Source organism: Danio rerio, chromosome 25, assembly GCF_049306965.1.
Source record: "Danio rerio strain Tuebingen ecotype United States chromosome 25, GRCz12tu, whole genome shotgun sequence".
Taxonomy (NCBI): Eukaryota; Metazoa; Chordata; class Actinopteri; order Cypriniformes; family Danionidae; genus Danio; species Danio rerio.
Window position 1 is genome coordinate 10246393 of NC_133200.1, and position 72089 is coordinate 10318481.

Here is a 72089-nt window from a genome sequence, read left to right on the forward strand (position 1 = left end):
ATTAGTTGGTTCATTGATTGATTGAATGATTGCCTGACTGATTCATTTACTGAATCAAACAATGCATGATTCACTCATTCATTCATCAGGGTCAATTAGAAGAAAGTGTAAAATTAACTCACTGTATGTTTCCTCTTAAAGAAACACCTTAAGATCCACTCAGACAAAAAGCAGACACTCAACACCACCCTTTTAAGATTTGCTAGTAACCATGACCAACGGAGGAGACATTCACAACATACAATTGCGCTATTATTAACCACCTTGGTTGTACGTCATTGAAAGCATTTTCACTCAAAAAGAAGTCATTAAAAATTCTCAGAAAAGCCCCGCGAGCAAATTTGCTACCTCACTTTCAGTCACGTTTTCTAAAAAAAAAAATAACAGTTTCTATGAACACACAGCCCACTGCACCCCACACACACAAAAAAACAAAATAAAAAACTGAACCCGCTGTTCCAACAGAGAACGCTCTCTCTCAAGGTTGGGTGATATTGGTTACATTCAGGGATAAGCCTGCAAAACTGGCAATTAAATTTTAATCCATAACAAAGACGTCCCCTTTGAATAAATCAGGAGCCGGGTAATTGACTGGAGAGTTGGAGAAGTGGATGCCAATGGTTTGAGGCCATCTCAATGGATGATGGCGGCACAGTTGGAGAGATAAGAGAAGTGGTTTGCAGGCCCTGCAGTCAGAGCCCGCAGGCACGCAACACTTGTCGGAGAGAATGAAATGTGACTTATCTGACTGACGGCTAGTTAGATGACGAACGCAATTTCAATGTTGATTGAGAAGATGTGCAGGAGGAAAGAAAAAAAAAAGATAGAAGTCACATAGGAGTGTGTGCTAGACTTTAAAATACTTGTTTATACTATATGAGCTAGCTGCCATTTCTTTGTAAATGGTTATCTTTTTATTTTATTATAGTAATAAGATGAACCTGGGGTACGTTTTATTGGAGCTGTCTGACGTGTGATTGATCACCATATAAGAAAATCTTGCTAATATTTAAAAGTCAGAATAAAATGTGAGACATGATGGTAATTTAGAATAATGTCAAAAATCCTGATGCTCACAATATGGTGACAGATGACATGATATGAAATGAGAAATGCGACATGAGCTCTGTCACATCTTACGAAAAAAGAGAGACAATGCAGTTTGATATTTCTTTCTATGTAAACACAGTGCACTCTTTAACAAATAAAGAGTTTTTTTCTGCACTGCACTTTTGAATTGCAGTATGGCACCTTGATCTGTCTTCCAACAACCTGTAATGAAAAGTGACTTTTATTTAAATTTTTTATAGTTTAAAGTGATATATTGACTGTGTTGGTGCCGTATTAATTAACGCACAAATCCAACTTGTTAATTCAAAACAAAATTTGTAAATTGTGTAAATATTTCCACAAATTAATGGGATTTGTGCATTTATGAACTGTATTTGTAATTTTTGAATTTTGTTTTGAATTTACAAATTGTGTCGTGTTTATTTATGAATTATATTTTGAATTTTTGAATTGTTTTTTGTTTATTTATGATCTATTTTGAATTTACGAATTGGATTTGCGCGTTTGTGAATAGTATTTTGAATTTACGAATTGGATTTGCGTATTTATCAAATGTGTTTTGAATTAACAAATTGTGTTTTGTGTATTTTTGAATTGTTTTGAATTCACGAATTGGATTTGCGCGTTTATGAATTCTGTTTTGAATTTACGAATCGTGTTTTGTGTATTTATGAATTGTTTTAAATTTCTGAATTGGATTTGTGCGTTTATGAATTGTGTGTTGAATTTATGAATTGTTTTGTGTATTTATGATTTGTTTTCAATTTACGAATTGGATTTGCACGTTTATGAATTTTGTTTTCAATTTACGAATTGTGTTTTGCGTATTTATGAATTATTTCGAATTTACGAATCGTGTTTTGCGTATTTGTGAATTGCTTTGAATTTATTAATTGGATTTGTGCGTATATGAATTGTGTTTTGAATTCACAAATTTTGTTTTGCAAAATTATGAATTGGGTTTTCAATTTACAAATAAAATTTTGTAAATGTGAAGTATGAATTTTTCTTTTGTAAATGTAATATTTTTGAGACTGATCTGGCTCCATAGAGACATAGAGTCCAATAATTAAATTCATAACCGTAAATAAAAAAAATAAAAAAATAAAAAAAAACGGAAAACACTTGTGAATCCCAAAATACAAGTTAATTAACAGACACTTTTTACAGTGTATGGAAAGTCCAACGTATGTACTGTACTGTTTCATGTAGAGTACAAATGGTGGAAATTGTATTTCAAATTACTTTGAATTTGGTGCTGCTATTAGCATGTTAGCTAACTGGCTAAGTTTAATATTTAAAATATTTAATATATGTCAAAGTATGACTTGTACACATCTTGCCTAGATAAGTTTGCCTATATTTTTCATACACGTCTCATAATTTTAAGTGTGAATACTATTCATACACAATTGTTTTGTATATTGTAGATGTCTTTAGATTATTAAGGCTTTGAAGACTCTGATGGGCAGTTATAAATAAAATATGCTCTTAAAATCAATTTTACTTTTACGGAAAGATTTGATTATTAGTGAATGATCATTACAAAGGATCCTCAGAGAATTTTTTTTTACCCCAAGCCTCCGTTTAATATCCAACCCTGATATATTGTCACATTATTTGCATACAAACAAAACAGAACAGAAAGATAATTATCAAATTAGGAAAATGTAGTGGCTTTAATAAATCTACTTCATTAGAAAAGCATTACAATCAACCAAATTTAATTAGAAACTCACTTGCCTATGAACATTAGATTAAAAACAAAGCTGCCTTTATTAAAATGAAAGCAATTAACAGCAAAACAAACAAAATATTGTAGACCTACAGTACAATTCAGCAATACTATAAGCCCATTTAACTTCAAAACTGACGCTAGAGGTTATAGAAGTCAACATATATCCTGATTTATATCACAATATAATACTATTTCTTTAATATGTGATCATATTTCCCACTTTATACAGAACATCATAGCAAATGTTTGATTAAAAATTTAGAAATGTACAAAAATATTAATAAAACATAAAATACTTTTCAAACAGTATAATATATACACACGCTGTCTGGAACACTCGATGCTGATTGGTCGGTGATTACATTAAAAGACATACTATGCCAAGATAACAACCGCTGAATAACACACGCTCATCTGGGAATTCTAAAAAACTTGACCATCAGTGAATACAATCAAATTTATATCCTTACATCCACATTCATATGTACAATATCTGCTTGTCTGTGACCATGCAATTTTTAATTTTTATTATTATTTTTTTACTGTTTGGCATTGTCTTAAATAATAAGTAGGTTAGTCTATGCTTTATTCAGCCAGTTTTGTTTCAGTCAGCTTTGCATTTCTAACCGTTTGGCACCATCTTGATGAATGATGAATAACGTACAGGTTAGTGTATACTCCATCAGCTGTTTTAGCTTCCGTCAGTGTTCAGTTTTAACTGAAGTAGTGGATCATTACACCTCAGAACAATGTTTTCTGGCTATTTCTTATGTTTTGTGCAAACATAGGCTCATTCTGAAAACGTAAACCTATTCCTGGAGACCACAAATTATGTAGCCATAAGTATGTATGGCTGCATTTCATCTTTAAAACGCTAAAGGGTGGTATGACACATTTTTTTTTTTTTTTCGCGCTAACCAGCTGGCCGCTTACTTCCGTGTGGACAGCTTTCCCTTAGTGACCAGTTTGGCCAGTAGCTTGTTGCTACTGATAGTGGACTTGAGACGCAGAGAAGTCTTACTGTGACGCAGGCTTTCTTCAGCTAGTCATTCTGACATATACCCTGACTTTAAAATCGTTTTGGGTGTTTAACAGTGTTTGGGTTTTATGAATCAATTACCTATGTTCCAGTTTATTATATTTTTGGCTAAGCACAAAGTTATGTTCATTCATTTTTCAATAAATGTTCATTTTTTAACCTTATGAAATTAAATAAAGTTGCAGTGCACCTAAAAATAAAAATTTACTAAGACATTCATGTCGTTTTAAAAATAGGACAATTACTTTCCAAATTATTTTTAAGATGTAGCCTAATTGTTTTTGGGGCTGCAATAACTTTGTTTTTTCTAAATCTATATAAAAAGTGTCAATATTAGCATAATCGTTAATTTGTATTAATGTCTATGCTGAATAAAAAAAAAAAAAAGTGTTTAAATTAACATGCAATATAGCCCTTTTTACAGTAACTAATTTGCTGTCATCATGCTACCTGCATTCATTTAACAATAAATACAACACATTACTGTTTTACAGTTTTTACAGTTAAATCCTGTAAAGTAACACAAATGTAATTTCCTGTGAAAAACTACAGTAACATGTTGTTAAAATTTGGATTTTTTTACAGTGTTGCACAGCCTTACTGCATACTGTTGTTTTTATACTTTTTGTTGGCTGAATATTTCTGTAAACTTATGTTCATAAAATGCTTCTGCTTTTCTTTTTTTTTTTTTGTTCCGTACCTGATGAATAAGCATCCCATTAGCGTATTATTATAATAAATGGAGCGGTCTGTGAATCCCACTGCAGTGACTTTGACATTTCCCGAGCGCGTTTAGCATTATGTGTAATATGCTTATCTGCACATCTCCTCCCAGCTAATTTAAAGACGTGCTGAACCTCTGACAAGACTCTATTCAAGGCCCTGTCGAAAATATTACCCTTGTACTCTGTCTTACATGAAGTAAGAAAACCGCTGACAAAGCGGGCTTCTTTCATCAAGCATATTTTAAATCTCCCCTATCATATTCCCATAAGTTAAAAATCACCTCTAGGGACGCACGTTTACCATAAAACTATGTTGACTCAAGCTCATTTTCCTCATAAATCATGCTAATATATACCAAAAAAAAGCAAGATGGATTTTTGAAAGCACCTTGATAAAATCCATGCTCATTCCTATTGTTTTAAGTGAAAATGTAGCCGTGTGTTGCGGTTTCTTGGTGGTTTTCTGCTGCTCGTGCACATTACGGGAGTGCTATTGTCTCATGGGAGATCATATTATGGACATTGATCTTTTTGCGAGGAGGGCTCTTGACAGCAGGAGGTGACAAAACCCTCTGGGAAATATTATCCTCTGCTCCTGACATCACAGCGTTGACAGTCTGCATTAGCATCACCACAAGTGCACTGCGTGGAGGAAGCACAATGTGTAAGGAAGTCAAGTCATGAGCTCAAGTCATCCTTTTAGTCCAATTAAAACAAACCAATATATATATATATATATATATATATATATATATATATATATATATATATATATATATATATATATGTATATGTATATATATGTATATATATATATATATATATATATATATATATATATATATATATATACACACACATACATACATACACATACATACATACATATACATACATACATACATATATATATATATATATATATATATATATATATATATATATATATATATATATACACATACACATACATATATATATATATATATATATATATATATATATATATATATATATATATATATATATATATATATATACACACACACACATATATATATACATATAATATATACCTATAATATATATATATATATATTATGTTTAGAGCATGGAAATTTTCACAGTATGTCTGATAATATTTTTTTTTTCTTCTGAAGAAAGTCTTATTTGTTTTATTTCGGCTAGAATAAAAGCAGTTTTTTAACCATTTCAATGTCAAATTAATTAGCCCGTTTAAGCTATATATTTTTTCGATAGTCTTAAGAGCAAACCATCGTTATCCAAAACCTTGCCTAATTACCCTAACCTAGATAACCTAATTAACCTAGTAAAGCCTTTATATGTCACTTTAAGCTGTATAAAAGTGTCTTGAAAAAATATCTAGATAAATATTATGTACTGTCAGCATAACAAAGATAAAATAAATGAGTTATTTGAAATGTGTTAATGAAACTATTACAGTATGCTTAGAAATGTGCTGGAAAAAATCTTCTTTCGTTAAACAGAAATTGGGGAGAAAGTAAACAGAGGGCTAATAATTCTTAATTCTTCTATTGTTCTGTAGACTATGAAAAAACTTTGTGTATTGGATCAAATAAACTGGCTATAGTATGTGTGAATAGGAGTGTAAAGGTGTTTCCCAGCACTCTGCAACATATCCGATATGATAGGATCAGATCATTCTGAAAGTGTAGCCCTATATACATTTATGGAGATTGCAAATTATGTAGCCAGAAGTATGTATGGGTGCATTTCGTTTCTTTTAAAACCAACGCTACAGGGCAGTATGACTAGGCATGGACTGGTTGGTATATGATTCTGATGGTATGATAAACTTGGATAAAAATATCATGGTTTCACGATATTGTGATTACTGCTCTAAAACAAGTACTTTTTAAATGTCTGGGTTACAAAAAATTATAATAAAAGTAAATAAACATTTTTTTACCCCTTTGAACACAATATATTTCATTTACAGAAATATTAAAAATGTTTTGGAACTGTAATAAATCATTGACTTCTGCCGTCTTTAGTTTCAAAAGGATTTCTTTACAATTTTAAACAGGAGTTCTTTTTTGCTGGAGATACTGTTTTCCTAAAAAAAAACAAAAAAAAAAAACAAATATATAAATAAAAAAAGAAAAAAAAATATATATATATAAATTTTAAACATACCTTGGGAACAGTATTACAGAAAAAAAATTGGCTGTTTTAAAACCTTGACTTTTCCCAACCGCAGTAAACCTTGAAAACAGTTATTGTCCCATGCCTAGGTATGACACCATTCCTTTTCACCTTTACCAGCTGATCGCTAGGGCCAGACGGAATCTGCGGACGTTTTTTGCCATTTCTGCAGAGAATTTTGGTAAAAGTCTGCGGATTTCTGCAGAATTATTTTGGGAATATCACAACTAAAACCTTAATATATGAAATAAAAATAATATATTTTTAAATAAAATCTTTTTAAAAAACTTATTTAATGTTTAAAATGCAAATCCAATTAGATTCACTTTATTTGGTAAATAAAGCAAGTTTGTCATATAATATATCTAGTAAAAGACAGAAAATATTACTGTACAAACTGCATTATACATAAATCTGATGAACATTTTCACATTAGGTCAATAATATTACTGAAATTAATATAAAAATGAATAAGTATTGATTTACACACATTTACTCAAGTAAATAAAAAGAATAATTGATGGGCTAAAAATCTGTGGAAAATCTGCAGAATTCTGCGCATGCAGATTCCGGGTGGGCCTACTGATCGCTTACCTTCATATGGATGGCTTTCTCACTGTTACCAGTTTGTCCAGTAGCTCGCCATGTACCTACGTGGACTTGAGACCCAGAAAGGAGTCGACCACGATGATGGGGTTCGAGTCAGTCAAAGCGTGGTTCAAGAAAGAGGCTAAGACAAAAACAGAAGCCAAAAAATAAAATGAAGTAAATAACAGGGTGAGAATGTGGTAAAACCTAAAAACTTGGTAAAACCATCTTTTTCTGGATTGCTTTTTAAAACTCTCAGTTGGCTTTAGGGAAGTAGGTGGGCGCTGGTGAATCGGTGCTTTTGAAAACACTACTGGTTGGGTTTAGGGAAGGAGGAGGGTGGGTCAGTCGATTGGTCAGTCAGTCAGTCAGTCGACAGCAGCCTCTAGTGGATTTACGGAAGAACAGCAGGCGCGAATGGCACTTGTGAGAGAAATTTAGGATCTCACAGCGTACACAGCGACCTCTGGTGAATTTGTGAAAACAAAAACTGCAAAAAATGTAGCTCCTGGAACGTATTTGGCGCTCTCCAGAAATGTATATAGCGGCACAGGCTCATTCTGAAAATGGGTTGGCACTGGGGGTTGTACTCTCAGTACTGGAATGCAGCTGGATAGGCATCCGCTGTGTAAAACATATCCCCCAATTAATCTGGCATAATTCTGCTGTGGGGATCCCTAATAAAGCAGGGAATAAGTCAAAGGGAAGTGAGTGAGTGAAGAGGGCTAAATTTGCCTTCAGCCACATCTAAAATAAAGTGCTGTTAGCTGCATTTAAATTTACTTGAAGCACCTTTATTATACTTTCTAAAAGCAATCCGGCTCTTGTGGACAAATAAAGTGTAATTTGAGGTCTGCAGAACTGAAGTGGGTCATTGCACTCGGGATGTGTTTGAGCAGCAGTGCATCAAAACACCTTTTCAAATGATGGCCAGGATCATTTTCTTCTTGTAAACAAGCCGGAAATAATCAAGTCTGAGCTGTGGCCGGAAATATAAGGCTCTGATATCTCTGGTAATGTGATATTTGATAAATACCCTCATTCCTCATCACCCTCCTGATGCTGTGAGTGCAAAAACAATTAGTTGTGTCCAGTGATGAATCAAGAGCGCCATGAATTATTTTTTACATAAAAGTCAAATCTGTTGTGTCAGAGGGTCAAAAGCACAGAGCAGATGCTTCACATTAACATACTTTTACACTGACCACAACAGCATGCACATAGTTATGCCTTCAAGATCTATTAATTTTTTGTTTTGTTAAATGTTTTAATTTAAGTTTAATGTAAACTATGCATATAAAGTTATTATATTTATTATGCAACTTCTGTTAATACATTTAGACATTTTCATAAAATATATGCAATCAATTACAAAACAGAATTAAATAGATTTAGAATAAATCTAATATGTAATAATAATTTGAATAAATTCATAAATGTGTGCTTTATCCATTTTACTTTGAAGATTTAAATTTACTGTAAAAATACACAAATATATTTTCTGTGTGAATTTGTTCTTATAACATACATTTATTCATTTATTTGACATTTATTATTTTATATTTATTTTTTATGTTTATTTAATATTTTATGTTTATTCTGTTTACTGAATTTCATTTTGTGTTTTGTTTATATTTTATGTTTTTTATTTTATAAGTTCTTTTATGTTTATTTTGTGTGTATTTTGTGTTTACTTTTTATTCAATGTTTATTTTATATTTTAAGTTTTTTATTTTGTTATGTTTCTTCTGTTTATTTTGTGTATAATTTATGTTTATCTTTTATGCTTATTTTATTTGTGTGTGCATTTTATGTTTTTTTATTCATTTTATTTTGTTTTTTGTTCATTTTATTTTTATTCTATGCTTTGTTCTGTTTATTTTTGTGTATTATGTTTATTTTTTATTTATGTTTATCCTTATTTTAGGGTTTTTACATTTTAGTTTTTTTAATTTATATTTTTATGTTTATTTTGTTTCATTTTATGTTTATATTTTATTTAATATTTTGTTTATTGTTTATTCTATGATTAGTTATTTTTGTGTGTATTTCATGTTTATTTTATTTTTTAATATTTTTATGTTTATTCTGTTTACTTTGTTTATGCATTCGTGTTTGTTCATTTTGTGTGTTATTTATGTTTATATTGTTTTTTATTTTATATTTTGTTGTATGTTTATTTTGTCCATTCAATGCTTACTGTGTTTATTTTATGTTTATCTTTGTGTGTATTTTGTTTATTTTTCTTTATGTTTATTTTTATTTTATATTTTTCTATTTTGTTTTTTATTTTATGTTTATTCGGTTTCATCTTGTGTGTATTTTATATTTCGATTTATTTTATGCTTTTATGTTTATTCTAGGTTTACTTTGGTTTATTTTGTGTGTATTTTATGGTTAAAATATTTTGTATTTTATGTTTATTTTACATTTTATGTTTTATATTTTTAAGTTTTTTGTTTATTCTGTTTACTTTGTTTCCTTTTGTATGTATTTTATTTATTGCTTTATATGCTTATTCTATGTTTACATTGTTTGTTTTATGTTTATTTTGTGTGTATTTTGTTTATAGAACTGTTTATGGAATTCCTAATTTAAATGTTTTTGCATGTATTTTACATTAACCAAAAAAAATAAATAAATAAAAAAATAAAAAAAACACTCCCTTTAAATCCCCTTCTCCAAATGCAAAGAAAAACAGCAACATTGAAGTTTAAAGTAACACATTTGAGTAAACAGAACATCTGAATTAAATTTACGCTCAACTGTGTCTACATTTCAATCCTTTATTCTTGCCATTATGATATAATAAAGCTCTCTTGGCTGTCTGCTCTCTCTTCATCAGAAAGTTTTCAGCTCGGCGAGTGCTAATATTGTCAGCGTTTGGCAGGGATGAGGTGACCACAGACAGTTTGTTGCCTGATAAAAGACATTCTGGAGCGAGGCCACGTGTCTGATTGAATCTCTGAGTTTAACACTCTCGACAGGAGGCAGACCTCGCCAGCAAAAACACTTTTACAAACAAACACACATTAATGTTTTGCATCTTAAACGAGCTTCATACACAGACATGCACGATTCAAGATGTTTGCATTTGTTCTTTTCTACTAGATTCTACTAGTGCATTTGTACAGACATTAAAATAAACAAAACAATTATAACTTTGTTTACAAATAATAAGTACACAACCTGACAAAGGCCTTGTTGTTTTAGAAACAACAAATAATAACTTCTGTTTAATCAGAAGTGGCTTATATGAAAGGCAAAGGCCTCTATATTTCTCCTATTTGACCAAAATAAAATATGATCATGCCTTGATTTTAGAATAAAAGTTGTCAAATAATGTACAGTATAGTATATAAAGTCATGGTGCAGTGAAAAAATTATGAATATTGTGTATGACTCTCATGAGCTTGGAGGACTGCATCCATACATCTCTGCAATGACTCAAATAAATTATAATTAATAAAGTCATCTGGAATAGCAAAGAAATCATTCTTGCAGGACTCCCAGAGTTCATCAAGATTCTTTTGATTTATCTTCAGCGCCTCTTCCATCTTGTAATGTGCAAAATCTTCCATCAAGACATCTTATCTTCCTATTGCGTTTAAAGGGACAGTTCACCCAAAAATGAAAACGTAGCTACTATTTAAGCACCCAAATGGTTCCAAACCTTTAAGAGTTTCTTTATTCTGTTGATCACAAAAAACGATACTTTAAAATGTTGTTAATCTGTAACCTTTGACTTTCATAGTATGCTAAACGCATTCAATGGAAGTCAAAGATTAAAGTTTCAAGCGTCTTTCTAAATAACTTTAGTGTTCAACAGAAGAAAGAAACTCAAATAGGTTTATTTCAAGTGAAGTCATTTTCAGTTTTGGCTGAACTATTCCTTTAAGTGAAACTTGCAAGCCGTTGTACATAAAAAGTAATGTCCCAAAGTCTAAAAGTGGAGCTATTGTCTTGAAATCTTTGTAATGAAGGCGATTCTCGTTCATTAGTGAGCGAACACTTCAAAAGCAATTAAAGAGATGCTCACTTTGTCTTGAGATGGATCAAGCCCATTAGAGATGTCTTATCAAAGAGTCCATCGTGCCGTAAAACAGTTCCGTCTTCAATCGAAAGATCTGCGTCTCGTTATGATGGCGAGCAGGGGCTTTTAGGACGCCCGTTTGCTAATTTCCATCCACATAACATGCTTGCGTTCACAAATGACGCAAATGACTTTACTCGGCTGCTGATGTCAGTGCAAAAAGCAAAGACGTTTGAAGAAAAAATGAGAGAAGAATGGAAAGGGAAATGGGGTAATCAAATAAAGGACACGAAAAGATGAAGGACAGACACAAAAAGACAGCATTATTGGTGCAGTCCTGACCGTCACCGTTAGGCTATTTAATTTAGTGTTATTGTGTAATAACATACATAAATAAATGAATCGAATTCATTTCAGGAAATTATTCATCGATTTACTAATTTAAAAAATTTACATGGATTAATCTATGTTGCTCACCAAATTGGTTAATACTCTGGCACACAAGCTAGTTAAACCATTCTAGTGCACAAAATGAGACTTAATTAAGGTTGCAAGATACTGGAAAACATGCAATATTGTTGACTGATTGATTAATTAAACTTTATTGTCAGCCAAGTCTAAAATTTGGCTTTTCATTCTACAAAAATAACAACGTATTTTTCATTCGTTCGTTTTTTTTTTTTTTTTTTGCAGCTTATTCCCTTATCTATCAGGAGTTATCACAGCGGAGTAAACCACCAATTATTCCGGCATATGTTTTACACAGCGGATGCCCTTCCAGCCACAACCCAGAACTGGGAAACACCTAGGGCTGGGCGATATGGGCAAAAAATCATGAATGACGGAATGACGATATACATTATTTATCCAGTATTTTCCATAAATAGTTACTTGAGAGTTAAAGCCTTTATTAAAACTATGTTAAACAGTTTTTGGACAAATTATAATTCAAACACAGGGGTTTCCCTCTTTGTTTACAAATAAACAGCTGCACAAAATCTTTGATAAATAAAATACAGTACAGGTTTTACTACCGCTTAAAACTGTAAGTTGCACAACATTTTAGGGTGCTTTCACACCTACACTTTTGTTTCGCAGTAAATGCTCCGAGATCGCTTGAATGAGGTGGTCTCGGCTCGATTGAAACGAACCCTGGAGTGGTTCGATTGCAGTGAGAAAGCGATCCAATCCGAACGCGGTTATTTCACAGTGATATGCTGACAGCTGAGTAGGACGCAGCAAAATAAACCCTGACACTCTGACCAATGTGAGGAGAGTTTACTCACACGTGACTTGTTTTAGCTCTTTTGGTCCGATTAGAAACTTTGCAGTGTGAAAGCGAACCGCTCCAAGAGCAAAGAGCAACAATGTAACATTTGTAATCTCTGTTTCAGAACAACTGAATCAATTCACAGGTGTGAAAGCGCCCTTAAATTATGATAACATCTGACAAATAAACGCAGTTCAGGTTTTTTTTCCCCTGCTTAACACTATAGACAGCACTACTGTGCTGTTGTGCAAATAACAAAGTGAACAAAACCATAAAAAACAGCTACATTGTCAGAGCAAAAAAGGAGCACACTTAAATAGTAACACAACAAAAAGTATCGTAGGATAGAAAAGAACCACAATAAATGTAAATATGAAACACACATATATGTCTAAATTACAGTGTTGTTAAAAGTAATCCTGTATACCACAGTTGTGTGATTTATAAACAATTAAATCAGCTGTATATGTTATTTTAGTTAAATATTTACATGTATTGTGCACAATTATTAAACAGTGCATATATTGAAGATATCTAAAGAGAAGTCTTTCACTCCATGTAAAAAATCATACTCTTTTTCTTTTGTTTTGACTAAACTTGTTTTACTAAATATTAAATAAGAAGATAAAAAGAAATAGACTATAGACATGGGAAGTATCGAAATTGTTTTAGAGTACTGTGATGAAATGCTGGTTAAGCATTAACCCGCCCCGCCCCCTATACATTTCTACACATATTCTATACAGCTTAAAGTGACATTTAAAGATTTAACTAGATTAATTAGGTTAACTAGGCAGGTTAGGATAATTAGGCAAGTTATTGTATAACAGTAGATTGTTCTGTAGATTATCAAGAAAAAAATAGCTTAAAGGGGCTAATAATTTTGTCCCTAAAATGGCTGTTAAAAAAATTAAAAACTGCTTTTATTCTAGCCGAAACAAAACAAATAAGACTTTTTCTAAAAGAAAAAATATTATCAATCATACTGTGAAAATTTCTTTGCTCTGTTAAACATAATTTGGAAAATATTTGAAAAAGAAGAAAAAATTTTTTTGAAGGGGGCTAATAATTCTGCCTTCAACTGTAAATGTAAACAGTCATTATAACAGAGCAGAATGCAGAGCTAAATGTGTTATAATGTAAATGTAAAAAATAGAATGTCGTCTAATAAATCCTAAAGTTGTAAACAGTGAGGTGGTTTCACTTTCGAAATGCGGTATTTCTTCGTTTTTGGCGTTTTTAATTCTTTTGAACACATTCAGGTGCTGCTTGTCAATTTGACAAGGCTTCTATGTTTGTTTATGCTGTCAATTGTGGAACAAATGATCGATAAAAGGTTTCTTATAAGCCTCTGTGACAGCTGCAGGCATGGTGTGACGTGCATGCACGTGAGGGGGTAATCAGATTTCGATAAACACCAGCACTGCATGTTCCTCTATGTTGCGTCAGTGATGGGTCGTTCTTGAACGAATCATTCATTTTGAACAAATCTTTTGTATGACTCATTGAGCGAATCATTCATTTGTGCAAGAGGAGATCAATTGCTGCCTTGGAGTACTCTGTTTCGCACAGAATGCACATGTGTGTCCTCAAACCATATGGATATAAACGATATTGGAAAATACCGCATCGTGTTGGGGAATTATATCAATATATCCCCAGAACCCGATATACCGCCCAGCCCCAGAAACACCCATACACTCTTGCATTCATACACACACACACTCATACAATTTGGCCAATTTAGTTTATTCAATTCACCTAGAGCGCATGTCTTTGGACTATAGGGGAAACCAGAGCACCCGATAAAAACCCATGCCAACATTTAACATATACGAACATACAAACTCCACACACAAATGCCAACTGGCCAGCCAGGACTTGAAGCAGTCACCTTGTTGGTGTGAGTGCTTACCACCGTATCACCCCAACATCGTATTATTTTAAATACTTCGATTTTAAGAACTGTTGAACTTCTACAGGAGAGAAAAGATTAAACCCGTAATTGATTAAAAATAAAAATAATAATGAATACAGCATAATCAGATCATTAAAGTTGTTTGGCAATGTTTTTTTCTTTTTCGTTCTTTTTTTTTTTTACCTTTCTTAGAATCACTTATGAGCCCAGCTACACTTGTTGTGGAGAAAAATAAACAGCAATTAATGCAGGAGCCATAAAACAAGCATGAAAGAGATACGACGCAATAATATACGCTTTGATGGAGGGCTTCTGAGAGCATTCTGCTTCTTTCATGTGTTATGGAGTACTAAAGCAAAGGTTTTCTGAAGCAGGTATTTCATTATTGCTTCTAATCAGCCCGACTGCAGACCACTGTATTGTCAGTGTTTATCAGAAACCAGACAAACAATAGCCACACACACACACCTACACAAAACAGCACTGAAGAGGGAATTGATCACTTCTCAAAGTTCAAAATTATTACAGCGCTTTTAATGGAGAACTGCTCTCATATTCTCAAGCATAGTGGTTCTCATGAGTTTAGCCCACACTGATTCATTTTTTTAGTGTGCAGAGTAGGGTTGTAACAATATACCGGTATGACGGTTTACCACGATTTGAACGTGCACGATTATCATACCATGAACAATTGCATATCAACGGTTTTAACCCTTAAAGACCGAGACAGCCGCCCGCGGCTAAAAATAAGTATTGCTCTTAAATGTTTTAATAACTTTTGATCCGCTGATCCGATTCATACAATTCAAAGATTGGCATAAAGAAGAGAATCTCAACTTTCCAGTGCTGTATCACATAACATTTGCGGACTTTCAGAGGCTCCGGAATCAGTGCGGTTACGTCATCAACATTTGACAACGCTGATTTGACAAAGAAACGCTCGTCACTGTGTCTCCGGACAAATCAGACATGATACATTGATGCATTGTCCCTCCTCCATGCCCAGATTGGTTCAAACTCGCTATATCACAACCAATAAGCATAGGTTTCGCTTTTGTTTGTGGACCAAGCTTTTTGAACAACACGGAATGAGATAAAGGCATACATTTATGCGCGGCTAAATAAAACGCAAAAAAAAAAAGTTTTGCATGAAATAATTCTCATACTAAGTACTTTTGCATGCACAGCAGCACAGAAACATGACAAAACAGTGACACAGCAAAGACGAACTGCTGCTCTTGCTGTTTTCAAAAGACGCAAATGAAGATGCAGCTGTTTGTCTGCATTGCATACAACCACATCCATATCCATGCTGGCACATAAAACCTAAGGATGTTCCATATTGAATCTAGTTTCGTTATGTAACTATTTACAGTATAGTAAATATTTATATCTATTTTTTACTGAGGATTTGCACCATGTTTATTTGGACTTTATTTGGACTTTGACACATTATTTATTATTTTCTTATTTTTATTTGTTCATTGTAAGTGGTGTTGTTTATAGTAACTAAAAATATATTATTTGGAAAAAGTCAAATTTGCTTCACTGTTCTATTATTTTGTAACATACCGTATACCGCGAAACCGTCAAACCGTGGTATTGTTTTAGACGATTATCATACCGTGAAAAATTCATACCGTTACAACCCTAGTGCAGAGTAGCGAACCGGTATTTGAAGAATCATCTTGGGATGATTCACAATCTTTGAGACATTTCTTTTTCTTGTCGGCTTAGTCCCTTTATTAATCTGGGTTCGCCACAGTGGAATGAACCGCCAACTTATCCAGCAAGTTTTTACGCAGCAGATTCCTTCCAGCCGCAACCCATTTCTGGGAAACATCCTCACACACACTTTGGACAATTTAGCCTACCCAATTCACCTGTACTGCATGTCTTTGGACTGTGGGGGAAACCAGAGCACCCAGAGGAAACCCACACAAAGGCAGGGAGAACATGCAAACTCCACACAGAAACACCAACTGAGCCGAGGTTCGAACCAGCAACTCAGCGACCTTCCTGCTGTGAGACGACAGCACTACCTACTGCGCCACTGCCTCGCCATCTTTGAGACATACACACTTTATTAGGTACACCTTACTAGTACTGGGTTGGACGCCCTTTTTGCTTTCAGAGCTGCCTGAATTATTTGTGGCATAGATTTAACAAGATACTGGAAATATTCCTGAGATTGTGCTCCATATTGATATGATAGCATTATACAGTATCATGCAGATTTGTCGGCTGCACATCCATAATGCTAATCTTCCGTTCCACCACATCTTAAAAATGCTCTATTGGATTGAGATCTGGTGACTGTGAAGGCCATTTGAGTAAAGTGAACTCATTGTCATGTTCATTATAACTGCCAAAAATAATCGGAATTTCCAGGTTTTCAGTTCGAGTATAAAGGTTTGCACCTTTACATATTTCTGCAGTTGCTGTTAAAATATTAATTCATATCATAAGAAATGAAACCAGCAAACAAAAAGCAGCAGACTGAGGAACAGCTTTTTCCCCAGAGCTGTCTCCCTTTTGAACTCCTTTGCCCCTTAATACACCCCCACTCTCCTTTAACTTAAACTCCTCACAATCACAGCACAACCTTTGCCCATATAAAATTTGCACATATTCATTGCACTACATTGCATTGATTTACTTATTTGAACTGTCCATATCCACTGCACATGCACATCTGTAAAATGTTATGCACACACCCACTGTATATATACATTTGTAATTATGTTTATCAATCTGCACACTTCTGATTATTAACAGCAACATGTACATATTCATTTATTGTAAATCTCTGTTCATAGCTAATAAAACCTGTATATTATATTATGTTCATGGCACATCCATCTGTAAATTCAACCATAGTTTTTCTATAATTGCACTTTATAACTTATACCTGTATCCTGCACTTGCTGCTATTGCACTGCTGGTAAGAATTAAACTGCATTTCGTTGCCTTGTACTTGTGTAATGACAATAAAGTTGAATCTAATCTAATCTAAAAATGAACATATACAGTAGAACACTATTGCATATTTCCTCAAATTTTTCCAATTTTAGACTTTGTTTAGAGGTTTGGCTTGGATCACACTGATGACAATGCACCTTTGAAAGGTTAACACAAACGAGTACTAGAGATTGATGTTTAGACTGAATGAACTTGCTGAATCAGTTCAGTCTGATGGTTCACACATGATAACCGATTCACTAATTTGGCCTCAATATAGCTTCTAAACTCTATTCATTCTTACCCCTAAGATTAATATGTGTTTTGTATTTAGTGGATCAGTTTGATTTGACGGTTCCAAAATGACAAATGATTCACTAATTCGGTCTTAATGGGCTGTATGCACAGCAATTGATTTTCAGCCTGACTAACAGTGATAAAAAGAACCTGTGTATATAGCCCATATAGCTTCCAAACTCTATTTAGTGAATCAGTGTGGTTTGATGGTTCACTAACAACCAATTCACTAATTCGGCCTCAATACAGCTTCCAAACTAATTTGTCCACTCCTACCCTTAATATTAGGATGCATTTTCGATTAAGTAAATCAATTTGTTTTGATGGTTGAAAAATTAAAAACAATTTACTAATTTGCCTCAATATAGCTTCCAAACACTGCTATTTGTCTGCTCCTACCCCTAATATTAAGACAAATTTCGATTTAGTGAATCAGTTCGGTGTGATGGTTCACAAACAACAACCAATTCACTAACTCTGCCTTAAAATAGCTTTATATAGATTTGAAGGTTGGAAAATAGCAAGTGATTCAATAATTTGGCCTCAACATAGCTTCCAAACTCTGTCATTTGTCCACTCTTAGTTGTAATATTAAGACCAATTAACTAATTTTGCCTTAATATAGTTTCCAAACTCTGCCATTTATTCACGTTTACCCTTAATATTGAGATGTATTTTCGATTTAGTGAATCAGTTTGGTGTGATGGTTGAAAAATGGCAAGTGATTCAATAATCTGGCCTCAACATAGCTTCCAAACTCTGTCATTTGTCCACTCCTACCTATAACATTAAGATGCGTTTTTGATTCAAGGAATCGGTTTGGTTTGATGGTTCAAAAATGACAAATGATTCATTAATCTGGCCTCAATAAAGCTTCCAAACTCTGCTAGTTGTCCTCTTTTACCCCTAATACTGAGATGTGTTTTTGATTTAGTGAATCAGTTTGGTCAGATGGTTCCCAAATGACAACTGATTCACTAAGTTGGCCTCAATATAGCTTACAAACGCTGCCATTTCTCCACTTTACCCCCAATTTTGAGACGTGTTTTTGATTTAGTAAATCCGTTTGGTTTGACATTTAAAAAATGCCGAATGATTCACTAATCAGGCCTCAATATATCTTCCAAACTCTGCCATTTGTCTGATTGTACCCCTATTATTATTAAGATGTGATTTTGATTTACAGTGAATCAGTTTGTTCTAATGATTCACAAACACCAGATGATTCCATACAATGAGTTGATGATGTACCCTTTTTATTTCACTATTATTTCCATATGTACAATTCAAAAGACTCTATGCGTCCGATTGCCATAATGACGATCATTCGCCATACATCTCAATAACATTTAGTCATTTACATTTACATTTAGTCATTTAGCAGACGCTTTTATCCAAAGCGACTTACAAATGAGGACAAGGAAGCAATTTACACCACTAAGAGCAACAATGAATAAGTACTAAAGGCAAGTTTCAGGTCTGTAAAGTCTAAGAAGGGAAGTGTTAGTAATTTTTTTTTTTTTTTTTTTTTTTTTGTTTTTTTTTTTTTTTGTACAGTTAGTGTGATATTCAAATAGGCAATTGCAGATTAGGAAGTGAAGTGGAGACTAAATAGTTGAGTTTTTAGTCGTTTCTTGAAAATAGCGAGTGACTCTGCTGTTCTGATGCAGTTAGGGAGTTCATTCCACCAACTGGGCAGATTGAGCGTGAGCGTTCGCGAAAGTGATTTTTTTCCTCTTTGGGATGGAACCACGAGGCGACGTTCATTCACAGAACGCAAGTTTCTGGAGGGCACATAGATCTGCAGAAGTGAGTGCAGATAAGAAGGTGCTAGGCCAGAAGTCACTTTGTAGGCAAACATCAGAGTTTTGAATTTGATGCGAGCAGCAACTGGCAGCCAGTGCAAACGGACTAGCAGCGGAGTGACATGTGCTCGTTTAGGTTCATTGAAGACAACTCGTGCTGCTGCATTCTGGAGCAGTTGAAGAGGCTTGATAGAGTTAGCTGGAAGCCCAGCTAGTAGAGAGTTGCAGTAATCCAGTTTGGAGAGAACAAGAGCTTGAACAAGGAGTTGAGCTGCATGTTCAGATAAGAAGGGTCGGATCTTTCTGATGTTATAGAGTGCAAATCTGCACGATCGAGCAGTTCTAGAAATGTGGTCAGAGAAGTTTAGTTGGTCATCAATCGTTACTCCAAGGCTTTTCACCATTTTGGATGCAGTAATGGTTGCCCCATCCATCTGGATTGAAAAGTTATGGTGTAGAGTCGGGTTGGCAGAAACTACAAGCATTTCCGTTTTTGCGAGGTTCAGCTGAAGATGATGATCTTTCATCCAGTGTGAAATATCCAACAGGCAGGCTGAGATACGAGCTGGAACCGAGGGATCATCAGGATGAAAAGAGAGGTATAGCTGGGTATCATCAGCATAGCAGTGGTAGGAGAATCCATGTCTCTGGATGACTGGTCCTAGAGATGATGTGTAGATGGAGAAGAGAAGTGGCCCAAGAACAGAGCCTTGAGGTACCCCAGTGTTTAGATGCTGTAGGTTGGACACCTCTCCCCTCCAAGACACCCTGAATGACCTGTCAGAGAGGTAAGATCTGAACCATTGTATAACAGTGCCCGCAACGCCCAGTGACTCAAGCGTAGATAGCAGGATCTGGTGGTTGACAGTGTCAAAAGCAGCTGACAAGTCCAGCAAAATGAGGACTGATGATTTAGAGTCTGCTTTAGCCAGTCTGAGATCCTCCACGACCGAGAGCAGGGCAGTCTCAGTTGAGTGGCCTTTCTTAAAGCCGGATTGCTTGTTGTCCATGAGATTGTTTTGAGTAAGAAAGTCCAGGACTTGATTGAACACTACTTTCTCCAGAATCTTGGCCATGAATGGAAGCAGGGATACTGGTCTGTAGTTTTCAAGTAGCGTATGGTCCAGGTTGGGTTTCTTTAGCAGTGGGGTTACCCTAGCCTGCTTAAATGTAGTGGGGAATAAACCAGAGTCAAGAGATGTGTTAATTATGTGAGTCAGTGTTGGTATGACTGCAGGAGAGATGGCTTGCAAGAGATGAGAGGGAATGGGATCGAGTGGACAGGTGGTTGCATGGCTAGATAGCACAAGTTTGGACACCTCAGACTCAGAGAGCTGAGAAAAAGAGGTGAGTGTGTGTGGTGTTGGTGTTGTATCTTGCGTGTTTGTTGTAGGTGCAGCAAATTGAGCACTGATTTTTGCAGTTTTGGTGCAGAAGAATGTAGCAAAGTCATCAGTAGTAAGTGTGGAGGATGCGGGTGGAGGATGAGGATAGAGGAGGGAGGAAAATGTTTTAAAAAGTAGGCGAGGATTAGTGGCATTGTTGATTTTCAGACGGTAATACGTCTGCTTTGCAGAAGTAACCTCAGCTGAGAAAGAGGACAGAAGAGTTTGGTATGTTAAGAGATGTGCAGGATTTTTAGTTTTCCGCCAAATTCTCTCCGCAGCCCGAAGTTTTGAGCGATGCTCACGGAGAGCATCCGAGAGCCAGGGTGCAGGAGGACTGGCACGGGCTGGCCTGGATGCAAGAGGACATAATCGGTCTAGACATGATGCTAGTGTGGAGCAGAGTGTATTAGTGGCACTGTTCGAATCAAGTGCAGTGAGTTTGCGAGATGGAGGAAGAGAGTCTGAAACAATGGTGGATAGTCTATTGGGTGAGAGAGATCGTAGGTTTCTGCGAAAGGTAACCAGTGTAGGAGTGTGTGGCGGCTCAGGAGTAATGTGGATGTTGAGAGACAGAAGGAAATGATCAGATATTTGTAGTGGAGTTACTATTGTTTGATCAGTGAAGCAGTGTCGTGTGTAAATAAGGTCTAGCTGATTACCTGATTTGTGGGTAGCAGAAGTAGGTGCTCTTTTTAGGTCAAAAGAGGCAAGCAAAGTCTGAAAGTCTGCAGCTTGCGGTTTGTCAACGTAAATGTTGAAGTCACCTAGCACCAATAAGGGAGTGGCAAAATTAGAAAAAGATGAGAGAAGAACATCCAGTTCATCTAGGAAGTGACCTAATTTACCTGGTGGGCGGTAGATGACAACCACATTTATGTAGAAGGGGTGGATAATGGTGACTGCATGGAATTCAAAGGAGCTGATTGTTGGCAGGGACGGTATCAGAGTAAATTTCCATTCTTTGGAAATTAGTAGTCCAGTCCCACCCCCTCTCCCTGTCTGACGAGGAGTGTGGGAAAAAGAGAAATTAGCAGAAAGAGTAGCATGTGTAGCAGTGTCCTCCGGCCTCAACCAGGTCTCAGTTAGAGCCATGAGATTATAGTCAGAATATGTAGCTATGGAGGTAATAAAATCAGCCTTGTTAACAGCTGATTGACAATTCCAGAGGCCCACGGAGAGAGAGAGTTGTGAAATAGTAGATACATGTATTGAACGAAGGTTGTGAGGATTACGCCTGCAGCGCACCTCCCGTGTTTTGCGAGTGTTAGTAACAACAGGAATTAGAAAACACATAATAAAAGTGCACTGACAACAAAAAATAAGTGTAAAGTAAAACAAGAAAGTAAAGTACTCAAGTGCTTTGTCGGTGCCTTTGCTCGGTGGAGTCGCGCAGGTAGAGTCGATGGTCTTTACCCTCGTCGGTCTTCACACGAGGCGGTCTTCACACGAGGCTGCCGCGACCGCTGCCGCGGTGAACTAGTTGTTTATATAACCCCAAAGCACTAGCTGATTGAATTCAGCTGGACACGCCTCGAGAGTCAAAACAAGGGCCGAAACTGAGGCGGACGACGCGAAACCGCGTTTGCGTTCGCTACACAAGCTCTTATAGTAACCAAGGAAACAGTGGCTAAACAACTTCTAGTATTATACACAACTGAAAGCAAGTTTAAATGTCCTACAACTTTACACAAACAGCTGGAAACAAGTCCTCAAACCATACACAACAACTGAAACAAATCTTAAATGTACTTACAGGCTGCTGGTCTAGATGCTGATAAAGTGCTTCTCCTGCCGACTAATGCTAGCGTGCTCGCTATATAGTGGTTACCTGGCGTTTGGACACGCCTCCCGAGTCAAAACAAGGGCCGAAACTGAGGCGGACGACGCGAAACCGCGTTTGCGTTCGCTACACAAGCTCTTATAGTAACCAAGGAAACAGTGGCTAAACAACTTCTAGTATTATACACAACTGAAAGCAAGTTTAAATGTCCTACAACTTTACACAAACAGCTGGAAACAAGTCCTCAAACCATACACAACAACTGAAACAAATCTTAAATGTACTTACAGGCTGCTGGTCTAGATGCTGATAAAGTGCTTCTCCTGCCGACTAATGCTAGCGTGCTCGCTATATAGTGGTTACCTGGCGTTTGGACACGCCTCCCGAGTCAAAACAAGGGCCGAAACTGAGGCGGACGACGCGAAACCGCGTTTGCGTTCGCTACACAAGCTCTTATAGTAACCAAGGAAACAGTGGCTAAACAACTTCTAGTATTATACACAACTGAAAGCAAGTTTAAATGTCCTACAACTTTACACAAACAGCTGGAAACAAGTCCTCAAACCATACACAACAACTGAAACAAATCTTAAATGTACTTACAGGCTGCTGGTCTAGATGCTGATAAAGTGCTTCTCCTGCCGACTAATGCTAGCGTGCTCGCTATATAGTGGTTACCTGGCGTTTGGACACGCCTCCCGAGTCAAAACAAGGGCCGAAACTGAGGCGGACGACGCGAAACCGCGTTTGCGTTCGCTACACAAGCTCTTATAGTAACCAAGGAAACAGTGGCTAAACAACTTCTAGTATTATACACAACTGAAAGCAAGTTTAAATGTCCTACAACTTTACACAAACAGCTGGAAACAAGTCCTCAAACCATACACAACAACTGAAACAAATCTTAAATGTACTTACAGGCTGCTGGTCTAGATGCTGATAAAGTGCTTCTCCTGCCGACTAATGCTAGCGTGCTCGCTATATAGTGGTTACCTGGCGTTTGGACACGCCTCCCGAGTCAAAACAAGGGCCGAAACTGAGGCGGACGACGCGAAACCGCGTTTGCGTTCGCTACACAAGCTCTTATAGTAACCAAGGAAACAGTGGCTAAACAACTTCTAGTATTATACACAACTGAAAGCAAGTTTAAATGTCCTACAACTTTACACAAACAGCTGGAAACAAGTCCTCAAACCATACACAACAACTGAAACAAATCTTAAATGTACTTACAGGCTAAAGATGATATTTTTAATTTCCCATCATCAAAGAATACCTTAACCTTAAATCCCATTTAAGCACAGAAATATGTCAGATATATAACTTTTAAGCATACCTAATAAATACTAATGAATGTCCCCTATTTATTTTTTTAACTCCTGAGATCATGTGGTTTCTGTACTCCACCTTGAAACAGAATGGTGGAAGGGGAATACAGTTATAATGGGTTATACCTCTAGATATAGCTGAAGGAAAACAGGAGAGAAGCCATAAGGCGACAAACCATCAGGATAAGATCCGACTGGGGGCCATTTTTGCCCCGCCAATCTGTAGAAAGTTATTGATTATCCCTTTGGCTTAAATGATGCACTGGGTATTTGACGTCCCCACGCTGGTGTGAAATACGAGGCATGTGCTCTGTAGGTCACTGCACATGTGTGCGGCATGTGTTTATCCATGTTGTCGATGCTTGTTTGCTGTTTATCCGCGGGTGTGTGACAGAGTGAGATTGAGCTTCGGTGGAGCTCTTTTGTAAAGAGCGATTGTGGAGTGTTGGGTCTGCTTGTAATGAACTGCCAGTAGATTGAAGCTGCTGAAGCCAAAAGAATAGTGTAGATGCCATAAAAAATTAAACAATATGTAATATTTTGGCATTAAGTGGGCATAATAGTCCAATAATTATTGCAACAACAGATGAAAATTTGACCTTAAATGTAGGAAGAATAAAGTGAGTGACTGATTAATACACTTGACCAAATCGCTAAAGAATAAAGCACCATTATTCTGTGTTTCTTGGTGTTGTAACAATTGTACATTATATGCCTCATTCAAATGATTCCTTCAAAATAGCTGATAATTTATAAGCATTTATAAGCAGGTAACTGATTTATGAATGAATCATTGAATTACAGACTCGAGTGGTTAAATCAAAAACAGACTCATTCGAAAACGGCATATCAGAATGATTTGTGAAGAAACGTGTGATATTGAAGGCTGGATAACCAGCAGAATATTTGGCCCTGAATGTAGGAATACATCACATTTTTAAATAAAACAAAAATCAAGACGATTCATTTAGGTAAAGTATAGAAAGTAAAAACGCATGATGTGCATCAAAGTATCAATTGAAAACGAGTGCCAGTAGGTGGCAAAATGTTCAGCATAGGGCTGTGCAATTAATCGAAAATCCGATTTCGGCTTCTAACGATTATGAAAAATCATTAATCGAGATAAACGATTATTGCATAATTTACCGCCCCCTTTCCAGTTGTACAGAAGTTGCTCTTAAAAGCGTGAAAGACCGCATGAATCTGTGTGCCGCGCACACACAGAACAGAAGCATGCAGTTAGCATTCGGTCTCACTCGCACACTGAGACAAGGAGTGCGCACACATCTTAAGACATCTTAACGTGAGCGCTTGAATGGTCAAATAGGTGTCAAAACGCGGTGTTTAGTGATTATTCATATTAACCCTCATTTGTGTAATAAACAAACGAGTTGAGAATCAAAAGACACGCGGAAGAGAAACTATTAAAGAGACAGCGCGCGATAATCCTGCTGCCGCCTGTATTTATGATTATTAATCAAACAGCAAATGGAGAACATCCCTCACTGCTCTTGACTGAAGGACTTTTGTAGCTAAAATGTTTTTCTTACAGTGAAAATGCTTAAAGCACAGTTTGTTTTATATTTTTATTCTATTGTATTTATTTCTCTTTCCTTTGCAGGGTGGAAAATAACTATATGTACAGTTGAAGTCAGAATTATTAACCCTCCTGAATCTTAGCAACCCTTTTCCCCCCAATTTCTGTTTAATGGAAAGAAGATTTCTGAACATAATAGTTTTAATAACTCATTTCTAATAACTGATTTATTTTATCTTTGTCATGATGACAGCATATAATATTTGACTAGATATTTTTCAAAATACATGTATTCAGATTCAAAGTGCGATTTAAAGGCTTAATTAGGGTAATTAGGCAGGTCATTGTATAACAGTAGTTTCTTCTGCAGACAATCAAAAAATATATGGCTTAAGGGGGCTAATAATATAGACTTTAAAATGGGTTTCAAAATATTTAAACCTGCTTTTATTCCAGCCAAAATAAAAAAAAAGGTCCCACTTTATATTAAGTGTCCTTAACTACTATGTACTTACATCAGAAAATAAATACAATGTACTTACTGTGTTTACAATGTATTTGAGAACACTTGCGGTGCTCTTGAGTTGGGATAGGGGTTGGGTTATGGACAGGTTTGGTGGCATGGGTAGGTTTAAGTGTGGGTTAAGGTGTGGGGATGGTCAACAGTGTATTTACAAATGTAATTACAAAAGTTAATTACAGATGTAAATACATACATGTATTTATTCAAGCATAAGTACACCGTAAATACATGTATTTATACACAATAAGTACATTGTAACAAACTATTAGTTCCTATGTAAGTACATATTAGTTAAGGCCACTTAATATAATGTGGGACCAAAAAAAAATGCCTTTCTCCAGAAGAAAAAATATTAGAGGGAATACTGTTAAAATTCCTCGCTCTGTTTAACATCATTTGGGAAATATATATTTAAAAAAAATTCTCAGGAGCGCTAATCAGTGGCGCCCCCAGAAAATTTTCTTAGGGGTGGCCAGAAGAGGCCGCACCAAATCTTGGGGTGGCACACAAAAAATAATGAATTCAGTGTAATGTTATATTTTTGTTTCTGGTAAATGAACTAATGTAGTTTTTATTCATTTAATTAATTCTTCTTGAAATATTGCAATTTATTCCTTAAATTAATTCAGCAAGTACATGGTCAAACCAAAAAAAATCTATGTTTAGTTTAAAAACACTTTTCATATACTGTATAAATAACTTCTTTTTTTACGTGCTTTTATTGTACATCATACGGTATATGCCATGTCTAAAATTAATTAAGATCAATGTGTTTATTATTCCCAGTGATGGGTTGCAGCTGGAAGGGCATCCGCTGTGTAAAAATGTGCTAGATAAGTTGGCGGTTCATTCTGCTGTGGTGACCCTTGATAAATAAAGGGACTAAGCCGAAAAGAAAATGAATGAAAGAATAATGGGTTTATTAATTACCCAAACAAATGAACGAGCTGAACAAAAGGCATTACTATATACACACTCACTATACCTAATAATATTATTTATTCATATTGCTTTTTGAGCCATTTAATGCAGCTTCTTCTATTGATATACTGTAGCTTAAGGTAAATATTAAATAGCCATTGCTGTCTATTGAAGGTGTGTGTGTGCTGTCAACGACGATCAGAGAGGGTAGTGGTGGTTCTAGTTTAAATGACACCCTGGGCGAACCACCCTATACACCCCCACCCCTCTTGAATTGTTAGATTTGTTATTTAATAAATATAACAATTTATTTATATTTATTCTAAATAAATACAATTAATATTAATATACAATTATTATTCTAAATAAATAACAGAAATCAATCCTAAATATTATTGGAAAACAACAACTGGAGTGATATGCCAAGATCACTTAAGAAACCTTTTGCATGAAAATTAATTATGACAATTCTAAAGAATACAAAAAATGTATTATAGAATATCTGTGGTCTTAGACCAGATCATGGCTGAGAAATCATGTTATGAAGTCTTACCTCCCTGACTCATTATCCCTCCTTTCTGCTTTAAAGGCATGCTTGGTGAAAGTAACATCATCATCATCATCATTTTGTATAAACTTTAGTCGACTTTCAAAACTCGCTGCGTGCCGACACCTCTGCACAAAAGGCTGTTACTCCAGTTTCACGGCGCCAGTAACAGTAACACCAACAATAATTTAGTGACTGCATTTTATTTATTTATTTAAATATTGGGAATTTATAAGTTCATTTAAATCAATAATGTCAACAGCAAAATTATATTGGGGTGGCCAAAGGGGTGGCCAGAGTTTACTGAGGGGTGGCCGTGGCGCTAATAATTTTGACTTTAACAGTAATCGTTTTGAATAATCGTGATTACAATTATGACCAAAATAATCGCGATTATGATTTTTCCCAAAATCGAGCAGCCCTAGTTCAGCATATTCTTCATTCAAACGATTCATTCAAAACAGCTGATTTATTAAAAAAAAAAGTGTAACTGTGATTTATGAATGAATCATTGAATTGCAGACCCAAATAGAAAGATCAAAAACAGATTTATTCAAAAACGGCATATCGGGACGATTTGTGAAAAATTATGTGACACTAAAGGCTGGATTAACAGCTAAACATGTGGCCTTGACTGTAGGAATACATCACATTTTGAAATAAAACAACAAAAATCAAGACGATTCATTTAGGAAATGAACTATAAGTGAGTGATTGAATTATTGACTTGACTAAATCACTCAAGAATGACGTCCCATTATTCTGTTTCTTGCTGTTGTAACTATTGTGTATATCTATTATGTTAACCTATATTTTTATATTGTTGTACTAAGTTCTTGTTAAAGTATAGAAAGTAAAAACGCATGCTGTACATCAAAGTATCAATTGAAAACGAGTGACAGTAGGTGGCAAAATGTTCAGCATATTCTTCATTCAAATGATCCCTTCAAAACAGCTAATTTATTTATAACCAAATTGTGTAACTGTGATTTATGAATCAATCACTTACAGACTCAAATGGTTGAAACTAAAAAAGATTCATTCAAAAATGGCATATAAGAATGATTTGTGAAGAATCCTGTGACAACGATGGTTGCAATAACAACTGAAAATTTGCCCTTGAATGTAGTTAGAAATTATATTTTAAAATACAAACAACAAAATTCAGGATGCCGATTCATTTACAAATTAAACTACAAGTGAGTGATTGAATAATTCACTTGACCTAATCACTCCCCATTACTGAGCATTTCTTGGTGCTGCAACAGTTGTGTGTATCGATTATTTTAAATGAAATGTATGTACTGTTTTACTATGCTATACACGTTTCTCAGCATTACTTTTTTGTTACTAGAGTCAGATACAAAATTTGTGGTGTAAAATGCGAACTGTATAGGAATGTTATTTATCATTTACAAATATTTTATCATCACAACTGCTATATGTTCACTTTTTTGCACAATAATAAAAGCAAAAACTAAACACATTAACAGAATACATCAACTACAATTAATCAGTAGAAGTGAACATACAAAATAAAAAATGACACAATTAAGACCATTCAAAAAGTTACAAAGAGAGAGACAGAGAGAGAGAGAGAGAGAGAGAGAGAGAGAGAGAGAGAGAGAGAGAGAGAGAGAGAGAGAGTTAAATGGTAAATAACAACATTATTAATATTCACAATAATTGTTTTGAGGGCGACGCAGTGGTGCAGTAGGTAGTGCTGTTGCCTCACAGCAAGAAGGTCGCTGGTTCGAGCCTCGGCTCAGTTGGCGTTTCTGTGTGGATTTTGCATGTTCTCCCTGCGTTTGCGTGGGTTTCCTCCGGGTGCTCCAGTTTCCCCCACAGTCCAAAGACATGTGGTACAGGTGAATTGGGTAGGCTAAATTGTCCGTAGTGTACGAGTGTGTGTGTGATTAATAATAACAACAATAATAATAAACCAATTATAAATCAATTATAAATTATTATAATTAATAAATTATTATAATTATTATTATTGTTATTAGTGTATAGTTAAAGTAGATGGCATATATATTACTAAAACATTTTTTTTTAATAATAGTAATATATAAGTATTATTATTATTAGTGCATAGTTAATGTAGATGGCATATAGGGTTGGGCGATGTTAACCAATTTGGCATCGTACGATGTCTATTGTGAAACATCGCGATGGACGATGGCATCGTCTTTATAGGTGGAGGTGAATGAATTTTTTTATGAATAATTAATTAATTCATAAAGAATTAATTATTTGTAGCCCACCGTTTCAACTACCTGCCCCGTATGGTGTTTGTTTTACCCATAAACAAATCATAAATAAATAAGTTGCACACAAATGACCCCCTGTCGGTCACTTTTTCGCGGGAGGTTGGTTGGTAAAAAAGGTGCCCAACCAACAATATGAGGTTTTCACCAAAATGACAAAGTACAAGTGTGGAAGTAAAAGACTGAAGCAGTGTACTGATGCTGTGACACGTTACCTGATAGATTCAAAAGACCGAAGAGTTGTTAGAGACCAGATTAATTAAATATCACGTTTAACAACTACAGTGAGACGTGATCCAGCGGTACATTCTCGATAAACTGTCCAACGTGCACTGCTTTCTGGAGCTCAGCTCATACGAGCGCATTAACACTGTGTGTGGCTGTGTATGTGGTGTGTGTGTGTGTGTGTGGTCACGTGATGTGTGTTTTCAGCGGATGCAGGGCTGTTAAGAATTGCTATGTAAAACACGGTGTAGATGTGGATCATTTTCGTTCTAAAATGGCATTTTAATACTATGACGTATTAGTGTAAACGGGGCCTGAATGTGTATTTTTCGTGAGCGGTTTTGCGACTGGGGCGGAGGATCAGCGATGCCGGCTCAGCATCGTCTTGTCTATCGGTCGTCATCGATGGACGATGGCATCGTCTATCGGCCCAACCCTAATGGCATATATCATATTACTCAAAAAAAAGACCCCCACCCCAAATATCTTTAAAAAAAGTTACAAAGTTATAATTTATAATTATTCCAATAAGATTATTTTTTGGGAAAATGACATCGCTTTCTTACACAAGATTACACACCGTATAATGTAAACGTTTGAATTGTGTCATCTGTCGGTTGAAGGTTTTTTACATTAACAGAAAGGTGAGCTTTTACAGTCAACATCTGCCGGCAATTTGTCGACAGCATGTATGAAATGTTTCCGCGTCCCCCATCTTCATTCTCCTTGGCGGAGGGCGGCGAATGATGACAGTGCTTGTTTTAAAGGCCTGCCGGGGGGTGAAGATGGATTGGCTTGTCATGCGTTTGGGACTTGACAACGTTGATGTTTGTCAGGTTGGTGTCAGGGCTGGGGAGAACAGGGAACAGCAGGGACGACCAGAGGAGATGTGGAAGGGAGGTTTAAAGTACAAATGAAATCAAAACTAACCATGTGATTATGTTAGCTCACATTGTTAGCTTTTGTTAACTAGTTTTGTGGTGAACAATTAATTTCTGCATGTCATTAAAAAAAGTTATATATATATATATTTATATATATATTGACAAGTGTTAATTATATTGTTAAATTTCTGATACTCTGATTCTGAATAATGTGATAGAACACATTTTTGTCTTTTAAACAGCGTAATAATGATTGTATTACTAGTTATATGATAGATAATAGGCGCTGCCGTTTTTTGCTAGAAGGAATACAGTTACCAGTATTGATATTATTTGATAATTTACGCATTATTATTATGTTTTTTTAGCTAGACGAGATACAGCTGAGGATGGTCACGTCAATATAGCAAAATTTTTGTGACACTGTACAACAAATAATATGTTCGCATTATCGTGAGGGTTGGGTAGACACTAATGAAATACAATTAATGCGTAATTTAATAATTAATATTAATACTTCTCATTAACTTTTTACTTCATGTTTATTAATGAGAAAAATATTTTAAAATTCATGAGGAAATATTCTAGTAACATAAACAGAGTGTACCTTACGTGAATAAAGCACATTGTCCAATTGAAAAAGATTTAATGGCCCAATCCCAATTCTATTTTTGTTCCCCTACCCCTTGGCCCTTACAACCAAGGGTAAAGGGGAAGGGCTTCAAAATTTACCCATAAGAATTGGGACAGCACTTCAGCACCTGCACACGTCATCATATGTCCTCGCGAGATCAGACGATGGCGACTGCTGTAGTGATTCCGGTTGTGTTATTTTTTTGTATTTACCTTCAGGAGATCACTGAAGGTATATATTATGTTATCATAATGATCTAATGTGGCAATAGAGATCGTAACTTGTATTTACACAGTGGCCATATTCATCAATGTAAACACACCAAAAACAACATCAACATTATAGCAGGCACTCTAAAAAGCGCATTGACAGCCACTAGACATTACTGACAGGGTATTCCAGTGTCAGAATGCTGTGGGACTGCTGTATAGGAGTTATTTAATAGGGATTATAGATCGCGAAATTTAGCGGGTTTTTCTTTTGCATTTCTTTTTTTTAAGCATGACAGTAAAACACAAACGCGGTTATGAAAATATTAAAACGTGTGTTTGTTTGTCGTAAAAATTCGTAATAATGACCAAAAAATGCTAATTTGTGGATTTCCCTACTTCCGGGTTCAGCAATACTGCCGCTGTGGCTAGTGCATTCTGGGGAATTTTCTTAGCCCTTGGTTTCAAGTGTGGTCCTTTTGCACGTGCAAACGAGGGGTAGGGGTAAGGGCTAAGAAGTAGAATTGGGATTGGGCCTTAATATTTGGGATTGGGCCTTAATATTGCCGTCTCCATAGACATCTGCGTGTATTTTACAAACCCTAAATGGTAAGTTTTGCTTGTAGATATGTGTATTTGAATGTCTAACACCTAAAATAAATCTTATTTGTTTAAAAGCACGGATAAATTGTGATTTATGACAAGCACTGCAGAATTCTTTCTGTCTCAGCATGCGCTGTCAGATTTGAATATTAGCAGCTGATGACATTTGCTCTGAGCGTTCCAATCACACCGGTGTGATCGTACGCGTGAAAGGGTTAACTGTCAGTTTCGACAACAAACAGAAATGGTAAGGAAGTGGTGTGTGTTAGGTTGTAATAACTCTCCCGAAACCCATTTTCCAATCTTTCTGAATGAAAAAAATGTCGACTTTACTATGTCCATTCAGCTTGCAGTAGAAAAAACAAGCCACACCCACTGTTTCTCATTTAATATTCTCTAGCATTATTAATTCTCTAAAAACCGCATCACAACACAAAAATAAAAAAAAACAGTCGTAGCTTCTGGTTCATGTGGACTTTGAGACACCTTTGCAGGGCCACATGCCAAACAATTTCAGCTCAAAGCAGCACAAAATTTCTATTCCTTTCATTTACATGTGCACCAATTATGCAAATATTTTTAATAATGCGATAAGTAGAAAATGTAATTAAGAGCAAGAATTTAATCGCAGTAAGATGGTTACCTGACACGCTCCTGTTTATAGGCGACATTCATTATTCAACATATTCACTATGAGGTGTGGTTATTATTACTGTCATTAATCACATAACCCACAGCACAAATGATGAACTCAAAGACATTACAGTCCTTATTGGTCGCCGTTTTAATCTACTTATTTGGAGCTGTGATGAACACTGCTTTTTTGGAGCCGTTTCTGAATGAAGATGTGGAGCCGAAAGTAGTGGCAGAAAGTAGTGTTGACAGTTTTAAGATTTAAATTAGAATACTTCTATAGAGTTAATGGAGTACATACTGTATGCAGTTCGGTCAGAGCAAAAACATTGAAAAAAATGTATGTTAGTAAACTGTCTTTTCCATTAGCATATGTTTTTTCTTAGCAGTTTATTAGTAAGTTTTGTTTTGTATGATGTTCAAAATTATTGTATTTATAAATGTGACTTTTATACAATATTTAATAGTATTTAATAGTTTTTTTCAAAATATTCTTGTATGAACACCAAATGTGTCTGCGTATTATATTTTTTGTTATTAATATTAACATTGTGATTATATTTATAGTAAAAGCAATGTAAATTATAATAAAAATAATAATAGTTATAATTATAAAAACAATTCTTATTATTTTAAACAAAGCACTTTTAACGGTTTTTAAACCTTTTTCACTTATGTTTCGACTACCTAGGACCAAATTTTTTGTGTATACACTCACCGGCCACTTTATTAGGTACACCTGTCCAACTGCTCGTTGACACAAATTTCTAATCAGCCAATCACATGACAATAACTCAATGCATTTAGGCATGTAGACATGGGCTGCGTCCGAAACCGCATACTTCCTTACTATATAGTACGCTAAAATCAGTATGCGAGCCGAGTAGTATGTCTGAATTCATAGAGTTCGAAAATCAGTATGAGAGAATTACCCGGATGACTTACTACTTCCAGCGAGATTCTGAAGTGCGCTAACCCATGATGCCCCGCGAGAGAATTCATGAATGGGATTGAAGCGACGCAACTGACGCAGGTAGGGCACGCGACCATGACAAAATGGCAGATGCATTACATCTGCATTACATTCATACTTTATACGTTCAAACTGTATAGAACGTACTTTTCTAACGGCCGAGGAGTACGTTTAAATTCAAATGCAGTACCTACTGAGTAGAAGTCGGTTTCGGAAGCAGCCATGGTCAATGGACGATCTGCTGCAGTTCAAATTGAGCATCAGAATGGGGAAGAAAGGTAATTTAAGTGACTGTAAACGTAGCATGGTTGTTGGTGCCAGAGAAGCTGGTCTGAGTATCTGGTCTGACATCTCTAGGGTTTACAGAGAATGGCCCGAAACAGAGAATATCCAGTGAGTGGCAATTCTGTGGGAACAACATGCCTTGTTGATGCCATAGAAGAATGGCCAGACTGGTTCGAGCTGATGGAAAGGCAACAGTAACTCAAATAAACCACTCGTTACAACCAAGGTATGCAGAAGAGCATCTCTGAATGCACAACACATCAAACTGGGTGCCACTCCTGTCAGCTGAGAACAGAAAACTGAGGCTTCAATTTACACAGGCTCAACAAAAATTGCACAATAGAAGACTGAAAAAATGTTGCCTGGACTGATGAGTCTCAATTTCTGCTGCAACATTTAGATGGTCAGCATTTGGTGTCAGATTTTGGGGTCAACAACATGAAAACATGGATCCAACCTGCCTTGTTTCATTGGTTCAGGCTGGTGGTGGTGTAATGGTGTGGGGGACATTTTCTCGGCACACTCTGGGCCCATTAGTACCAACTTAGCATCCTGTCAACAACATAGCCTAACAATCCCATCTTCTATCCTATCTATCCTACCTAGCCTATCTTCTGATCGCTACTTCCAGCAGGATAACATGCCATGTCAGAGCGCGAATCATCTCAGACTGGTTTATAGCTAACAATGAGTTCACTATACTTAAATAACCTCCACACGTCACCAAATTTCAATCCATTAGAGCACCTTTGGTATGTGGTAAAACAGGAGATTCACATCAGGGATATGCAGGAGACAAAAAATTACAGCAACTGCGTGATGCTATCATGTTAACAGTAGTACTGTACTAGTAAGGTGTACCTAATAAAGTGGCCGGTCAGATTACCTTTAAAAATCCCTTACCCAAAAAAAGCACACATAATTCCATCTTTATCAATTAATTAATTATCAATTAAAACTCATTTTGTTTGTTTTATAACATTCAGAAATCCTTTGTTTCCAACATACAAAAACACATGGTTAAAGGAAGTTAATTAAATAACTTTTATTTACAAAAAAAGGCTAATTTAATTTTAGCAGCTCAAGATTTTGATCAACTTTGAAATATACAGTTCTTCACAGTGGCCCCCGAAACATGAAAGTTGAATGAGTTTCGTCGTTCCTCTATGAATATTTAAGCGATGGCGCACGCTGCCGCCATTGAACAAAAATCCGGTGTCCACCGTCCGCATTGCTCATTAAAATGAGATTTAACAGGGATTTTCATTTTCAGTAACAAATGTATTCATGGCTAGCCCATCAGTCATTGTCAAAAGTAATCTCATTTTCCTCATGCGAGGGAGACAGACGCACAAGAAGGAGAGCGACAGCTTTTTTGGGGGACCAAGAGGGAGGGATGCTGGATATTGTCCACCTCCTGCCGTCTATTCTCTTTCTGTCACACAGAAATAGGTGAAAACCCACTGTTACCGCAGCGCTTGGAAATTTCCATATTTCCAGTCCTGACACAAAACAAGTGATATTATTTACAAAAATAGAGGTTGGGGAAAAAAAAAAACAGTGTGTGCTTTGTGGAAATGAGATGAGGAATTAGCAAATGAATGCGACAGTGGCCCTGTGCATGTTACCTACACTGTGACGATTGGTTATCTTTGGCTGAACAGCTGTGTGTTGCAGCGAACACTGAACGCCCACACGCAGCATCCTAAAATTAACTTTTGGCCAACAACCTGTTGAATGGCAAGAGGATCGGGAACATTTTACAGGATTTTAATAGATTGCGCAAGTCATTATACTGTATGAGATCGGAATTTTAAATGTGTTGTAATGACAAATTTTGACCACTGTGACATTCATAGAATTCATTGATTCATTTAGGGTTATGGTGGCTCGGTGGTTAGCATGTCGCCTCACAGCAAGAAGGTCGCTGGTTAGAGTCTCAGTTAGACCAGTTGGCATTTCTGTGCAGATTTTGCATGATTCTCCCCATGTTGGTGTGGGTTTCCTCCGGTTGCTCTGGTTTCCCCGACAGTCCAAAGACATGCAGTATAGGTGAATTGAATGAGGTAAATTGGCCGTAGTGTAAGTGTGTGAATTTGAGAGTGTATGGGTGTTTCCCAGTACTGTATTGCAGCTGGAAGGGTATCGGATGCGGAAAAAAAACACAAATGAAGGGACTAAGCTGAAGGAAAATTAAATTAAATTTAGGTTCAGTCCCTCATAAAATATATATTTTTTTGTTGCTTTCCTGTATATTTAAGCAATATTTATTATTACAATACATACCTAAAATGCATACATACATATATACATAGATAGGAGTAATATAATAATTATATTTATACAAGTATAGCTATGAATAACATATTACATATGATATTATTAATATAGAAATTTTACATAAACATGTGAATACAGAAAGTCTACAACATATACAACTATAAATAATTATATAATAAAAATTTTATTGTTATTATACATTACAATATTATAATTAATGTTGATTATATATTAGTGGTGGACCGTTATCGGCTCTAATGTGCCATGTTAACTTGAGACTCTTATTGCACACACACAAAAAAAAAAAAAAAAAATATATATATATATATATATATATAAATATATATATATATATATATATATATATAAATATATATAAATCATATATATATATATGAGTGTTATAAAATTTAATAACGCACGCCAAATGGAAAGAAAAAACTTCCGCATTTCACGATGTGTGTATGTGTGTTTTGTGTGCGGTCCTTTACTGACAGGCGCGTGGGTGGATCTTGTCGGAAAATATAGTTTGATTTCAGTGTTTACTTCAATATTGCCACTAAGTATATGCCACTAATAGTGTTGCATTTTAAAAACAGGAGATGAGCCCCTGGTCTAATGCGCCATCTGGTTTGAGAAACCCGTTCTCAAAGACTTATTTTTTGGGTAGCACACATATTCTGAATGCCTTAGGCAGAATTCAAATGAGCCATTTTAATCTAGATTAATCTACATTAATTCCGAGATCACAGTGAGATTAATTAGATTTAAAAAAATAATAATCTATGCCCACCCTTTTTTTTCTTTTTTTTTTACGGCGCATTGTGTTCTGCTTCCTGATTGGCTGTAGACTTTTTCCATCAATCTCCTCTGTGTCTCGAATAGTACAGAACACGTTCAATTTGCCAAATTAACACAAATTTTCTATCGCTAGCAGTGTGAGTTTTAACAAGGATGCAAAAAGGGTTGTAACTGTCTGCAGCAAGATCATCGTAAACCGAACCACAAACCGTATGTAATGGGCCACGCAGCGCCATGCAAACATAGATTTTAGGGTATGCACACCGGCGCCCCAAGTTGGCGGCTGTCTGCGGTGCTCAGAATACCATCTGAATAATTTGATTTTAAATAACATGCGAATGTGCTCGTCTGTGTTTACTTCCAATTGTCATGTGCACGGCGCATCTGGTGTGGGACCCCCTTAAGATTGGAGTCTGCTTTAGGTTTGTGGATTAGTGACTGAAAAAAAACAAAAAACTTTATGCTGGACAGCAACATTATCCGCACTAAAGCTAAAAAGCCTGACAACAGGTTTTAATCTTTGGAATAATTCTATAATTCTAAACTTAATTTTCTACAAAAGTTTGAACTTTAAGAGTGTTTAAACAAGAGTGAAGAATGTAAAAATGTGAACGCCTGTGTGAGAAGTGTATAAAGTGTGTAGCGTTGGGTTTTACACCCTTAAACACCTTTAATAATTGTAAAAAATAAAGGTGACTACTTTACGAATTTCACCTATCGCAACCTATTTTTAGAACGTAACTCCTGCAATAAACGAGGGACCACTGTACATATTTTAAGTTCAAGTTTGTGTTTATTTCTAAGAAAACTTAAAAACAAAAGGTATTGTAAAAAATTCAGATAAATATTACGGTATTACCTGCTTTTTAAATCATTTAATATTTTGCTTAGAAAAGTATATTTAATATAATTTTGTTTAAATTTGACATGAAAAGTTATAAATTATTTATATTGATTTATAAATAACAATTGAATTTAAAGTCTCTGTCAATGTTTTTAAACAAATATATTTCATTTACCAAAATCACACAACTGCCAGTTTCACACCTGTCACATCCATAACAAAGATTTTTCCTCGTAAATGCAAAAACAAAAAAAAGGCAAATAACATAAAATCAATGGTTTTTGATCTATTGAGAACCAACTCTCATCCTTTTGGTTAGCATTATATCTTTTGGTTTGTGCAGTTTAGTTCACAGAATTTCTACAAAGTATATTGTATACTGTAAACTCGCAGACTTTTTTCGTCACATCCATAACGAAGGTTTATTTTCTTAAAATATAAAAAATGTTTAGAGATTGATATGTTTCTGCTCCTAAACTTTTGTGGTTAATAGTTTTGGAAAATATAAACAGTTGTTTATTATCGCAAGGTTTTTTTCTTCACTCTCCTATCGGTGAAGTTTTTTTTTTTTTCCCCTCTGTCACCACTGGCTTGCATGGTTCAGGATCGGTAGAGCTACGCATCAATGAATTTTCTCTTCAGTGTTTGGACTCTCAATAATGATTTTAAACCACACTGAACTTAGCTAAACTGAACTGAACTTAAACACTAAAAACAAAAAAAACTGAACTACCATGATCCAGTTACTATGACCATTTATATGAAGCTGCGTTGACACAATCTACATTGTAAAAGCGCTATACAAATAAAGCTGAATTGAAATTGAATTGTTTCAATATAAAGTTAACATACTTTCTCTGTGAAATTATGTTTTGAGATATTACTGCAAATGTCACACCTATAACGCTGGACTTGCTCATATATATATATATATATATATATATATATATATATATATATATATATATATATATATATATATATATATATATATAGATAGATAGATAGATAGATAGATAGATAGATAGATATGTCAAGCCAAGCTATTTAAAACAAGGTTTCATTTAGATCTTTATTTTAAACAGATAACTCATTAAATTGGAAGTGAAAAATTTCTAAAATATTGTTAAAATGACCCTTTTTCAATTGTATTCACAACAGATGTTAAAGTAGGTGTTTTAAGTGTGCTTCATTGCATATTTTGTTTCACGTGTAAGGCCCATACTATTGGTACATTGAAATAAATACTTAAAGACAAACTGACACATATTCTCAAGTATTAATGTGCTCAGGGCTTTGGCCTGTTTAAATGCAAAGGCACGCGTTAATGTTTAAAGATCGTTTTAGTTTATTGTCTTGCTAACTGCTATTATTAAAACTCCATTTAAAACACTTAAACAGTAACTCTGCAGTCCTGTGGAGTTAAGCTTGATTTACCATCTGTTTTACCACTTGTATGAAGACGTAAACATCACACCTCGTTTTCCAGACTCCTCTACTGGAGTGGGGTAATTGGAGAGGTGAAGTTATGCACTTTAAGATTTAGCGCAAAGTCACGCGTGTCAAGTACATGATAGGGCTGCATTTTCACGAGCAGATTTACACGTGTTCGTTTTATCTGTAAAAACACAAGTGCCAGGAGAGATTAAGAGACGGTGAACGTGAACGAACCCACACACACACACACACACACACACACACACACTGCAGAACCCCTGCGATCTGCCAAGAGCTTTACCGGGGGAAAACAACATCTGAGTCCTCTGAAAAAACCCCACCGCTGATGTACTAAAATATGAGATAAACAGCAAAGCATGCCGCACTTCAATGCTTTCTGAGCAGGCCCGGATTAAGAACTCAGGGGCCCCTGGGCACATTATCTTGTAAGGCCCCCTACCTGGCCGCACCCCTATAGTTGAATGAAAAAAATAAGAATATTATAATAATTTTTAAATAAAATGAATCTATAATTTGTCGCCCACATATTTAAATAAATGATATATAGTACATATGCATTTATAGTCTACAAAGATTTAAATGATTTTTCAAAGCATTAAATAAAAATACTAATAAAACTATATATATATATATATATATATATATATATATATATATATATATATATATATATATATATAATTTTTTTTAAAGGGTATTTTAATGTATTGCTTTTACAAACTTATAAAGCATATTATTGCCATGGCATATAAGGCACAATGCTTCTCCAATCCAGTTCTATGAATCTGAGTTCTATAAATCTGAGTCTTTCATAATACAAACACTGATTTACTGTCTCTCTCTCCTCCTCTCCCTGTATTTTCTCTACTCTTCTCGTGATGAAGACTTGATTATAAACCTAAAAGTATCCGAAATCACAGACACTATACCTCTTCTCTCCCGTCTCTCTCCTCTTCTGGGCCTCCCTCTCTCTCTCTCTCTCTCTCTCTCTCTCTCTCTCTCTCTCTCTCTCTCTCTCTCTCTCTCTCCCTCTCTCTCTCTCCTTTTCTGTCTGTCTCTCACACGATAAATCCAGTCGGCATGCACTAAATTCCAGGGGTTTCATTACCACGACGTAAAATGGGCGTGGCTCGGTCGGTGTTTGGGAAACGCCCCCTTAAAAAAAAAACAATACTGAGAGGTCACCGATCATGCGCAGTACAGGTTCTTTTTTAGCGCGGTCATTTCAAACAGGATGATAATGGATAAAGAACCTACCGCGGTGGATAACGAGGGAAAAAAAACAATCATACAGGTTATTTTTTGTTTTTATAATGTTATATTTTAAAGATTTCATTAGCAAAAACAGCTGACCTCGTTTTACTCCGTTTTACTGTCTCTGGGCTTTTGTACTTCCATTTTAAACCAAATAATAATGGTTGTGGTAAGATTAATCGTCTTTTTGTAGTTTAAAATATAGTATTCAGTCATGTTTAAACAAATAAATACCACATTTTCTGTAATAAATCGTGGTTAATTTTTCTTTCTCGATCTTAGTTAATTAACATAACTCAAATTTATATTCTATTTTTATTTAAAGTCATCATACACAAAACAACTGAAATCAGGACAGGTATCTGATGTTAACTAATATAAAAGTGATCATACATGAAACCCCTGGGATCAGGACAGGTATCTGATGTTAACTAATATAAAAGTGATCATACATGAAACCCCTGTGATCAGGACAGGTATCTGATGTTAATATATAAAAGTGATCATACATGAAACACCTGGGATCAGGACAGGTATCTGATGTTAATGTATATAAAAGTGATCATACATGAAACCCCTGTGATCAGGACAGGTATCTGATGTTAATATATAAAAGTGATCATACATGAAACCCCTGTGATCAGGACAGGTATCTGATGTTAATATATAAAAGTGATCATACATGAAACCCCTGGGATCAGGACAGGTATCTGATGTTAATATATAAAAGTGATCATACATGAAACCCCTGTGATCAGGACAGGTATCTGATGTTAATATATAAAAGTGATCATACATGAAACCCCTGGGATCAGGACAGGTATCTGATGTTAATATATAAAAGTGATCATACATGAAACACCTGGGATCAGGACAGGTATTTGATGTTACTGTATATAAAAGTGATCATACATGAAACCCCTGGGATCAGGACAGGTATTTGATGTTAATATATAAAAGTGATCATACATGAAACCCCTGGGATCAGGACAGGTATCTGATGTTAATGTATATAAAAGTGATCATACATGAAACCCCTGTGATCAGGACAGGTATTTGTTGTTACTGTATTATAAAAGTGATCATACATGAAACACCTGGGATCAGGACAGGTATTTGATGTTAATATATATAAAAGTGATCATACATGAAACACCTGGGATCAGGACAGGTATCTGATGTTAATGTATATAAAAGTGATCATACATGAAACCCCTGGGATCAGGACAGGTGTCTGATGCTACTGTATATGATATATAAAGTATTTGACACAAAAGCCGTGGGATCGGTACAGGTATCTTAAGTTATAACAGTATTAATGTAATCTGAGAGGTATCTTAAGGTAATTTGTTTAATATAACATACACTGACTTCACATGAAACACCTGCGATCAGGACAGCTATTTTGTACTGCATATAAAAGGCATTGGACACGAAACCCCTGCGAATACGTACAGGTATCTGAATCAAACGGCTGTTTTCACAATATGCGCATGATCCGTGACCTATGCAAATTCACAGATAGGCCACGCCCACTCGATGACGTAGTAGCAGTTACGCTGTACTGAAACCCCTGGAAAAAAGTGCCTGCCGTACTGAAACCCCTGGAAAAAAGTGCCTGCCAAATCCAGTCCGCGCTACGCTGCCGTTAGCCTCCTCCGCCTGGTTAATGCTAGCTACTCATCATTTAAAGTTACTGTCTTCTTCTGTCCCCTCTTTCTCCTGATCACGGGTCTGTTTAAAGATGGTGTGTATGGAAAATGCCTCAATAAAGATGCCTCCTCTCCTCTTTCTCTCGCGTTTGCTAAATCCACTTGTCCACTCATTTTTGATCTATGACAGATATAACGTTACACTAAAGTCCGCTCAGTTTAGTGCGGGTTATTACAAAACTGACGTTTCCGCGCTTGACCAATTACAGCATTCTGTTTAGTTAAAGAAAGAAAGGCAATTTAAATATAATAATCATATTAATATGTGATCGCGATTTTTTTTTGCTCAGAGGAAATACAGTCGTCTGAGCAATATAGTTTTTGAAGAGAGGGAGGCGCGGCAGGCGCCTATAATAAGGCTAAACATTATTAAATACCCACGAGACATTTGTGACTTTATATCACATTTGCATTATTTAAAAAAAAATGTTTCTTTCCTGTTAAAAATAAATATATTTCCAATCTGATATGTAATGGGGAGAAAAAAAAGTAGCACGAGTTCAACTGATGGTGGATTCGAACCGATGTTATGATTAATCGGTTCAAAAGATGATGCCGTGTGCCTTACAAGGTGCGCCACTGTTAGTGGATAATAATGCAGCTCTTTACTCATCTTGTCTCTATCAATCAGGCATTGATGGGCGTAAACCCTGAATAGCTTGGTCCAACTAGATGCGCTATTTGCAATTAGCCTAAAAAGACACTCCGAAATTATCTTTTTTTTCTCCCCCCTCGCAGGGGCCCCTAGTGCGCACGGGCCCCTGGGCCTGTGCCCATAAGGCCCATTGGTTAATCCGGCCCTGTTTCTGAGGTAAATTATAGCTGAAAGCTGGGCGGCTTTACACTGGGCATGATGAAGCATTGTTTTACAGCAGTTTAACAGAGGAAATATGTTGACTTACCATATTTTCGTCGCGTTTTTAACACCTGAATTGAATCGCCTGCCGCGACGTGTCAAACAAATCCAGGTTCGCGCAGAAACAAAAAGAGTCACGTGAGTTTCAAACTGTGTCCGAAATCACTCACTCATTCACTAACCCCTATATTGGATGGATTTAGCTTAGTTCACTTTGTGAGTTAATAATTAAATTAGAAGCTGACATAGCCTATAGCATAACCTACAGTAGTATTCTGAAAACATTCAGTAATGTTTAGTTTGCTGAGAACACTTGCATATCATTTGCCTTGCACTTTACCAAGTATACACTGAAAACATGCTGGGCTCCACACAATTCCTTTGTGGTTCCAACACAAATTGATTGTTAACTTTTGTTTTTACAAATTCAAATGGGTTGAATGACTTAAAACAAGTTAATAACAGAAAAAAAAGGTTGTTTGAACAAGCTTTTTTAGTGTTTTTAAAAAGAACAATATAATAAAAACGCTAGTCACATGTTTATATTTAATGTAAAGGTAATATTTAATATAAATTAGGCTAAATTTAAAATCTGCTGAGGTTGTAAAATGTAGGTTAAATAAGCTGCATTATCCATGCGAACAATCTACACAATGTTGTTTACTGTTCTGTTTTATCTACTTTGTTTTTTTTTTTTCTCTTGACAACATACTTTTGCATATTTTCTAGAAAACATTAGCTGTACCTAATATTTCTACACTTTTCCTACTACATTAGGTTAAAAACAATAGGCTTTGTGACAAACAAAGTAGGCTTGTGAACTCTTGATACTCATTAGCTGTTTCCATCCCCCTACACAGAAAAACAGTCTGCAAAACTGTTGAAAACAATTAATAGTAGTTGAATTTAAACAAATGAATTAAATTTAGTAACGTTTAACTAAATTTGTTAGAATTCAGCCCAAATAAATTGTTTGCTGCCACTTGACTTTAAAAAAAATTGTTAATCCAAGGAATCATCTTTGATTATTTTTTGTGTATTTTTATGCACATTTTGGACATGCGCATAAAAAATGGAAACACCAAGATGCTCATTCATTTTGAAAATGTGCATAACTGAGTATGATGAACTTTTTATTTGATAAAAGATTAGCATAAACTATGATGGAAACACTTTTACCAAACAAATTCCAGTAAGCGCATTAAAAAAGTCATGTGATTTTGTTATAAGAAATCATGTGATGGTATTTCAGTTTTGCGCATGAATTTAATTTGCATCTTTGGATGGAAACTTCTCTATTGATAAACAAGTACCAAAATGATTTGCTTCTTCCCGTGATATTTAGAAGTGTGTCAGATGAACATCACTCTCCCAACAAAGCCACAGGACAGATTTGCGAATGGCAGTAAAGCAATGCAAATGATGTCAGTAAAGTTCACGTAATATTAATGACACTACAACATATTTGAATTTTATTAACTCAAATTCATTATATACAGAAGTACTTTTTTTTTAGGAGTTGCATAGCCTAATTACTTGATTTCTGCCAAGGCATTTGGGTGGTAGGGTCAAAATATGGTGTAAAAAAGCATGGATCCATCCTTTCTTGCATCAACAGTTCAGGCTGCTGGTGGTGTAATGCTGTTGAATACATTCTTGGCACACTTAGGACTTCTTAGTAGTAATTAATAGGGTTGGGCATCTAAGCTATAATGCCGATCCGATACGCATCTCGATACAAAGAATACGATCCGATATATTAGCGATACATTTGTGACATATTGCGATGCAACACGATACGATTCACACCCATATCACGATACGATGCGATATTTCAGCACTAACTAATTAGATCAAGTTTATGAGATGATGTGAAAGAGGATGCTGTGCCATTGAATGAGTTTGATTATTTATTAACCAAGCAAAACCAAGACTTTTTTTTACAAACTGGCTTTTCTCTCAGAGCCAGAGTGTCAGTTTACAGTAGAGGGCCATTTTAGAACATATAGCACATATTATTTAAGTATTTTCAAGATAAACAGAATGTATAAGTGCAATATATATTAAAAAAATATGTATATATTTGCACTCTTTCAACATAAATAAAATTAGCATTGCACAACAAGAATTGTGATTTAACTTTTCAACTATGAAAACAAGTTTTACAAAGATATTTTGCCACTGATTATTCAAAACTTAAGGTGGTGAACTAGCAGTGTTATGCTGCTTTGAAACATCACTGTCACTGTAAACAACAGGCTAATAAAAATATAACAAACCAGCAATCTTCTTGCTGTGAGGTGGTCAAACTACCCACTGTGCCACCGTGACACCCAATAATTTTTATCATTATTATTATTAATATTATAATTATTATGATTAAATAAAAATTAACAGGAGGAGGTGTTTAAAACCTTCGTTCTCCGTGACACTAGGCTGAATATCTTTGCAGATGAACAATGCAATAGCATTCGTTATTGGCGTAGAGCGAGCAGAACTGTTGCGCATGGAAAAAAAAAACTTTCAATGCTTTTCTCACCACTTTTGGAGCTGGTTGAAGCAGTGCGAAAGCCGGGGATGCAGAAACACTGGAAGATGCTTTCACAACAACACCGTGGCGCCGCTTCAAGTAAGATATCAGATTACTCGTACTGCCCGCGTATTTTATAGATGCGCGGCACATTTTGCAAATTGCATCTGTCCTGTCATGTCGTCCATCCTTAAATCCATAATGTTGCCATACTTTAGATTTAAAACTCAGTGGGGAATAAAATGTTTGTTTTGCTTCTCGCGCTTTCTAAAGGCGCTCCACTAGCTTCATCCGCACACCTGATACACTGAGTTGTAGTGTGTGCACATCCGCAAATCCGTTGCTAAGGCTTACTTTATGTAGGTCGATTAAATTATGCGCCAAAAACAGGTTGACAACACTTGTTAATAAATAAAAAATACATTCTATATTAAAAATATAAGCTGTATCTCGGAAAAATCGATGCATCTCGCAAAAACCGATGCATCTCGATTTGCTTCCAAAATTTCATTCATCCTCTGCTGCTCAACCGATGCACTCGCATCGTGAACGCGCATAACCGCGTATCGATACATATCGGTTAATCTTCCCATCCCTAGTAATTAAGCATCTTCAAACACAGAGTTAACATATGTGGTATCTTTTCACAGAACAAATCAAGGTTTTGGCTGTTTGAACTGCAGTCTGATCATTGTATGAGGTATCAAGAGTGTTGAGGCTACATAAGCTCCATTCACGGCAAAGCAGCACAATTCCATTCATCTCTATGGAGAGATGGCGACAAGCGCAACAGGGACCATTGGTGAAAGTACATATATAGTATGTGAACAACAGCACACGAGCCAAATAGTATTTACTAGTATTCAAAAAAATAAAAAATAAAAAATATGGAGCTCCCGGTTGACTACTTCCATTGAGATTCTAAAGTTTGCATCCAATGGACCCCTTAATATCCCATGAGGCCTTGCGAGAGAATTTTTAAGAGTGAAGCTGTGGTCACACTTGAGTTTGAGCTTGCGAAATCCTGTCAAACGGTGCTGCGAAAAGCGGCAGGATTAAACATTAAAAAAGCGCGTGATGGCTTCAAATTTCTGTCTAGAGAGGTCATGTTTTGATCCTCAATTGGTCTCACGCAGTCAAGTGATGCGATTTTCCAGGTCAGAGTTCACCAAGCTTGAACTTTCCAACGCAGCAAACTGCGAAACTTGATGCACAAGCTTGCGTTTCCAGTCTGACGCATTCGCATGCGTATGAATGGAAGTCTATGGGAAGATAAGTCCAGTGTGACCGCAGCATTATGCGAACTAACTATAGTAGGTGGGTCATGTGATAATGACAACATGACAGATATTTTACATTTCAATTTCAAATGTAGTACATACTTGCAGACGTAGTATGCAATTTCGGATGTAGCTCAGGTCATTCAAGGGATTCAATAGCATTCACAAGTGTAAATAGACAACCAGTAGTAAAAAAAATAAAAAAATCATCAGCCACTGGCGAAAAAATCACTAAAAACCTCATAATAAAACTCAGGGGTCTGTCTATAGTCTTTGCCTTAATGTTGTTGAGTGTCCATTCCTTTATGCCCACTGTTTATTCAATCCATAACATTTACTACCAGCAGGATATTAGCAACAAATACCTAATAAAGTGTCTGGTAAGTGTATGTTGCCCAATTGCCCCTTTACAATACCTTCATTATGCTTTTGTGTCCTTCCCGAAAGTTAAAAGCTTTCCTTCTTTGTACTTTCACAGCCTTCAAAAGAATGTTCCTTTTGTGTGTTCACCAGAAGAAAGGAAGTCATACAGGTTTGGAACGACATGAGGGTGAGTAAATCAACTAAATAAGCCAACGCGCCAACTTGAAAGGTGCCTTTCACTGTTCGACGACATGAAAACATAATGCGCCACGTTTGAAACACGTCCACGGTGCTCGAAATGTGTTCCTTCTCATCCCGCCTTCTTTATTTCATCCGACTTTGACTTTCGTTCCAAGCATCTTCAGTGAAGTTCAAATCTCCAGAACATAAACTCACGTGTGTCCTCGGGGCCACTCTGAGTTTTAATGGGGTCCGCGCTTGGATCTTTAATTAATGCACGCAGGTAATAGATGCCATCTGGGGACCCTCTTGGCAACTAATCACATACACAGAAATTCTCGTTCAGCGCCAGATGCGGTGTCTTCTCTTCCTCTAACCTAATTACCCTTTCTTTTTACAAACAAAGCAATGCAAATAGCATTTATCCATTACTTCCTCAAAAAACATCTAGTGTCTGTGTTGGATCCAAAAATGGGGGTTGGCGTAATTATGAAAAAATCAAGGTATTTCATCACACTGAGGCACGAAACTCTTGCGAAAGCTTCATGAACTATATATGTATACATCTCCTGAGATTGGGTTCAAAAAGTATTTGCCATATAAAAAAAAAAAGCGTATAAGAAAAAGAGCATAATAAATTGCTTAAAGAGCACCTATTTTACCCTCTTTTCAAGATTTAAGATAAGCCTGTTGTGTCTCCAGAATGTGTCTGTAAAGTTTCAGCTCAAAACATCCATCAGATTATTTGTTATACCTTTTAGAAGTTTGGAATTTTCTCTGCTCTAAACATAATGTAGCTGTTTTTGTTGCCTGTGCCTTTAATGCTAGTTCTTCCTGCCCACATTTCCCACGTGCCTTTCAGAGTGTGCCTCAGTCTCTGGCTGCGTCAGATAAACAGCAGAGTGAAAGAAATGAAGGAAGCAGATCTAATGTAACGTTTGTGAGAAATACTACAGTGAGAACTTTCCCAATGATTATTTGATGTATTTGTTGTGGAGTAATTTAAGCTCTCTGCAATGATGAGTCACATACAATGTTGTTGCAAAGTTTACACACACATCGCACAAATGTAACTTTGCGCTGTTTGCGCTGTTTGTTGTCATAGTAATTGTGACAGTATACACGTTAATATCCACTGTTGTATGGATATCCGTTGTTAATGTACAAAATAAACCTGATTTAAGTCGAAAAACCGGGATTAAAGTGCCTTCTTTTATAATTGTACTGACACTATGTGGCTGTGGTGATAAAGACTCTAAAATCGCTGTAATTCATCACAAACATGCATGTTTTAAAAATTTGATAAACTTGTAAAACTCATTCTTGATCAATTGATGATAACAGAGAGCTGAACAGATCTTTAAATTGCAGTTGCTTTGCACAATGTCCTGTCTTGTTGAGATGATTATATGTGTTATGCTGCAGTCACACTAGAGTTTGAGCTTGCGAAATTCTGTCATATAGCGCTGCCCTTTTAATGGGATTAAACAAGATGATTAGACATTAAAAAAAAGCGAGCGATTGGTCGATGTTTTAAATTTCTGTCCAGAGAGGTCATGTTTTGATCCTCGATTGGTCTCACACAATCATATGATGCAATTTCGGGTCAGAGTTTTCGGGTTTGAATTCAGCCCAAATAAATTGTTTGCTGCCACTTGACTTAAAAAAAAAAAAAAAATTGGTAATCATCTTAGAATTTTTTTTTGTCAGTGTATTTTTATGCACATTTTGGACATGCGCATAAAAATGGAAACACCAAGATGCGCATTCATATTGAAAATGTGCATAACTGAGTATGATGAACTTTTTATTTGATAAAAGATGAGCATAAACTATGATGGAAACACTTTCACCGATCAAATTCCAGTAAGGTCAGAGCTCACCAAGCTTGAACTTTCCAATGCAGCGAACTGCAAAACTTGCCGCATGACCTTTTGTTTCCGGTCTGACGAATCCACGTGCGTATGAATGGAAGTGCGTATGAATGGAGAAAAGTGCAGTGTGTTCGCAGCTTTCCTATGGAGATGTTACTATGTTAATACGCGACTGTCAATCTATTCGGTGGGCGGGGAAACCATACTCCTATGTCATGTTGCAGTGGGCCTCAAAATTGGAGGGATTTGGATCCTATTTTAACATCAGGAAATTTAAAAAAGAGACTTATTGTCTTTATTTTACCAGAATATGACTGTGAACACACTATACCTACACACAGTTCTGTCCAAACAGCTTAGAAAAGAGGATTTTCATCATAGGTGCCCTTTGAAGAGTGATAAAAGGTAAATAATTTTAATGTTTAAATTTAAAATAAAATTGATTATATATATATATATATATATATATATATATATATATATATATATATATATATATATATATTAAATATTATATATATATTAAATATGTATTTAGTAAAAAATATCTTGTCAGATATCTATATATCTGAGATAAATGTTTAATTGTATCAATAAGAAATAATACAATCTAAGTATAATTCATGATTTAAAATAATAATAAAAATAATTTTAAAAATATATATTACATAAAATAGAATCAATAAAATAATATAATAAAATACATATACAATATATACATATACAAATATATATATATATATATATATATATATATATATATATATATATATATATATATATATATATATATATATATATATATATATATATAATTTTTTTTTTACTTTTTAATAGCAGTATTAAAACATTTACTTTTATTTATTTTTAAATACTTGTGATTGCAACAATAATTGTATGATAAACAAATTTGGTGCTATGTTGGATTCCATCCCATGATGGCTAAAACTCAGTGGTTCTCATTTGGTTTTGGGCACGTGGCGAACACGACTGAAGCAAAAAAAAAAAAAAAAAAAAAACAGTTAAGCATCACTGATTTACACATTATGAGCCATCATGGGATTAAACTTTTTGAGTCAACACATCATTACTGCATGCCCATCCACAAATGCGACATAAACAATCTGAATAAATGTATCTGATTTAAATAAATGAATCTAAATGAACTGTGTTAATAAAACAGATTTAGCTCAGTGAATGACTTAAGAACTGTCTTTGTTGTTTTTTGCGTTGGCACAGTATTTATTTTTTATTTCATGTGTTTGGGACGCTCCAGATGCCTCTAGATAGCTATCTCTAAGCCCAAGGATAAACCCCAATGCCAAGATGTTCAAAGAGGTTTCCTTGAAAAAACAAATATTTTGATTGTTGACAATATTTGTACGTTCGCTGGGCGTGAAATTGATTTACGAAGGTGACAAATCTCGCAATTCTCTGTAGCATCTGCGCTCCCACTTCACTGGCTAAATCCTCAAGGAGGGGTCTGCTTTTATCAGTTCTGCATGGTAAAAATAAAACACTTGCTTTTGAAGGTGACACATTATTGTGACCCTTTTTGCTACATGCAATATATAATTCTCTGGTTTCCCCAGAATATATATGTGAAATTACAGGTCAAATACCTTTTTTTTGAATGCTCCTTTAAATACAAACTAGTTTCTGCTTTCCAGAAGGGAGTAAAGTCTTTACATACTACAGCAATGGTCTCAAACTCAAGCAGCTATGCCAAATTTAACTGCAACCACCTCTAACTCACACCTGCTTAATAGTCTCTAGTAGTCTTGAACACCTTGATTAGTTGGATAAACTGTATTTGATTTGGGTTGGAGTAAAGCTGGGCAGAGCTGCGGCTCTCAATTGAGTTTGAGACTTACAGACAGAGACAGAGCACCATCATAATTTGCATCATAATTCGAAAGCCACGCCCACCAGGGGGAAAACAATTTAAGACCATGACTGCATCCGAAATCGCATAATACACGACCATTTGTGCAAGTCGGCCTCCATCGGTCAGTGTTGACCAAAGGTGATGTATCCTAACTCTTATCTTGAGGCATGACTGATTGTCTGAGACAGTGTCGTTGGTGGCTGAAGAGCAGCAGTCCCACAGCAGTCACATTGATAGGTGGCTCCCTGGCTGAAGTTCTGCAACTTTCGGCAAACTCGCCTGTCCTGTGATGCACGCATCATGTTCCACTCACCTGACTTGAGCTGTTTGGTCAGGGTGCGCCTCCATTTCAGGCAGTCTGCTGCGAGGTCTTCCCAGGACTGTGTGTTTATGTCGAGGGCTTTCATGTCCCTCTTTACGACATCTTTAAATCGCAGAATTGGGCGTCCTATGGTTCTCTTCCCAGATGAGAGTTCTCCATAGAGGATGTCCTTTGGGATTCTCCCATCCTCCATGAGGCGTACATGGCCAAGCCAGAGCAGGCGACATTGTCGGAGCATGGTATACATGCCGGGAAGGCCGGCTCGAATCAGAGCTTTGATATTGGGAGACTTTGTCCTGCCAGGTAATGCCCAGAATGTGCCACAGACCTCGTAGGAGGGAGGTGTTCAGTCTCCTCTCTTGTCTTGCATAGGTGGTCTATGTCTCACTCCCGTACAGCAGAGTGCTGATGACGCAAGCATTGTACACTGCCATCTTTGTTGCAGTTGTCAGCCAATGGTTTGTCCACACTCAGGTTGTCTGACGGGCTAGAGTAGAGGCTGCCTTCTCGATTCTCCTGTCGAGCTCAGCATCCAGGGAGAGGTTATTGGTGATGGTTGAGCTCAAGTATGTGGACGACATTAAGCTGGTAGTCATCTACTGTGATGGCTGGCTGGTGTCCTGGCTCAAGACATTTTTTTTTTTGTCGCTTCTCTCCTTTCTTGAATTTTCTCACATGGCATTATGGGATAGCATAACATCGTATGCGCATTTCTGATTCTCACTGAAAGTAGTAGGTAATCCGGGTACTTCTGGCATACTGTTTTTCGAATTTTTTGAATTCCGACATACTACTCGGCTTGCATACTGTTTTTAATGTACTATATACTATGGAAGTATGCAATTTCAGACATAATAAACTGTCTACATAAAACATATTTACTCGCCTTTACTAAAAAAAAAAAACTCTTGTCCAAATGAAATATAAAAACACACTCTGATGCATGTTAAAGGCTAGCCAAACCAACAGGTGGCGAAAAAAGCCTTTTATGCTGCCCAGGTGAAAAAAAAAGTGCACTAAAATACACTTATTTAAGTATACTTAGTACACTTTTCAGTAATGTACTAAAAGTGCTCTATTTTTGCACACTAATTTTGTACTTAATGTACTAAAAGAAAGTATTAAGTATATGTTAAGATACCATCTAAGTGTACTCAACTGCTATTTTGAGACACACTGAAATTGAACTAAAATGTGCTTTTAACATACTATATCTGTATTTTAAAAAATATATATTTAGTTACAACTAGAAATACACTTGAATCCTAATTTTAAACATATATAAATGCATTTAAGAATAGCTTAAAGCATAATAGTAATATATTTAAAGAATATACAAAATGTGAAAGCAGTGTGCTAAAATACACTTTAAGTATACTTGGTACACTTTTTCAGTAATGTACTAAAAGTGCTCTGTTTTCGCACACTAATTTTGTACTTAATGTACTAAAATATAGTATTAAGTATATGTTAAGATAAACTTAATACTGTCTAAGTGTACTCAACTGTATTATTTTGAGACATCCTGAAATTGAATTAAAATGTGCTTTTAACATACTATATCTGTATTTTAAAAATTATGTTTAGTTACAACTAGAAATATGCTTGAACCCTAATTTTAAACATTTAAATATATTTATGACTAATTTAAAGTATAATAGTAATATATTAAAATAATATACAAATTGTAAAAAAAAGTGTGCTAAAAACTGTATTAAAAGTGCTCGATTTTCCCAAACTAATTTTATATTTAATGTACTAAAAATTGGTATTAATTACATTTTAAGATAAAATTAAGAACATCTAAGTGTACTCAGCTGTGCTATTATGAGACAAAATGAAGCTGATCTAAAATAGTGTACTTTATTGTAGTACACAAAAAATTTATTTAAGTATTACTGGTATTTAGTATACTTTTTTCAAGTGTTCTAAAGTCCTACTGAAGTATAAACATACTTTTAATTAGTATATTTATAGTGTAAAACCATCAAACTTTTATTTAACTTTTATATAAAAAATAACAATGAACTAAAAATGTATTTGCGGGTATTTAAGTGTATTTTAGTTGCATTTAAATATATATTTTTTACACCTGGGTGGCTTCACACCAAATGTGAAATTAAATACTTGCACGAAAACATATCATACATCAATGCATAGGTAAGAAAGGGTGTGGATTATCATCCTGTGGTGTGAGTGACGCAGAATGCATGACTTGTTTGCCTTGAATGCATGGAATTTGCTTCTTGCATCTAGAAGTTGCATCTAGATTTTGTCTGAACTCTGGTCAGAGTTTTCAGAAAGTTTCATTTCAGTCACTTGATACTGCATTTTCGTGTGGACAAACAGCCAACTCACATAGACAGAAACTGTTGTTTTGAAAATACTCGGGCTCAAGTGGACAGGGCCTAACCCTCTCCATTGACTTTTAATTGAAAGATGCAACCACTGTTTGTTTTGTTTATTTGATTTGATAGATTTATTTTCAGTTCTAAGTATTTTTTTAAGCATGTATACTGCCCATCTTGTCTCATAGCAGCTTTTGCTTTAAAATATTTTCTGTTTTTTGTTATAAATTATAAATCACAAGAATCCGGCTTTCCGAAATAGAAAGTCAATGGAGTTTGGATTATGATGTGTTGCCTCTATTCTGACATTCCAGAAACAACAAAACAAGAGAATCTTACACAGTTAAAAGAAATACCAGTAGTGGATTAAAGCCTTACATTCTTAACCAGATTCAGACAATGATGGAAAGGATAAACTTTCAATGTATAGACTGAACCAGGATGTTTCTTAACGGTTAGTAAATACATTTATGTAATTGTACTTTTGTGTGTAAGGCTGATTAAGCTTATCAACTAAAGTTTTAGAGCATCACTTTAGCGCAGTGGGTAGCACGATCGCCTCACAGCAAGAAGGTTTATTACTAAAATTCTGAAAATAAATGTTTGTATACAAGTTATGCTGACTAGGAGGATTTTCATGATTAAATAAATAATAATAATAATAAAAAGCTCAGGTCTCTATGAATACAATCAGCATGGTTGCCAGGCCAACTTTCCTGTAGATTTGGGCTGCTTATTACTTGTTTCAGGTTTTAGTTTTAAAAACTCTAGAGGTTAAAGGTTTGACCTACTGCATTTATTGTGCTGCCTTTTACTCTACTAAACGTGCAGTACATTCTAGCAATGATAAAATCTGTGCTAGGATGATGAAACAGAGTATGCACAATTCTGAGGCGCAGACGCTCTACAGAAGAGATAGTGTGTGCGGCTGTTAGCAATTCTAACAGATTGTCTAGACAATTGTTGCTAAATTATAACTGCAAATGTATATTTAATCTACAGAAGAAAGTCAATCAATATACAATTAAATTAATATATGGATTGTCCGTTTTAGAATTTATAATGTCTTTAATAAAAAAAAAAAAAAATTCTGGAGTTGCATACGGCAAGCAATACTTGAGAGCCACCATACTGGATGTACTGTCTATTTACGGTTGTTATCAAAGAAGAAAGAGGCTTATAATGAATACAGTGATGTAAGATATGTGTTTTATGAATAGACGGTAGGATATTTTTAAAGTTTTGATATCATCAGGCTAGTTTTGGATCGACCATTTGGCTAGTTTCAGAGTATTTTTGACCATTCATTAGGGTTTGTAGTGAAAATCTGGCTACCTTGAGAGTAAGAGATGATTGAAACTTTAGCCATAAGCCAGTTGTTCACTCAAACTCTGGACCCACATCAGTGTTAAAAAACAAGTGAATTTTGCATGCTAGTTCACCTTCAACACCAGGTTTCAGATCTCTAAACGTGCATCTTGGAATCGACACGCAAACCGACCGACCAACCAAAGACATGCAGCGCTGCTTTCACACCACATTGTGTCATAATCCCTTTATGCCTCCTTCCATTCAGAAATGCATTCATTCAGCATAATCCATTTGTCTGCTCTCTTGCCTTCAGATAAACAGCCGTGAGGGCTTGGAGAACTCGACTTTGTGTAACAACGCCAAGGGTTCAGACCCTCGAGCCGTTTTCTCCTCCATCTGGGAAGCTGAGCTGATCTTCAGTGCTTAACTCGGCATCATGAGTTCATGGCGAATGGCTTCGCATCGTCGTTCTTCAAGGCTGCCCTCAGATGGCTTTGTTTGGAGTTCATATCCCAAGCTCTGGCATCTTTCCTGGCTCGGCGGGTGGCGGAAACACAGTGTTGACTGGGAAACAGCCCCTTTGGCAAATGTTTGGCGGGCTTGTTGGCTTTCTTGTTGTTGGCCAGACGATACACTGCAGTCACATTAAACACTTATGGAAAGCGGAAACAGCAGGATTAGGACATGCAATGGTGATACGGGGACATTGAGAGTGAGAAAAATATACAGTTGAATTCAAAATTATTAACCAAAATTAATATTTTTAAAAAATTTATGAAATGATGTTTAACAGGGCAAGGAATGTTTTATAGTAATTACTAAAATGTTTTTTTTCTTCTCGAGAAATTTTTATTTCTTTTATTTTGGCTAGAAAGAAAGAAGTTTTTTTTTTTCAAGGACAATATTAATACATATTAATATTCATTGTGTACAGAACAAATCATCATTATACAATGATTTACCTAATTACCGTAACTTGCCTAATTAACCAAATTAAGCCTTTAAATGTCAAAACTGAAATGAAGCGAAATGATTGGCCTGTGCCAAAAAAAATACCAAAAAATAAAATAAATAAATAACTTATCATTTTTGCAAGTTTCACAGTAATTACCTGTAATATGAACTGTATTTTACTGTAGGTCAGATGTGTGGTGTGTTAAAGTTCATTGTGAAGATTAATGTACATTTTACAGTAAAGATATATAAAACTAAATACACATACAAGATAAATAGCAATTTTGCTGTGATTGATGAACAGTAAGTTACTGTAGATTATACAGAAAATTGTTAACAGTGCACATGGTTAATGGTTTTTGTAAATTTCACGGTATTTAACTGTCATGTGAACTGCATTTTACTGTAGGATAGTTATGCGGTATGTTACTGTATTTTTAAGTTGCATTGTGAAGATTACTGAATATTTTAAAGATATATAAAACTGTAAATACATATACAGCAAGATTAATGGCATTTTTGCTGTAATTGATTTACAGTAAGTCATGGTGAACTGCTGCCAGTAAGTTACTGTGGATTTAAGAAACACTGTTAACAATTTTTGTAAATTTCACAGTATTTAACTGTAATATGAATCACATTTTACTGTAGCACAGTTATGCGGTATGTTACTGTATTTTAAAGTTGCACTGTGAAGATTACTGTATATTTTGCTGAAAAGATGCATACAACTGTATATACAAATAGAGCAAGATAAATTGTATTTTTGCTGTAATTGATTTATAGTAAGTTCTGTCAAACTGAGGTCAGTAAGTTACTGTAGATTCGAATATAAATTGTTAACAGTCGTTAACACTGTTAACGATTTTTGTAAATTTCACAGTATTTAGCTGTAATATGAACTGCATTTTTCTGTAGGACAGTTTTTTGGTATGTTACTGTATTTTGAACTGTATTTTAAAGTAGATTCTACTGGAAATAGTTAACAGTCCACACTGTTAACTTTTTTATTTATTTATAAATTTCACAGTATTTAACTGTAATATGAATTGCATTTTACTGTAGAACAGGTATGTGGAATGTTACTGTATTTTTAAGTTGCATTGTGAAGATTACTGTATATTTTACTGAAAAGATGCATACAACTGTATATACATATAGAGCAAGATAAATAGTATTTTTTGCTGTAATTGATTTACAGTAAGTCATGGCAAACTACTGCCTGAAAGTTACTGTAAATTCGACAGGAAATTGTTAACAGTCGTTAACACTGTTAACAATTTTTGTAAATTTCACAGTATTTAACTGCAATAAGAACCGCATTTTTCTGTTGGACAGTTTTGCGATATGTTACTGTATTTTAAACTGTATTTTAAAGTAGATTCTACCGGAAATAGTTAACAATCTACACGGTTAACATTTTAAAATAAATTTCACAGTATTTAATTGTAATATGAACTGCATTTTACTGTAGGACAGTTTTGCGGTATGTTACTGTATTTTAAAGTTGCATTGTGAAGATTACTGTATATTTTACAGTAAAGACATATAAAACTGTAAATACATACACAGAAATAAAAATGGCATTTTTGCTGTAATTGATTTACAGTACGTCACTGTAGATTCTACCGGAAATTGTTAACATTCCACACTGTTAAAATTTTTTGTACATTTCTCAGTATTTAACTCTAATGAACTGCATTTTACTGTAGGAAAGTTATGTGGTATGTTACTGTATTTTAAAACTGCATTGATATACAAGACTTTAAATACATATACAGCAAGTTCAATGGTATTTTTGGCTGTTTGGGTGTAAGTTACTTTAGATTCCACAGGAAATTGTTAAAAGTGCATAGCCAATTTTTACTAAGGTGCAGCATTGTTCAGAATAAAATGTCTTTAAAAAGTATTTATTAATTATATTTTTTATTATATTTATTTTAAATACAAATAACCTTCTAAAAAATAACTCAGTTACGACTTGCTTTTAATATTCAAATTATACAGACAAAGTCTTATTACTATGAGTTTTTCTTTTCTCCTGTTGTTCATTTGATAAATTATTGAATAATTTATATTTATTAATAATTGAAACTTTATGGGTAATATTAAAATTACACAAAAAATAAGATTAAATAAATGACTTTGAAACAAACAATGACTTAAAACAAGTAACAAGTTGAATTATAGGGAAACAAATCTTAATTTACAAAAATACATATTCAATTATTATCATAATTATTTGGTTTTTACAGTGTATTTACTCAAGTCTAGACTGATTTTTTTTTTTTCTACAGAGAGAGACTGAAGGATTTTTGTTAGAACATTCATCTACTAAATATCGCAATGAGAATATACTCCAATATCATGCAGCCTTAATTTTGGCTTATGAGACCCTAAACACTCGACCATACGGACAAGCTGTACGGACTCTGATGATAAAGCCAGTTTGCTGTGAAGACACTGTGGCTCGGGGCAAAACCTGGCCTGCTGAATGTGTCCTAATCTGTTCCCAGAGAGCCTATCGCCATCCCTATTAGAGCGCGAACAAATGTTTGGAGACAGTCATTCTGTCTGCTTGGCCGGTCAGAGGAGCCGACAGTGTTATCAGTCCAGGTGTTCGGACAGATCAACCACAGAAACAAGCTGTCGGACGCTTAGCCTCACTGCTTACAAGGGGCAGAATGCTCAGCTAAAGCCTGGCATGCTGACTAGAGGTGCCCAGATTACCAAAATGCATTCAGACACCTTTAAAACTGTTTACAATTCTACTTACAATAGTTTTAAAGATTAGAAAATGAATAATAAAAGATGACAAGAATAATAAAAAAGATGACAAGAACTCAAAGTTAAACTGTTAAAGCCCTACCTTGCTCTAAATAGTGGAGTATCGCCATTGCAAACCAGGCCCACAATGGTTATATTGCTTATTAACTACAATTAAAGAAACAGAAAAGCTTGATTTCTTCTACTTAATAACTGTCTGAATAATTGGACATTTTAAAACAGCACTGTTTTTGTCAACTAGCAGCTTCAAAAATAAAGAATTAAACTATGTTTAATAAAGGGACCATTGATTCCTACTTTGTGCCCTTCTGGTGTGTTTAAACAACGCGATCTCACGGCAATTCGTAACATTTTGAGTTAGTGGCTAATTTGTATGAATTTGCGCGATCTAATTTATACAATTTAGTACGATTTGCTCATTCCCCAATGACGGTTGGGGTTAAGGGTGGGGTTGGGTGCCATGCCTCCTTTTTAAAATCATACATTTTTGTACGAATTTGTACGAATTAGCCACTAAACTGACAAAACGTACAAAACGTACGTTTCCTCGTGAGATCAGGCTGGTTCAAAACATATTCTATTAATTTAGCAAACAGATTGAATATTCTATAACTAAAGATTCTAGGTTTTTTTTTTTTTTTATTAGTTCCAAAACTAAAAACTCTGCAATGAAACGACACTGAACAATAATTAGCCAAAGGTCAAACTACATTACTTAATAATAAAATATACATTCCGAGTTCATTAGGGCAAAAAAAATTACAATAATTAAAGAATTGATCTATAAATAATAAAATAAATGAGCAAATAATATTAAGTAAATATGAAAAATATTAATATAAAAAACATATAAGAAAAAAGGAAGCAGCAAATACTGGGTAAATGTTAATACCCAAACACAATATTATGCCCTTCAGTCACCTTCCCTGTTCCTTACATTTAAGCTGCAGGGTCCAGACAAAGCTTTAATAAACATGTCTCAGGAAAAATACTACAACTGTGCAAAATATGTCAGTAAATGACACAACAATTGCATTTCAATAAAAAGTGTAAAAAAAAGTAAAAATAAAAAAAAAGTAAAACGGGTATGTAAAACCAGAAAAAAACTAAAAATTTTATATAAGTAGACCATGTTTACAAATCTGTAATTGTCCTTTTTTTCGATAAATGTGCTATTAGATGTAATTTATCATTTACTTCATATTGAAGACCTCATGCATAGACTGAAACTATATTTTAAAACTATACAGTGTTGTCCTGCACAGTGGAAAAAATAAACAACCTCAAATCTGAAAAAGTTGGGATGGAAAACGCAAATAAAAAGAAAGTAGTGATTTCTAAATTTACTTTGACTTTAAATTTTATTTTGTATTTATTCCGCAGCCACTGACTGTAATGAGTGCAGAATGTGGTTTTGTTAAAATATGCATGGGCATCCCTAGAAAAGATGTCTGCATAATGTGATATTGGAGATGGGTCTGAAATACGGGAGACTCCCAGGAAAAACAGGAGTGTTGGCAGGTATGCTCACACATACACTATGTACTCTGACTACTTCAATATTGTTGATAAGCTGTGCTGAGCATTTCACTCAGTCTCGCACTGAACGCTGTCAGTGTCGTCCAATCGCAACAGGCTTTCATCAGTCCAATCAGTGCAGATTAGCTTTGTGCTAAGGTGGGATTTGAGAACAAATGAATTGCTGAACGATTCATATAGGAGTCGCTAGGATAATTAGGTAAAAATAAATGCATAGTAAAAGACAATGACAGTGCTTTTTGACCTTGCTTGCATATTAGACTGTTGTTTGAGACCTTTACAACCAAAATATGACCCTATTTCATGTATAATGGGGCTCTTTAAATACAACCAACGTCCTTTACACTTACAGCACACACTGCTGGAGAACATACAGCCACAAGTACACACTGTAGTGATCCAGTGACCACTGCTGAGATTGATCATGTTTTCATGGCCATTTTTTTTAGCTATAAATCACTGATACACTTCAGAACAACCTTAAGAGCATTTGTTGGAGGAGACTCATAGAAAAACAGGGCATTCGTTTGAGTTTCAATCTGATCTGAGCAGTCATTTGCGTGATCACTTAAATGTCAGCTTCCATAAAAGTGTCCATCACACACCTGCGTTTGACACATGCTAATTCCACAGCGTTGGCACATTGTTCAATCACTGCACGCTAAATCCAATCAAACAATAACACATGTGAAGGTAATGATATTAGAGATGACCTAATGTAAGAAAAGACTACGCTCGGGGAAATCAATTGGAAACTGCGTGATAGAATATTAGGACGGCAAACTGCAGCTCTTGAGTGATACGCACTTCAGTATTCCAAGTGTTTGTTTTGTGTCAGCTCATAATTTAATAAATTGTTATTTAGAGCGTTTTCTTTGTTGTTGCATAAAAGAACAAGTAATGGTGATAGTTTTCCTCTCCTCCTGTGTGACCTACAGCATAGTATTGGTTCAGGGATTTTTAAACTGGACACTGAGCCCAGCTAGCAAAATTCATGTGGTTCAAATCCAGCCCAAACCAGACAGTTAGATCCGGCCCACATATCACATGAAATGATGGCACTTCTTTCTTTGCCATGATGACAGTACATAACATGTTGCTAGATATTTGTCAAGACACTAGAATTCAGCTTAAAGTATGATTTAAAGACTTAACTAGTGTCACGATCACCAGTAATCTAGTCTGTGCAGATCGCTGGACAACTACACATCTGCCACTATATGAAATACGACTACCTGAAGTCGTTGCACTCACACACCAGTTCCTGATTTTCCCTGATCACACACACACACAGCTGGAAGCTCATGATGGACTGAGAACTAAGACTATAAAGACACCTCATTCACACACTCTTTGCTGAGTCTTTAAACTGTAAGTGAGCATAACGAAGCGCTTTCCTTGACTTGTCGTGTTTTGATCTGTGCTTTGTTTTACTGTTTTGCAGCCTGTCCCGACCATTTGTCTGTTCTCTGACCATGCTTATGGAAAATCTGCATGCTCCTGTTTGTTCCTGTTTTTACCTTTGCCTGCTTTGATATTCTCCTAATAAACTGCACTTGGATCCTCAACTCTGTTGTACCCTAACTCAATGGTTCTCAAAGTGGGGGTCGGGACCCCCCGAGGGGTCGCGGGACAATGAAGGGGGGTCGCCTGGTGATTTCCAAAAATTTATTTATTTTTATTAAACCATAAGAATTATCATATTTTATCCATAACCTACTGAAAAGAAAAAAATAGTCGTTTATACCATATAGTTACTATGGTAGCTTATAGTTACTACTTCTATTGGATTGCAACCCCTGGGGTAATTACATTATATTAAAGACACAGCAATAGTGTCAGATGCAGCAGATTTCATAACACCTGGTAAAACTTTGTTGCCCATTTACAGCTCTCATACATTACATTAAAAAAATTAAAAGAAGAATAGACTTGGGTCCATTGGTGTGTGTGCTCCATTGCATGCAAGGTTTCTGTGTTTATAACCACCTCAGAATATATTGGGGGTCGCGACTCACTTGCATTGTCATTTTGGGGGTCGCGGCCTGAAAAGTTTGGGAACCCCTGCCCTAACTGATTACAACAAGGTTAATTAGTTAGGATAGTTATGCAAATCATTATATAACAGTGGTTTGTTCTTTAGACAATCAACATATATATATATATATATATATATATATATATATATATATATATATATATATATATATATATATATATATATAATTCTTAAGAGGGCTAATAATATTGATGTTAAAATGGTTTAAAAATAATTAAAAATTGCTTTTATTCTAGCCGAAATAAAACAAAAAAGACTTTCTCCAGAAGAAAAAATATTATAGGAAATACAGTGGAAAACTCCTTGCCCTGGTAATCATCATTTGGCAAATATTTGAAAAAGAAATTCACAGGAGGGCTAATAATTTTGACTTTATGTGTTTCAACTGTATGTCATTCATGTGCTAACTGATATGCTGTAATGAAGCTCACCAAGTGTTGGATTAAAGCATCGTTTGATGTGTTTGACCGTGACACACTTTTCATAGGTCTCCTCTTTTTTTTTTTAGGGCCCGAACGGCTGTAAATGGGAGACAGAGATCTAGATCTTCTAGCCTGGGGTGGACGTCTCTCCAGTGTGACAGATATACTACAACAGCGGACACACGGACGTTCTCTGAAAACTTTAATTATATCTACTGACACAAATGACAGAGTGTAGATCACTCGTCTCCTCGGGCTCCAGCACTTGTGTGTATTATTATTTTGCCAACTTTGACAGCGCATACCCGTCAGCGACTGTAAGTCTCCATGTGGCGGCGTTTAGCATTTCTGTTGTGCCAAGGTCATCACACTTGGCTAATAGTCGTTTACTGTCAGCCCGAGGTGTAGCACTTCGTTTAAACACACATAAACGTCTGAAAACACCAGTTTACGATGATACCGCTCTAACATCAAAATTACAAGCTTCTTTACTTAACAATACCTCCTTTAACAACTCAACTAACACATTATATCTTAAATATCTTGTATGTTATTGTGTGGTTTGGCACTAACATGATTTCACCAAGTAGGAAATATTCCTGGATTAACATCTATGTTGATCCTAGAAAAACATTCAAATCAGCCAATCAGAATGAAGCAATAGGTTTAAAGTTTTTCTTAAGTTTAGGGTTACGGTTAGGTTTATGCACTTTTACATAATTTTTATCCAACTACTATTAGCCTTTGATTTTGAAAATAATATACAGTTATTGTTGGGTTTAGGGGTAGGGAATAGGCTTGGATTACATCTTCGAAAAAAAAAAAGATTTTCCAGGATCAACATGTTAATAAAGTTTTAAATAGTTATTTGAGGATGAACGGTGTACATTGCAATGTAAAATAATTTCATGACCAGACCAACAATGATGTTTAAAAGCAGGGGAATCAGAGAGTGGATTTCAATACCTTTTGTGACCTTTTTTTTAGATACTTTACATATGTTTTTAAGACCTCATCACCACTTTCAGCCGGTAACATTGGGAAAATTTAACTTACCTGCTGAAAAAAAAACATCTTAAACCAAGCTGGTTGGCTGATTTTTGGTCATTTCCAGGCAGGTTTCCAGCCATTTCCAGCATGGTCTTAACTGGTCAGGCTGGAAAATGACTAGCCTAAGCTAGCTAAAACAAGCTTGACCAGCTTGGTTCAAGCTGAATTTGGCTGGGCTCCCAGCCTGGCTAGGCTTGGCAAGCTGGTTTTAGCTGGTCATCTTCCAGCCTGACCAGCTAAGACCAGGCTGCGGATGACTGAAAATCAGCCTGGAATGGCTAAAGCCCCTCTAAAACCAGCCTGGTTGACCAGCTAAAATCAGCCTAGGCTGGTTTAAGTTGTTTTTTTTTTTGTTTGTTTTTTTCAGCAGGGATGGGCTAAAAACTGATGGTAAAAAAAACAAATCCTAAACTAAAACATTATTCATCAACTGAATAAAAAATGCTAATCCAGCAGATAGCATCTATTGGCTTCATTCTTTGCGTACAAGTGAAGAATTTAAGAATTGAAGAATTTAAACTTTTAAACCATTTAAACTTTTCAGCTAGAGACTTACGGTCCCATTAACTTCCATTGAAAACAGCTTGTTTTTTGTTCTTGAAAACAGACATTAAAAACAGCTTGTTCTGCAGTATGAAAACTGATGTTTTCTTATTATATTATTCTACTTCGTCTGTTTAGTCATGCACACACTTCTTTGTAGAGGAAGTAGTTTGACTGTTTTCTGTCATTTATTATTCCTAGTCATTTCTCCCATACAAACTGAATCGGAAGTTCTGAAACAATCGCAAAAAGGAATGCACTTCCGCATTGAAGAATAACAACAATGGTACAGTAAGAATAACGATGGTGGTTACTGCAGTAAAGCAGTGTAATGTTAAATCTAGCAGGATTTTATCTATTTTATAAACTACACAGCATCCTAATAATAGCAAGTTAAATTCAGGCAAACTTTAGCACACAACTATAGTAAAATCAAAATTGATACACAATTTATTTTAATATAAGCAATTTAATATAAGACTTTTTAATACATTTTAGGGCCTTCATTTTCTCTAAATTGATTAATCAGCATTTAGTACTTTTTAAGACCCCGCGGACACCCTGAAAAGGAACTCCATGTATTTAGACTTAAATGGCTTAATTTAACATAAATGATGTTTATTACAAACATATGTAGTAGATTTTGTATTACATAATTACATAAATAAAAAGAACAATTTTGTATTATAGAGGTGCTATTACTCAATGTTAGAGTTGCTTGACATCATTATTGCACAATAGGAGCTGTTGGCACTTTATTGTAATTTTTTTTTTTTTTTACTGTAAATAACATTACAAATGCTTATTTTGACACATTTGATCAATTTAATGCAGTTATGCTTAAAACTTATCTGCTTGTTGAGTTGTGAGAATAGGAATTCTGTTTCCAGGTCCAAGCCTCTATATATTTAAATTGACAAAACTATGTTATTGCCATATGTTGTTCACTTTTGGCCCCGAAATGACATGTGATGTAAGACTTAACAAGCAAATTAACATTATAAGTCATAAAAAGTATTAATAATACTGCATGAATAGTATATGTCAATCAATAAATCTCACTAGGCATATTTCCCTTCAAAACCCTTCAAAAAATTGTGCCAATTGAGAACAGAAATATGCCTAATGGAAATTGATCAATTTTACAGTTTTTATGCTTGCATAGGTTGTTTTTTTAAAGGCATTTAAAAAAAGAATATTTTGCAAAACTGCAATGTAATGTTTTTTTTATTTTTTTCTTCTCTAAGTCGAGTGATCAGCTATCGCTAAGTGTTTATTTGTAGAAACAGGGTTCCCAGCCTTAGCCGAATGTATAATCCCCTTACTTTTTCCTGGCTTTCACTGATTAAAAAGCTGAATTTCCATGGTCTATAATAAAAAGAAAAACAAGACACTGCTGTGCTTTGGATGATTTAAAATTGTTCGAGTTTGATTATAATTTTTCATGAATTTAATTGCCATTATTAAAGCAGCGATGAATAATTTACCTGAGATTTTTTAAAGAAATGAAAAGAAACGAGCACCCAGTGTTTGAAGTTGTCATTTTGTAGCCAAAGCTCCTGAAATGTACATTTTCCTGGCATGTTTGCCTTAGTTCAAGGGTAAAGCTTGGTGAATGAATTTGACTTAACTGTTGGCCTGTTGATGAGCAGGAAAGTAATAAAATAGCACTAAAAAAAACATAAAATGTGCAAAATGTGTAAAACAATGTGATTAAAAAAAACATGATACAGTACATGTTGTAGCCAGAGCTCTTGAAATGTACATTTTCCTGGCATATTTTCCTTAGTTAATGGGTAAAGCTTGGACCCTAAATTTGATTTAACTAAAGGCCAGTTGAAAGTAAAAACCTAAAAACCTAAAATAGATTATCCAAATGTGTCAAAAAATATGATAAAAAACAAGATGGAGTATAGAAAAAATACCACAATTTAACAAACGGAAACTAAATGTAAAAGCGACAAGCTCTTCACAATCACTTGGACAAAAATATTTATAAAATTCCCTGACTTTCAATGTCTGGAATAGACCTTTTAAAATTCTATGATAATCCAGAAATTCCATGACCTATGGGAACCCTATAGAAACTATATGCATTGCATTGTGCAAAAAAAAAACCTACCAAAAAGTCTGTCAAGTTTAGTTTTAGTCGCATAACACTCATTGTGCAGTAGCCTCTTTTCACATTTCCGGGTTTCTCAGAAGCGTCATAGTTGGGTAAACTTATCACCGTGAATATTAGAGTACAAAAAATATTTTTTACAATCCTATTTGCTGAAGTAATACAAGGAAAACTCCACAATGGTGTTATCAAGACTTTCAGAAAAAGGGAAAAAAGATGTGTGCGAAACTTATAAAGGCATCAAGAAGTGAGAACAATGTCAAATTTGCTGTCCTGTCCCAATAAATGCTACATTAGAAACACCTCGCACAAGCGGTAATTGATAGAGCTCACTTTTTTATGTTACAGCCTTATTTCAATTGGACTAAATTCGTTTGTTTTTTTTCAAAGTTCTACACACAATACCCTATCATGACAATGTGAATTTTTTTTTAGAAATTGTTGCAAGTTTTTTAAAAATAAAAAACCTGAAAAATTACATGTACATAAGAATTCACAATCTTTGCCGTGACGGATTAAACTGACCTCAGGTACATTCTGTTTCCACTGATCATTCTTGAGATGCTTCAGCAGCCTAATTGAGTTCACCTGTGGTGAATTCAGTTGACTGAACATGATTTGAAAAGGCAAACACCTGTCTATATAAGGTCCCAGGGTTGACAGTGCATGTCAAAGCACAAACCAAGCATGAAGACAAAGGGATTGTCTGTAGACCTCCAAGACAGGATTGTCTCGAGGCACAAGGCTGGGGAAGGTTACAGAAAAATTCTGCTGCTCTGTAAGTTCCAATGAGCACAGCTGCCTCCATCATCTGTAAGTTGAAGATGTTTGGAATCACCAGGACTCTTCCTAGAGCTGGCCGGCCATCTAACCTGAGTGATCAGGGGAGAAGGGCCTTAGTCAGTGATCCATAACCTGATGGTCACTCTGTGTGACCTCCAGCTTTCTTCTGTGCTGAGAGGAGAACCTTACAGAAGGACAACCATCTGTGCAGCAATCCACCAATCAGGCCTGTATGGTAGAGTGGCCAGACAGAAGCCACTCCCCGCCAGGAATTTGCCAAAAGGAATCTAAAGAACTCTCAGACCATAAGAAACTAAATTCTATGGTCTGATGCAATTAAACTGAACTCTTTACTTCAAGTTTGGAGAAAAGCATGGTGGTGGCAGCATCATGCTGTGGTGATGTTTTTTAGCAGCAGGTACAGGAAGACTAGTCAAGATGAGGGAAAGATGAATGCCGCAATGGACAGAGACATCCTGAATGAAAACCTGCTTTAGAGTGCTCTTGACCTCAGACTGGGGCAACGGTTCATCTTCCAGCAGGATAATGACCCAAAGCACACTAAAATATCAATGGAGTGGCATCACAACAACTCTGTGAATGTCCTTGAGTGGCCCAGCCAGAGCCCAGACCTAAATCCTATTGAACATCTCTGGAGAGATCTGAAAATGATTATACCCTGTCACTTCCCTTCCAACCTGACAGAGCTTGAGAGGTACTGCAAAGAGAAATAGGCAAAAATTCCCAGAGACAGGTGTGCCAAGCTTGTGGCATCATATTCAAAAAGCCTTGAGGCTGCAATTGCTGCCAAATGTAAATAAACAAAGTATTGAGCAAAGGCTGTTAAAACTTCTGTACATGTAGTTTTTCAGGTTTTTTTATTTTTAATAAATTTGCAACAATTTTAAAAAAATCTTTATTCACATTGTCATTTTGGGGTATCATGTGTAGAATGTTGAGGAAATAAATGCATTTAATTCATTTTGGAATAAGGCTGTAACATAAAAAAATGTGGAAAAATTTAAGCGCTATGAATACTTTCCGGATGCACTGTATATATAAAAATTTCAAAGATGCTGACGATTGTTAAATGCATCATAAGTCTTGTAAAAAGGGTCCATAGACAACTGACACTTGCATTATTTATGTCACTTTAAACATCTAAAATTTGAGACATGAAAATGTCTGTTTGATTTGACTGAGAATGATTTTCATCATTATATCTACATAAAATGATATAAATTCACATATTTCTAAAATGGCCTGAGTGAGTAAAAATAACATTCATTTTTGAGTGAACTATATATTAATTCAGTGACCTGTCACTATACGTATTTACACAAATTCCACTGAAAACTGTACTGTGCCAAAATGCAGCCCTACGTTAACAGTGTCCAAAAGCACACTCAACTTTTCTGGGCTCTGAGGCATTTAGGGTGGAACATCACATAGTTTAACCTTGTACTGTGGTCAGATGAATCAGTATTCTGACATTTTTCAGAAGAAATTTACAATTTTTTAAATGTTTTTAATAGTACTTAGTTTTGAAATGTTAATAGACTGTTAAAATTATTGTTAATTTTTTACACAAAGTAATAATGGAAACATTCACTGACCTCAAATGTTTGACCAGCTAAAGTGATTTTCCCTCCACGTAGTTCCCAGTTCTCTTGAGTTTTCCAGGTCTGCTGCTCTTTAAACACCACAATTCTCCACCAGTGCAGCAGCCAGTTGATGGTGTTTTTACAATTAGGTATTTGGAGCACGGTTGGCAGTACAACTGTAGCTCCGAAATACCTGCTGTGCCTCCCAGCAGTGGCAAATCTGACTGTAATAGACCTGCTTGGTTATTGTCACCATTTGTATTTGACTGGCACACACACACTCACACACACACAGACAGACACATGCATCCGTTCAGTCCAGGCATGGGTCTGGAACTGGAGAATCTGGGATAGCAGCCAGAGCCCCGTCCGCTTCTCATCAGGCGGTCAAGGTGAGCCTCTGATGCCAGGTATGTGGTGACTGGAGCTGGCAAAGAAACCCTGATGCCACTGCGCTGATGCCCCTGGCAGCATCTGTCTTAGGGAGAGAAGAAAGTTAGAAAAAAATGGCGCTTTTTATCAGAATGTGACCTTGGTTGTGTCTATCATTTATGAGACAGACTGCTGGATCAGCAGGTGGATGAAGGTAAGAGTAATTAATATAATACTCAATCAAGGCTTTTTTTGCTGTCACTGAGTACATTTACATGAATACCAATACTCCAATTTGAATATGATTAAGGTAATACTCTGATTGACATTCTTCCAGTGGTTTTTGATTAGCCTAATCAAACTCAAGTCATAATCGGACTAAACAGAAATGGAATTAAGACATGCATATTGTAATATACTCTAATCTAGTACCTCAGAGTTTGTCACGGGGACATAATAACAATAATAATCAGGCCCGGCCCTAACCAATTTGGCGCCCTAGGCAAGATTTCAGGTGGCGCCCCGTCACATCGCAGTAAATTCCACTGCTAGTGTAAAGTCATAAGAAACTAAACAGCTTTTTGATCGACTACTACAAGCTGGGAAAATGTCAGATAAATATGCCAATGCAATTAACATTATTGCTGAATAGATCTAATATTTACACATTTGCTTGAGAAAGGAATGATGGGGTAGTTACATTACTAATACTATTTTCCATAACATCTATGCCCTTGCATAACATTAGCTGACGTTAAAACTAACAGATAGCACTATAGTGTCAGGGTTCTGCCACTCTGATCTTGTAAATTCTTGTTTTGGTGGCAGATCTCGGACACTACTCATGTCTGGTCGTGTTTCTGTCTCTGTGTGCGCGCGCGCCGTCGTGGGTGTACGCAGAGTGTGCGCGCTCCTGCTTGACGCGGCCGCGTGCGCGCTCTGCGTCCCTCAGACGCGTGCGCTCTTGTACTCGTGTCTGTGTTTTCGTCTGTCAGCAGCATGGTGTTTCATTCCCAGCGTCTCAGTCTTGTTGGTTTCGGTTTTGGTCGGCGCTGGGATGAAGCATGCATGCTGCATATGTGAGCGCATGGTGAGTGTTTTCATTCATCGTGTGCTCGTGTCTTGCGTCTTTTGTCAAAGCACGTGGCTCGGTGTTTACATTGTGGTCACATGCTTTTGTCGTGTGCTTCAGTGTTGTGTTATGTGAGCGCATGGCTTGTATTGTCTCTCTGTGTCATGCGCTCTCCCGTCTATTGTCTAGTCCCACCCTCCTTGTTAACCCATTATTAGTTAACTGTGTTCACCTGTGTGTCAATTTACTTTTTGCTTTATAATCCCCCTCATGTTTTCAGTCCTTTGTCAGTTCGTCGTCGATATTACCCTGTCTTGTTGTCTCCAGTCCTGTTTTGTCCTGCCAGCCCTGTCAAGTTTGTTTTTGCCTTTTTAATTCATGTTTTCCCCTTCGGGGTAGTTTTGTTTTGCCTTTTATTTTTATTTGTAGTTTATAATAAATATTTCTAAATTTTTTCTGCAATTGGGTCTGCACTCCTTTTTTTTCCCTCACCAATCGTGACATATAACTATTTAATGATTAGCAATGTTATGTCATATCTATCAACGTTGGGATGTTAAAATATGGGACAACAAATAGCTTCAAATGATAGAAAACATAGCAAACAATAGAAAATATTGACAATAAAATAAAAAGTTTAACCTATTAAAATCAATGGCCTATACAGAAATTAAATAAAGCTATAAAATCTATTTAACTTTTAATTGTATTTGCATATTGATTAAAGTTACTATAGTTATTTAGTGAAGAGCAGCAGCTGAATCTCTCATTGTGTTTTGTTTGATAACAGAGATGTTAATGTAAGAATGCACAGATCTAAAATGAATGAATGAATGAAGCATTCGACTACTTTAATAACTGTTGTGCTCATTTAAGAGAAAATTATTTGTGTTTAAAATAAAACACGCTGAATAGAGCAAAAAAAAAAAAAAAAACGAAAAAAAGAAGCACTTTTCCGACGGTCCCTTACGTAGAGCTCCACTCCGCGCAAGCTCAGCTCTCCCGGCTAAATGCATATCCCAGGCTAAACGGAGCAGTGCTCGTAATATCGAGCGAAAAAATAAAAATAAAAAGACAGCTGTGAAACATAACCAGCTTTGTCTTTTTGT

The 72089-nt window shown here is 35.5% G+C and overlaps 2 long non-coding RNA genes across 4 annotated transcripts in view; both read right to left on the minus strand.

Annotated features, from left to right (window-relative positions):
* Positions 1-2643: 2643 nt before the first annotated feature.
* On the minus strand, positions 2644-43703 carry LOC108181606 (uncharacterized). The gene is made up of 3 exons (XR_012400263.1): positions 43624-43703; positions 7355-7490; positions 2644-5215 (listed from the first exon to the last, which is right to left on the minus strand). It is a non-coding gene; the product is annotated as an uncharacterized lncRNA (long non-coding RNA).
* Positions 43704-54486: 10783 nt separating this feature from the next.
* LOC141380900 (uncharacterized) overlaps positions 54487-72089 on the minus strand; it is a 140484-nt gene continuing 122881 nt past the window's right edge. For 2 of the 3 annotated variants that reach the window (XR_012400264.1, XR_012400265.1), the window contains 2 exons: positions 69549-70010; positions 54586-56325 (listed from right to left, as the gene is read on the minus strand). This is a non-coding gene — a long non-coding RNA (uncharacterized lncRNA). Of the gene's footprint in view, positions 56326-69548; positions 70015-72089 lie in introns of all 3 variants that reach the window. The other variant, XR_012400266.1, reaches the window with a different exon arrangement.